Source organism: Oncorhynchus mykiss, chromosome 13, assembly GCF_057628025.1.
Source record: "Oncorhynchus mykiss isolate SJ-2025 chromosome 13, ASM5762802v1, whole genome shotgun sequence".
NCBI classification, from domain to species: Eukaryota; Metazoa; Chordata; class Actinopteri; order Salmoniformes; family Salmonidae; genus Oncorhynchus; species Oncorhynchus mykiss.
In genome coordinates, this window is record NC_143034.1 from 39139714 (window position 1) to 39211802 (window position 72089).

Sequence of the window (72089 nt, forward strand, 5' to 3'; positions counted from 1 at the left end):
GTTTACGAATCAACGGTTTATTAACCCAACTTTACACAGGCTACTGTTTGGCAGTAGCCCACGCCAAATAAACGAAAGATACCCCACAAGCCAACCGTGACCTTCAACTGTGAAGGCCAGTAGTAAGAGAGAGAACAAAGGCTAAACCTGGTCTTAACTTCCAATGCTCCATCCCCCCTCCACGCCACTCCGCCAACCGCCAGGATGCCCGGCATCAGAACATTCCAGACATTCCCGTGATTGGCAGATAGCAGGTTAATTGGCATGTCGGACCCCGCGAACACTGGGTACTGGTAAGTACAACACAACCACCTACTAGCCTAACACATAACACACAGCTGTCTGTGCGGGTCGCTACAATATTCTGGTTTTGCGAACATAAAACTGTATTAAGATCAAATGTTTCATGGATGAGAAAATTTGCAGAATTCATATCCCACTTCCGGCCAGTGGGCGTCCTCTCACTACCAAATTTGGTAGTAAGTGGAAACGTCAACCGGATGCTTCACATTTATACAACCATTAAATATCTGTCTCATTGAATATATTGTTTTATATGTGGGTGCACTACAGAAATCGCTCCGCCATTTCCTGGTTGCTAACTAGGAATATATATAATATACACTGCTCAAAAATATAAAGGGAACACTTAAACAACACAATGTAACCCCTTGTGAGACCATATGCTGGTGCGGTTGGCCCTGAGTTCCTCCTAATTCAAGACAATGCTAGACCTCATGTGGCTGGAGTGTGTCAGCAGTTCCTGCAAGAGGAAGGCATTGATACTATGGACTGGCCAGCCCGTTCCCCAGACCTGAATCCAATTGAGCACATCTGGGACATCATGTCTCGCTCCATCCACCAACTTTGGGGTGACGTTGCACCACAGACTGTCCAGGAGTTGGCGGGTGCTTTAGTCCAGATCTGGGAGGAGATCCCTCAGGAGACCATCCGCCACCTCATCAGGTGCATGCCCAGGCGTTGTAGGGAGGTCATACAGGCACGTGGAGGCCACACACACACTACTGAGCCTCATTTTGACTTGTTTTAAGGACATTACATCAAAGTTGGATCAGCCTGTAGTGTGTAATTTTGAGTGCGACTCCAAATCCAGACCTCCATGGGTTGATAAATTTGATTTCCATTGATCATTTTTTGTGTGATTTTGTTGTCAGCACATTCAACAATGTAAAGAAAAAAGTATTTAATAAGAATATTTAATTCATTCAGATCTAGGATGTGTTATTTTAGTGTTGCCTTTATTTTTTTGAGCAGTGTAATATAGGAATATATGCCGCGTTCACGTACTAGTAGGGAATAGAAAACTCAGAACATTTCTGACTTGCTTACTGGTTGAACACATATATAACTACAGTATAACTACTATAACTACTACCAGTTTCCTAGTTCTGACAAGCACAGGAGCAATACGCGCTAATAGCGCTCTAATAGCGTTTCAATCGGTGACTGTCACTCTCTCTGAGACCTGAAGTGGTTGTTCTCCTTGCTCTGCAAGGGCCACGGCTTTCATTGCTCATTGGTGACGATGCTTCGTGGGTGATTGTTGTGTGTGTGTGCAGAGGGTCCCTGGTTCGAGTCCGACGAGGGAGCGGACTAAAGTTATACTGTTACGGTTACATATTTATACACCCCAAATTCAAATTTCACCCCTTACTTGTATGTGTATTGGAGTTCCAATCCAAACACCCTCCATTTTTTATCTTGGTTCAATTTAGCTCGAGTGACTTCTTTGTATAAATAAACATGATTGTTTAATCTTTTCAACTCATCTTGATTTTTGATCATGACATCATTGGCATAAGCAAGTGCGACAACAGGCTGTCTAGAGCTGGTGATAGTACCTTGAATACTTGGATCTTCTTTCATTTGCTTCAGGAGAGGGCTAATAGCTATTACATACAAGGCTGTGCTAAGTGAGCAACCCTGCTTCACCCCCCCCATTTACATGAACTTGGACAGTAGATCGGCATACAGTAACTTAAACATATCAATTAATGGACTTGGGAACCCATAACATTTCAATACAGACCATCAATATTCACGTAAACCATAATTAAAAGCTTTTTCTAAACAATTCACAAAATGTAGAAATCAAATTCAGATGTGGATGTAGTAATATCTTTCAGCGTACAGATGTTGTCCCACATGAAACGCCCTTTGATGACAAATGTTTGCTCTTTTTCTTTTATGGTATCAAGAACCCCATTTAGTCTGTACATGATTATTTCCACTAAGATCTTTTAGTCTAACTTTATTAATGACAGTCAATGGCGTGTATTCATGGATGCCAAGGGAAGCCACGCTTCCACAAAAAATGTGCCAAAAAAAATACATCAATGTATCTTTCGTCTGTGTTTCATAATTTTCCTTCAGTTTGCAAGAGGCTGAATGTATCTCACCAGGGAAAGTATCAGAGCTTGCAAAACAGTGCCCTGCTATCTCTGTATGTGTAGCCCATCTATCTGATGTTGTCTTGTCAAAAAGAGTATGACATTGTTGCTGCACATAGCGTTAAATGCAAGTGAAGCCAGTGAGCATCATTGAGCGAAACAGTGAGCTCAACTGTGAATGGGAAAAGAAGTGTGAAGGGAAGCCAGTTTGGATTTGGCTTCACACCAATCACATCACATCAAAAGCCAAACATCATTGCAAGAAAAATCTTGAATTGTTGCATCTCTTGTTGTTGTCCTCCAGTGACTAGCTAGCTAACAATTTTTTTTGACTTAATTCCATTATTTTACTTTGTGTGTATTGTTGTGTATTGTTAGATATTACTGCAATGTTGTAGCTAGGAACACAAGCATTTCGCTATAACACCTGCAATAACATCTGCTAAATGTGTAGGCGACCAATAACATTTGATTTGATTTGATTCTCTGTACTGGCCAACGATTATAATGGTGATTCAGATTCATACATTGTTGACCCTGCCCTGAGAGGATGGAAGTTCAATATGTACAGTACCATTCAAAGTTTGGACACACCTACTAATTCCAGGGTTTTTCTTTATTTTTACTATTTTCAACATTGTACAATAATAGTGAAGACATCAAAACATGAAATAAAACAATGTAGTAACGGGAAAAGTGTTAAACAAATCAAAATATATTTTATATTTGCGATTCTTCAAAGTAGCCACTCTTTGCCTTGATGACAGCTTTGGACACTCTTGGCATTCTCTCAACCAGCTTCATGAGGTCACCTGGAATACATTTCAATTAACAGGTGTGCCTTACTAAAAGTTTGGGATGAGTTGGACTACAGAGTGAAGGAAAAACAGCCAACAAGTGCTCAGCATATGTGGGAATATCCAAGAAAAGCCTTCCTAATGAAGCTGATTGAGAGAACGTCAAGAGTGTGCAAAGAAAGGGTCCAGATTGTCCAGTAATGTCTTCCGGCGCCGACAGAGAGGGCCGCCTCGCTTCGCGTTCCTAGGAAACTATGCAGTATTTAGTTTTTTTACGTGTTATTTCTTACATTGGTACCCCAGGTAATCTTAGGTTTCATTACATACAGTCGGGAGGAACTACTGAATATAAAGAGCAACGTCAACTCATCATCATTACGACCAGGAATATGACTTTCCCGAAGCGGATCCTGTTCTGCCTTCCACTCAGGACAATGGATCGGATCCCAGCCGGCGACCCAAAACAACGATGTCGTAAAAGGGGCAAACGAAGCGGTCTTCTGGTCAGGCTCCGGAGACGGGCACATCGTGCACCACTCCCTAGCATACTACTCGCCAATGTCCAGTCTCTTGACAACAAGAGTAATGAAATCCGAGCAAGAGTAGCATTCCAGAGAGACATCAGAGACTGTAACGTTCTTTGCTTCACGGAAACATGGCTCACACGAGAGACTCTATTGGAGTCGGTGCAGCCAGCTGGTTTCTTCACGCATCGCGGCGACAGAAACAAGCATCTTTCTGGTAAAAACAGGGGCAGGGGGGGGGGGGTATGCCTTATGATTAACGAGAAGTGGTGTGATCATAACAACATACAGGAACTCAAGTCCTTCTGTTCACCTGACTTTGAATTCCTCACAATCGAATGTCGACCGCATTATCTACCAAGGGAATTCTCTTCGATTATAATCACAGCCGTATATATTCCCCCCCCCCCCCCAAGCAGACACATCGATGGCCCTGAACAAACTTTAATTGACTCTATGTAAACTGGAAACCACATATCCTGAGGCTGCATTCATTGTAGCTGGGGATTTTAACAAGGCTAATCTGAAAACAAGACTCCCTAAATTCTATCAGCATATCGATTGCGCAACCAGGGCTGGTAAAACACTGGATCATTGTTATTCTAACTTCCGCGACGCATTTAAGGCCCTCCTCCGCCCTCCTATCGGAAAAACTGACCACGACTCCATTTTGTTGCTTCCAGCCTACATACAGAGACTAAAACAACAAGCTCCCGCGCTCAGGTCTGTTCAACGCTGGTCCAACCAATCTGATTCCACGCTTCAAGACTGCTTCGATCACGTGGATTGGGATCCATTGCATCCAACAACAACATTGATGAATACGCTGATTCGGTGAGCGAGTTCATTAGAAAGTGCATTGACGATGTTATACCCACAGCTACGATTAAAACATTCCCAAACCAGAAACCGTCGATTGATGGCAGCATTCACGCGAAACTGAAAGCGCGAACCACTGCTTTTAACCAGGGCAAGGTGACCAGAAACATGACCGAATACAAACAGTGTATCTATTCCCTCTGCAAGGCAATCAAACAAGCTAAGCGTCAGTATAGAGACAAAGTAGAGTCGCAATTCAACGGATCAGACAGAAGAGGTATGTGGCAGGGTCTACAGTCAATCACGGATTACAAAAGAAAACCAGCCCCGTCGCGGACCATGATGTCTTGCTCCCAGACAGACTAAATAACTTTTTTGCTTGCTTTGAGGACTATACAGTGCCACTGACACGTCCCACTACATAAACCTGCGGACCCTCCTTCACTGCAGCCGACGTGAGTAAAACATTTAAACGTGTTAACCCTCGCAAGGCTGCAGGCCCAGACGGCATCCCCAGCCACGTCCTCAGAGCATGCGCAGACCAGCTGGCTGGTGTGTTTACGCACATATTCAATCAATCCTTATCCCAGTCTGCTGTTCCCACATGCTTCAAGAGGGACACCATTGTTCCTGTTCCCAAGAAAGCTAAGGTAACTGAGCTAAATGACTACCGCCCTGTAGCACTCACTTCCATCATCATGAAGTGCTTTGAGAGACTAGTTAAGGACCATATCACCTCCACCCTACCTGACACCCTAGACCCACTCCAATTTGCTTACCGCCCCAATAGGTCCACAGACGACGCAATCGCAACCACACTGCACACTGCCCTAACCCATCTGGACAAGAGGAATACCTATGTGAGAATGCTGTTCATCGACTACAGCTCAGCATTTAACGCCATAGTACCCTCCAAATTCGTCATCAAGCTTGAGACCCGGGGTCTCTCCTGTACTCCCTGTTCACCCATGACTGCGTGGCCATGCATGCCACCAAATCAATCATCAAGTTTGTGGACGACAGCACAGTGGTAGGCTTGATTACCAACAACGACGAGACGGCCGACAGGGAGGAGGTGAGGGCCCTCGGAGTGTGGTGTCAGGAAAATAACCTCACACTCAACGTCAACAAAACAAAGGAGATGATTGTGGACTTCAGGAAACAGCAGAGGGAGCACCCCCCATCCACATCGACGGGACCGTAGTGGAGAGGGTAGTAAGTTTTAAGTTCCTTGGCGTAAACATCACGGACAAACTGAATTGGTCCACCTACACAGACAGCGTTGTGAAGAAGGCGCAGCAGTGCCTCTTCAGACATTCAGCTTGTCATTTAAAGCACTCACAAACTTCTACAGATGCACAATCGAGAGTATCCTGGCGGGCTGTATCACCGCCTGGTACGGCAACTGCTCCGCCCACAACCGTAAGGCTCTCCAGAGGGTAGTGAGGTCTGCACAACTCATCACCGGGGGCAAACTACCTGCCCTCCAGGACACCTACACCACCCAATGTCACAGGAAGGCCATAAAGATCATCAAGGACAACAACCACCCGAGCCACTGCCTGTTCACCTCGCTATCATCCAGAAGGCGAGGTCAGTACAGGTGCATCAAAGCAGGGACTGAGAGACTGAAAAACAGCTTCTATCTCAAGGCCATCAGACTGTTAAACAGCCACCACTAACATTGAGTGGCTGCTGCCAACATACTGACTCAACCCCAGCCACTTAAATAATGGAAATTGATGTAAAAAATGTATCACTAGCCACTTTAAACAATGCCACTTAATATAATGTTTACATACCCTACATTACCCATCTCTTATGTATATGTACAGTGGGGAGAACAAGTATTTGATACACTGCCGATTTTGCAGGTTTTCCTACATTACAGAGCATGTAGAGAACAGAATCTAAAACAAAAATCCAGAAAATCACATTGTATGATTTTTAAGTAATTAATTTGCATTTTATTGCATGACATCAGTATTTGATCACCTACCAACCAGTAAGAATTCCAGCTCTCACAGACCTGTTAGTTTTTCTTTAAGAATCCCTCCTGTTCTCCACTCATTACCTTTATTAACTGCACCTGTTTGAACTCATTAGAGTTGTGTAAGGACATCAGGGGTAAAATTGTAGACCTACACAAGGCTGGGATGGGCTACAGGACAAAAGGCAAGCAGCTTGGTGAGAAGGCAACAACTGTTGGCGCAATTATTAGAAAATGGAAGTTCAAGATGACGGTCAATCACCCTCGGTCTGGGGCTCCATGCAAGATCTCACCTCGTGGGGCATCAATGATCATGAAGAAGGTGAGGGATCAGCCCAGAACTACACAGCAGGACCTGGTCAATGACCTGAAGAGAGCTGGGACCACAGTCTCAAAGAAAACCATTAGTAACACACTACGCCGTCATGGATTAAAATCCTGCAGCGCACACAAGGTCCCCCTGATCAAGCCAGCACATGTCCAGGCCCGTCTGAAGTTTGCCGATGACCATCTCGATGATCCAGAGGAGGAATGGGAGAAGGTCATGTGGTCCGATGAGAAAAAAATAGAGCCTTTTGGTCGAAAATCCACTCGCCGTGTTTGGAGGAAGAAGAAGGATGAGTACAACCCCAAGAACACCATCCCAACTGTGAAGCATGGAGGTGGAAACATCATTCTTTGGGGATGCTTTTCTGCAAAGGGGACAGGACGACTGCACCGTATTGAGGGGAGGATGGATGGGGCCATGTATCGCGAGATCTTGGCCAACAACCTCCTTCCCTCAGTAAGAGCATTGAAGATGGGTCGTGGCTGGGTCTTCCAGCATGACAACGACCCGAAACACACAGCCAGGGCAACTAAGGAGTGGCTCCGTAAGAAGCATCTCAAGGTCCTGGAGTGGCCTAGCCAGTCTCCAGACCTGAACCCAATAGATAACCTTTGGAAGGAGCTGAAAGTCCGTATTGCCCAGCGACAGCCCCGAAACCTGAAGGATCTGGAGAAGGTCTGTATGGAGGAGTGGGCCAAAACCCCTGCTGCAGTGTGTGCAAACCTGGTCAAGAACTACAGGAAACGTATGATCTCTGTAATTGCAAAGGTTTCTGTACCAAATATTAAGTTCTGCTTTTCTGATGTATCAAATACTTATGTCATGCAATAAAATGCAAATGAATTACTTAAAAATCATGCAATGTGATTTTCTGGATTTTTGTTTTAGATTCCGTCTCTCACAGTTGAAGTGTACCTATGATAAAAAAAATTACAGACCTCTACATGCTTTGTAAGTAGGAAAACCTGCAAAATCGGCAGTGTATCAAATACTTGTTCTCCCTACTGTATATACTGTACTCTGTATCATCTACTGCATCTTTATGTAATACATGTATCACTTGCCACTTTAAACTATGCCACTTTGTTTACATACCCTACATTACTCATCTCATATGTATATACTGTACTCGATACCATCTACTGCATCTTGCCTATGCCGTTCTGTACCATCACTCATTCATATATCTTTATGTACATATTCTTTATCCCTTTACACTTGTGTGTATAAGGTAGTAGTTGTGGAATTGTTAGGTTAGATTACTTGTTTGTTATTACTGCATTGTTGGATCTAGAAGCACAAGCATTTCGCTACACTCGCATTAACATCTGCTAACCATGTGTATGTGACAAATACAATTTGATTTGAAGCTGTCTTCAAGGCAAAGGGTGGCTACTTTGAAGAATCTCAAATATATTTAGATTTGTTTAACACTATTTTGGTTACTACATGATTCCATATGTGTTATTTCATAGTTTTGATGTCTTCACTATTATTCTACAATGTAGTAATACAACGTAAAAAACTTGAAAAAGTAGGTGTGTACAAACTTTTGATTAGTACTGTATGTATCTAGATGTAGTAGGCTAATGTTAACTAGCTGGCTCTTCGTTGCACATTAAAGAAAATTAGACTAGCGAGCAAGCATTTTATCCAGGTAGCATAGGACAACAAAAACTAAAAGCGTGTACTGTATGACAGTAACATACCGTTTCGGCAACATGAGAGAGAGGAGGATGGCGTTGGCAATTCTTTACAAGTAGGGAGAGTCAACATGTTTTTCTACTTAGGCTCGCACACAAACATCAGTACAATGGACACATGATATTTAGCTTACGTTGATTGGACTAAATTGTTTTTGGTATCATTTAGCTGTATTAGACTAAGCATAAGTGATTTGACAATGTTGAAATGGTGCTGAAATACCGGAAACTGCTCGTGTTTTCTTGGAAACTTGGGTAACTCTCTATGGAACGTTGTTTGGGTCTTAAAGCAGGTGCGAACGCGATCTTTTTAATGCTACGTGTTCAATTTATTTTGCCACGATGTCTTATTGTCTCGGCCTTACGCCTATATATCACGGTGGCAAGGCATCTGAACTAACCGCTTATAAAGCAAGCAAAGCAATTATCACAACACGTAGGTTGTAATATGGAGCTTTTTGGGGGGCGGGGGTACAGTTGTTTAATGACAATCTCTGACCTGATGGTCCAGACCGTGATAGATGTAGCAGTGCGGGGTCTGACCTTGATAACTGATTTTCCCACTGTAGGGACTCAGCAAGATGAACTCAGCAAAAAAATAAACATCCTCTCACAGTCAGTTTATTTTCAGCAAACTTAACATGTGTAAATATTTGTATGAACATAAGATTCAACAACTGAGACATAAACATGTTCCACAGACATGTGACTAACAGAAATTGAATAATGTGTCCCTGAAAAAAAGGGTGGGTAGGGGTCAAAATCAAAAGTAACAGTCAGTATCTGGTGTGGTCATCAGCTGCATTAAGTACTGCAGTGCATCTCCTCCTAATGGACTGCACCTGATTTGCCAGTTCTTGCTGTGAGATGTTACCCCACTCTTCCACCAAGGCACCTGCAAGTTCCAGGACATTTCTGGGGGGAATGGCCCTAGCCCTCACCCTCCGATCCAACAGGTCCCTGACGTGCTCAATGGGATTGAGATCCGGGCTCTTTGCTGGCCGTGGCAGAACACTGACATTCCTGTCTTGCAGGAAATCACACACAGAACGAGCAGTATGGCTGGTGGCATTGTCATGCAGGATGGTCATGTCAGGATGAGCCTGCAGGAAGGGTACCACATGAGGGAGGAGGATGTCTTCCCTGTAATGCACAGCGTTGAGATTGCCTGCAATGACAACAAGCTTAGTCCGATGATGCTGTGACACACCGCCCCAGACCATGACGGACCCTCCACCTCCAAATCGATCCAGAGTACAGGCCTCGGTGTAATGCTCATTCCTTCGACGATAAACGCAAATCTGACCATCACCCCTGGCGAGACAAAACCACAACTCGTCAGTGAAGAGCACTTTTTGCCAGTCCTGTCTGGTCCAGCGACGGTTGGTTTGTGCCCATAGGCAACATTGTTGCCGGTGACGTCTGGTGAGGACCTGCCTTACAATAGGCCTACAAGCCCTCAGTCCAGCCTCTCTCAGCCTATTGCGGATGGAGGGATTGTGCGTTCCTGGTGTAACTCGGGCAGTTGTTGTTGCCATCCTGTACCTGTCCCGCAGGTGTGACGTTCAGATGTACTGATCTTGTGCAGGTGTTGTTACATGTGGTCTGTCACTGAGAGGACGATCAGCTGTCCGTCCCATCTCCCTGTAGCGCTGGCTTAGGCATCTCACAGTACAGACATGGCAATTTATTGCCTTGGCCACATCTGCAGTCCTCATGCCTCCTTGCAGCATGCCTAAGGCACGTTCACACAGATGAGCAGGGACCCTAGGCATCTTCCTTTGGTGTTTTTCAGTCAGGCCTCTTTAGTGTCCTAAGTTTTCATTACTGTGTCCTTAATTGCCTACAGGTATGTAAGCTGCTAGTGTCTTAACGACCGTTCCACAGGTTCATGTTCATTAATTGTTTATGGTTCATTGAACAAGCATGGGAAACAGTGTTTAAACCTTTTACAATGAAGATCTGTTTAGTTATTTGGATTTTTACAAATTATCTTTGAAAGACAGGGACATTTCTTTTTTTTTGTGCTGAGTTTAGTTATAGATCTGTACTGGAGGTCCATGGATCTTACTCAGTCGTACTTTGTACCTTCTGACCCTGTACCAGATCCAGAACTTGTCTAGTGGCTTGGAAACAGGCTGTAGGATTTCACTTTTCTGCTTTATGCCTCGATCACACCTAGTGTTTTTGCGTTTTGGTACACCAGAATTACAATAACGCTTCGATCACACCAACAGTATTATTGAGCAAAACGGAACGCAGCATAATTTGCATATGTGTGCAACAAAAGTTCAACATTCACCTTCTGCGACCAATACGCATAGTTTGACGCATACATTGGATTAATAAATCCAACCCTAAGCACCACAGAACGCACTGAAACTACCTCGACAAGGCAAACATTACTTAACTAGGCAAGTCAGTTAAGAACAAATTCTTATTTACAATGACGGCCTTCCCCGGCCAAACCCTAACGACTCTGGTCCAATTGTGCATTGCCCTATGGGACTCCCAATCACAGCCGGTTGTGATACAGCCTGGAATCTAACCAGGGTTTGTAGTGACACCTCTAGCACTGAGATGCCGTTCCTTAGACCGCTGTGCCACTTGGGAGCCCAATTACAGCCATTCTTTTTCAGTTTGTTTCATACAGGAAGTGGGGAAATATTGGTGACTGTCTACAAACATTTTTATTCATACATTTAAATTGAAGAATAGATATTTGACATAGGTGACAATGGTTAACTGTCAAAAACCATCTCAGAAGATATTCACGTGGTAGAGAATGTGGGCATGAAGCTGTATGTGTGTGTGTGTGTGTCTTTTTTCAGGCAAGTTAAGTGATAGAAAGTGGTGCTTGCCCTTCAAGGATTCCCACAAAAGTAAATTAACATTACTACCCATTAAACATTTTGATGTTGTTTTTCCCTCATGATGGCAACGGATGAGCTCAAGAGAACCACACCGATAAATACTGGCTTGATGATTTTCTCTTTAAAAACCAGACTTGTGCAGTTACAGTGCCTTGCGAAAGTATTCGGCCCCCTTGAACTTTGCGACCTTTTGCCACATTTCAGGCTTCAAACATAAAGATATAAAACTGTATTTTTTTGTGAAGAATCAACAACATGTGGGACACAATCATGAAGTGGAACGACATTTATTGGATATTTCAAACTTTTTTAACAAATCAAAAACTGAAAAATTGGGCGTGCAAAATTATTCAGCCCCTTTACTTCCAGTGCAGCAAACTCTCTCCAGAAGTTCAGTGAGGATCTCTGAATGATCAAATGTTGACCTAAATGACTAATGATGATAAATACAATCCACCTGTGTGTAATCAAGTCTCCGTATAAATGCACCTGCACTGCGATAGTCTCAGAGGTCCGTTAAAAGCGCAGAACATCATGAAGAACAAGGAACACACCAGGCAGGTCCGAGATACTGTTGTGAAGAAGTTTAAAGCCGGATTTGGATACAAAAAGATTTCCCAAGTTTTAAACATCCCAAGGAGCCCTGTGCAAGCGATAATATTGAAATGGAAGGAGTATCAGACCACTGCAAATCTACCAAGACCTGGCCGTCCCTCTAAACTTTCAGCTCATACAAGGAGAAGACTGATCAGAGATGCAGCCAAGAGGCCCATGATCACTCTGGATGAACTGCAGAGATCTACAGCTGAGGTGGGAGACTCTGTCCATAGGACAACAATCAGTCGTATATTGCACAAATCTGGCCTTTATGGAAGAGTGGCAAGAAGAAAGCCATTTCTTAAAGATATCCATAAAAAGTGTTGTTTAAAGTTTGCCACAAGCCACCTGGGAGACACACCAAACATGTGGAAGAAGGTGCTCTGGTCAGATGAAACCAAAATTGAACTTTTTGGCAACAATGCAAAATGTTATGTTTGGCGTAAAAGCAACACAGCTGAACACACCATCCCCACTGTCAAACATGGTGGTGGCAGCATCATGGTTTGGGCCTGCTTTTCTTCAGCAGGGAAGATGGTTAAAATTGATGGGAAGATGGATGGAGCCAAATACAGGACCATTCTGGAAGAAAACCTGATGGAGTCTGCAAAAGACCTGAGACTGGGACGGAGATTTGTCTTCCAACAAGACAATGATCCAAAACATAAAGCAAAATCTACAATGGAATGGTTCAAAAATAAACATATCCAGGTGTTAGAATGGCCAAGTCAAAGTCCAGACCTGAATCCAATCGAGAATCTGTGGAAAGAACTGTAAACTGCTGTTCACAAATGCTCTCCATCCAACCTCACTGAGCTCGAGCTGTTTTGCAAGGAGGAATGGGAAAAAATGTCAGTCTCTCGATGTGCAAAACTGATAGAGACATACCCCAAGCGACATACAGCTGTAATCGCAGCAAAAGGTGGCGCTACAAAGTATTACTAAGGGGGCTGAATAATTTTGCACGCCCAATTTTTCAGTTTTTGATTTGTTAAAAAAGTTTGAAATATCCAATAAATGTCGTTCCACTTCATGATTGTGTCTCACTTGTTGTTGATTCTTCACAAAAAAATACAGTTTTATATCTTCAAGTTTGAAGCCTGAAATGTGGCAAAAGGTCGCAAAGTTCAAGGGGGCCGAATACTTTTGCAAGGCACTGTATACTAACACCCAACATTGCAGAGCAGATTTCTAAAATATGGGCTAAACAGGCTTTGATATGGTAGTTTTCTTCCGTTTGGTGCCTAATTTAATATATATATTTTTTTACATTTAACCAGGCAAGTCAGTTAAGAACAAATTGTTATTTACAATGGCGGGCCTACTCCGGCCAGAACCCGACAACGGTGGGCAATTGTGCACCGCCCGATGGGACTCCCAATCACAGCCGGTTGTGATACAACCTGGATTCGAACCAGGGACTGTAGTGACACCTCTTCCACTGAGATGCAGTGTCTTCGACCGCTGCACCACTTGGGAGCCCAGATGAACACAACCCAGATAGTTAAATCTTCAAAATCCTGTAATAGGTCTAGACTGGCATACTTGTATGTGTAAAAAAAAAAAAAAAAAAAAAAAAAAAACTTGGGTATTAGGTACTAAGACAATGTCCTTCAATATTGAAATCATAACCAGCATCCTGAAAACACCCCTTTACAATTGGGGTAATAGTTCAGTAGTTGATGGGAAATACAGTACCATCTATGCAGCAACACAGTAAGTGCTGTAGATTCACACAGAGAAGAGAAAAAATGCCTGCGCCAGTCTTCCAGATTAACCTTGCGATGTTCTAAAGTAATTCATTAACCTACAAAATGATAGGGCATGACCTAAACCAGTGGTGGTACCCTGCCCGAGTACAAGGGCAAGTCAGTGTATCAGCCCACTCTATCACAGCATAGAAGTCAAGCTACATGGCAGAGTCATAAGGTACAAATATGTCAATTTGACATTTGCTTGATTTTGAGGGGAATGCTTTGTTAATGATATATATATATATATATATCATTATCAGCAAATAGATACTGGCATCAATGGTACATTTCCCCCCCCCAGAAATGAAATAAAAACATGATTACCCTAATGACAGCAACTGGTAGTGTAGAGCCATCATTCATATGCCAACATAAGAAAAATAAGTAATCAACATTTGGATACCCAGGGGGCTTAAAAGAGAATACATTCGTAAGAAGAACAAAATATTAAAACCTCTTCAGTTCACATACGTATAACCGGTATGTGCACACACTACAAGTGTCTGATTGAAATGTGAAGCTGTAGCCCCAGCAATGTGTGGATATGTCAAGCCAAGCTACTCTTGCAGAGAAAGAAAATAAGACAAATATACAAAAATGTATACAAAGTAAAATGGCAGTACCACACCTCAATCCTTTGTAAGTGTGTGTGCATATTCTTACAAGGTTTATTTTTTTTTTAAAGAAGAAAAACATAATTGCTGTGAAAAGGCAGTAATAAATAGGGGGTGGCAGTCTGTTGGCAAGGCGTCGGTGATCCCCTGGTGTGTGTGTGCATTTAAATGTGTGTCTGGGTAAAGCAGTCTATTGATATGTGGGGTGGGTCAATCATCCTTTGAGTGATGCTGGGCGTCCAGGTTGACCACTTGAAGCTCTGTGAGGTTGCTGCTGCTTGACTGCTGACCAATCATCATCTAAAGGTCAAAAGGAGAGGGGATTAGGTGACAGTATTGTTGAGCAGTGAGGGTAGTGTTGAGGTAACAGAGTTGTGATGACAGAGGGAACATGGGTGTCAATTACCGGGTGGAGCTGCACTGCTGACACAGGGATCTGAACTGTCCCAGGATGTCCTGTGAGGAACACCTGCGATACAGCGCCTAGTTGGGATGGGAAAAACAAATCCAATAAATGAAATCGCACACATAAACGAGCCAGTAGGGTTGGCCGATATTACGATAGTATCGTCTATTGAGGATGATTGACAGCCACCGTCGATAGTGACATCATGATGATATGACATTGTAATGTAATTTCTAAACGGTTTAACCGATATGGATGAAAATACTCTCAAATTATTGACAGTCTGCATTTTAACCTCAGTCATTGTATCATTTCAAATCCAAATGCTGGAGTACATAGCCAAAACAACAACAAAACAAGTTGTCACTGTACCAATACTTTGAGCTCACTGTATATCAGTGCCCTGTTAGGCCAGTTGTGGTGTCTGGACTGATTGGCTCACCGGGGTCATGGGACTGTGTATGGGCTGTCTGTGGGAAGGTGTTAAGCACGGTCAGACTGCCGTCGCCCAACGAGGTTGTAGGTGTGGCGTACATAACAGTGTGGGCGCCGGGGTACATCATGTGACCACCCATCGATGAGGGCACTGAGGACGTGACGATGGTGGTGGGGAGGCTCACTGAATTAGGGAGACAGGACAACAAGGGCAATGAGGGATGCATATCAATATTCTACATGGTTCATTCATACAAGTATGAATGGTGACTTCAACATTAAATGTTACTACTTCTACAGTCATAGTGAAACAAAGACTGATGTTAATAAAAGGCAAGTAAGATTAAAAACAGCCTGCATATTACTTGTACTCCAAGTACATGATATTTGACACTTCTCAATTTAACAAATGACCACATACCAATACTGCAATCAAGCATTTCATAAAATTAGTTACCCTTGATGGAATACGGTTTGATCTCCCCACCTTAGTGACATTGACATTTCTCGGTTGTAGTGCCTTTCACCATTCTATATCCACCCTTCCAGTGGGATCAACAGCCACATTTATGGCATCAAAACTATCATAATCACTACCTTTGAGTTTGGAAAAACTGTTTCACAACCAAATCTCTATTATTGAAGGGGATCCAGACACCTTTGTGATTTCACATGTTTGAGAAACATACAAGGGAATATAACATTGCGGATAAAGTTTGGAATGACAATTTCATTTGTACAACAGCTAAAGACCTGCATCACTATACTGAGCGCTTTTCTCTTTTCTAAAATTATGTATTTGGGTGTTTGAGTATTTTTTCCCTTCACGTTTTTCCAGGGCCCCCATACTACACAAGAGAGGAAGTGATTTGCTGTTTGGGGTACATTTCTCAAAAATATGTGAAATTACAAAACAAAAAAATGTGTCTGAACCCTTCTATAAAACATGCCATTTACATCAAGAGAGAGATTTGGTTGTAAAAAAAGGAAACTTCTCCTTTAATAATTTTAATGTGTATGAACCCTGGATGACTGACAGGGAACGCTGTATTGAAGCCACCACAACCATTTTGGTTTATTTTCTTGTAAAAAAAATAAAAGAGATTTTGGATGCTTTAGAAATGCATTAATAAAATGTCTACATTTGTTTTTTGTCAAGTATATTCTATTAGACACCTTAATGCTTACTTTTAAATTATATTATGTGAACTGACAAAATAAAAATACAAAAATCCTTTTTATTTTTTAACCAAAAACCTAAACCTATTTTTAAAGGGTACTAAATGTTAGTGTCCCTACTACAACAAATAAAATACCGAAATGTGTCATTTTGACCTTGAAAAATTAATGAAATACTGTAGAATTCCATTCACATCATTGGTTAAAGGTCAGATTGGATTACCAAATCCAAATGATCAGAATCATTCTAGTTTTTCTGTTTTGAAATACCAGAATCGAACATTTAATCCAATCCCAAAATTTGCCAAAATCAGAAAAGTTTTGAAAAACTGGGCCCAATAGCGAGAGGGTATACTCCATCAAAATCAGTCAAGGATAAGCAGACCGCCTGCCTTCCCGCCATTGGGATGACTCCCATTGTTAGGGCGGAGACAAGACCAGCTCAAATCAAATACAATTTTATTGGTCACATACACATGGTTAGCAGATAATGCGAGTGTATACAGTATCTCAACCTATGAGAAAGCAAGGAGAAGCAATTACCATATTGTCAATACCTGTCCAGTGCTTTCAGATCTATAGGAATGCCTAGTGAGGAAGAGCTAGAGAATAGAGGTCGATTTCACTTGCCACTGAGAAGTAGCACTCAAGTCAGTCTCTCCATTTGCCCTCTAGATGGGGCTACTGCTCTGCTACACCAGTCATTCCAGACCCTCCTCCTTGGGATTGGGTCCATCAAGGAGCCCATTTCATTATTACGTCAACTTGTAAACAGACTGCTGTTTGTCGCGTTTGAGAGTGGGGTAAAAAGCCTACTAGTCATCATATAGCAATTTAACACTTAACATTTAAACCCCCCCTCAATACTAATAATATCATTGCATTGCTGTTTACCCCCCTCAAATCACATTGGCATTGTAGTCAAATGGGCTCATAAGCAGACAGGCTGCTGTGAGTGTATGGTGGTTGTTGTTTACCTGTGGAGTTGCTTGTGATGTGGGAAAGGTCACTATGGCTCACAGAGCTCTGCTGGCTGCTGGGGTGAACCTGGATGGCCTGCAGCTGCTGGCCCATCCCTCCGCCTGAGAAAGACGCACACACACGTAGAGTGAGAATATTACATTTGCCATTCAACTACTTTCGCACACTCATTATAGGAGGCCAAGTTTGCATGTTACCTCTGATAGGTACATAACTAAAGTTAGGTGGTAAATATGAATGGGTTAGTGAAGTGGTGTGTACCAGTTAAGTGGCTGAGCAAGAGTTAACAGACCTACAGAAAAGTAACACAGAATCCCCATCTATACAGCTGTCAGATATGCTATTTAACACAAAGGTGTTCCATTTTCAGCAGTTGTGATTTTATAAATGAAGTACTTGGGCTATTACTACTGACAATTTTAAAGAATTTCCCCATTCTTAGCCTACATTCACTACAGTTCATGAAGATTATGACCAAGTGAGAAAACTGACACAAGCAATGTTCCCTCTAAGCTGCGCGCGTCTACGCAGTAGCCCCGGGACTGCTGCGCAGAAGAAATATTAGCCCACAGAGAAGCACAAGATTAAACCACACTCAACTTTCTAGAGTTTTCCCTGTTAGTTAACACTATCAATGGTTTCCTTTTACTGTGGCGATTGTGATCGAATCAAAGCAATATTAGCCACTTTTCATGCAATATACAGAAACAAAACAAACTATGCAAGAGATTGTTGTAGGCAGAACGCATCATCATAGGATTCTATCCCATTGATACACATGACTCAGCCCATACTCTACACAGACCAGTGCTTCATAACCTATCAAAGCTGCAGTAGGCCTATATGCAAATAGACCATTGCCTTACAGTATATGGATCTGTGCAGTTTACTTTGAATTGGACTGTGTTTACAGCGTGACTAGATGTGCTTGTTTTGAGATCAAAGTGAGAGCTGCATGTAGCCATGTGTGTAATTTGCCTGATTCTCTGTAATAATGGTATGGGATTGATAAACCACTTTACAAAATTAAAATGCATTATTGGATCAAACACCACAACATTTTCAGTCACGTCCTTATCTGAAGGACAAGTGGATAAGCAGGTTAATGTCAAACCCTGCATGTTTTTCCCTCAAAAAATCTAATGGAATGTAGGCCTACATTGTACATTGGCAGCTACTGTTGGCTGAATGATTGAACAGCTATTTCAGTGTTAATTTTATGGGATGCATTATCTCCATTGTTTTTGATGTTAGGTCACTCTGGTAGGCCTACATTATGATCAAGTAGCCAGTCGCCTAATTGGCCACTGTAAAAACGAACTTGTGTTCACAGTAAACGCGTGCTGGAAGTTGCACAGAATTTCACAACATTCAAGTGCAGAAAAAAAAGTGAGGGTACATTGGACACAAGTGTGGAACTTTCAACTCACGCTTTTTTCTGTCTCTGGGTGGGGGTTACTTTTAGCCCTGCTCAAAAATAACTTAGGGCGTCAACTTTCCTTTTTCTTGTGATAAGAGGTTAGAGCTGGGCTACACACCATCAGTAACAGCTGTAATAAAATTAATTTAGTCTCAAATAATGAAACATGTTCAATTTGGTTTAAATAATGCAAAAACAAAGTGTTGGAGAAGAAAGTAAAAGTGCAATATGTGCCATGTAAAAAAGCTAATGTTTAAGTTCCTTGCTCAGAACATGAGAAAGCTGGTGGTTCCTTTTAACACGAGTCTTCAATATTCCCAGGTAAGAAGTTTTAGGTTGTAGTTATTATAGGAACATTTCTCTATACCATATGTATTTCATATACCTTTGACTATTGGATGTTCTTTTATAGGCACTATAGTATTGCCAGCCTAATTTCGGGAGTTGATAGGCTTGAAGTCATAAACAGCGCTGTGCTTCAAGAAGAGCTGCTGGCAAATGCAGGAAAGTGCTGTTTGAATTAATGCAGCCTGCTGCTGCCTACCACCGCCCAGTCAGACTGCGCTATCAAATAATAGACATAACTATAATAACACACAGAAATAGGTCATTAATATGGTCAAATCCGGAAACTATCATTTCGAAAACAAAATGTTTATTCTTTCAGTGAAATACGGAACCGTTACGTAATTTATCTAACGGGTGGCATCCCCAAGTCTAAATATTGCTGTCACACTGCACAACCTTCAATGTTATGTCATAATTATGTACAATTCTGGCAAATTAATTACGGTCTTTTTTTATTTTAAATTTTACCCCTTTTTCTCCCCAATTTCGTGGTATCCAATTGTTTTTAGTAGCTACTATCTTGTCTCATCGCTACAACTCCCGTACGGGCCCGGGAGAGACGAAGGTTGAAAGTCATGCGTCCTCCGATACACAACCCAACCAAGCCACACTGCTTCTTAACACAGCGAGCATCCAACCCGGAAGCCAGCCGCACCAATGTGTCGGAGGAAACACTGTGCACCTGGCAACCTTGGTTAGCCCCCGGCCAAGCCCTCCCTAACCCGGACGACGCTAGGCCAATTGTGCGTCGCCCCACGGACCTCCCGGTTGCGACCGGTTTACGACAGAGCCTGGGCGCGAACCCAGAGTCTCTGATGGCACAGCTGGCGCTGCAGTACAGCGCCCTTAACCACTGCGCCCCCTGGGAGGCCCAATTACGGTCTTTGTTAGGAAGAAATGGTCTTCACACAGTTCGCAACGAGCCAGGCGGCCCAAACTGCCTGCCTCTGCTTGCACAGAACGCAAGAGAAGTGACAATTTCCCTAGCTAAAATAAATTCATGTTAGCAGACAATATTAACTAAATGTGCAGGTTTCAAAATATATACCGTAATTTCCGGACTATAAGCTGCTACTTTTTTGAACCTCAGGGTTTATACAATGACGCGGCTAATTTATGGATTTTTCCCGCTTTCACAAGATTCATGCCGCAAAAAAACTGAGCACCGTCACATAATGTGACGTAAATCGAGCGCGCGCAAACTTCCCATCATTCTGATTACGGTAGTCATTTTGTCACCCTCATCATGGCAAAGACACGGATAAATGTATATGATGCAGCTTTCAAGTTGAAGGCGATCGATCTGGCTGTTGGAAAAGGAAATAGAGCTGCTGCATGGGAGCTTGGCCTTAATGATGATAAGACGTTGGAAACAGCAGCGTGAGGAACTGACTCAGTGCAAAAATACAACAAAAGCTTTCAGAGGGAAGAAAAGCAGATGGCCCGAACTAGAAAATGAGCTTGAAGACGGCAGAGGTGTTTCAACTGAGGCTATTCAATTCCGACACCGAAGGAGATGACTTCAGTGGTTTCAGTGCACAGGAGGAGGAAGATAGTGACCAATGACTTTCTTGGTAGGCTACTGTTTACTGCCATTGTTTAAATTTTTGTTACAAGCCGTGTTTCATTTAAAGGCTGTGTAAAGTTAATTTGTTTCAATGTACCGGTAGGCACCTGCGGCTTATAGACATGTGCGGCTTATTTATGTACAAAATACATCTTTTTTTTTAAATCCAGTGGGTGCGGCTTATATTCAGGTGCGCTTAATAGTCCAGAAATTACGGTAGTTGTGTATTGATGTTAAGAAAGGCATTGATGTTTATGGTTAGGTACACATTGGTGCAACGACAGTGCTTTTTTTCACGAATGCGCTTGTTAAATCACCACCCGTTTGGTGAAGTAGGATGTGATTCGATGATAAATTAATAGGCACCGCATCGATTATATGCAACGCAGGACAAGCTAGATAAACTAGTAATATCAATCATGTGTAGTTAATCACTAGTTATGTTAAGATTGATAATTTTTTTTACGTCCTTTTTTCTCCCCAATTTCGTGGTATCCAATTGGTAGTAGTTACAGTCTTGTCTCATAGCTGCAACTCCAGTACAGACTCGGGAGAGGCGAAGGTCGAGAGCCATGCGTCCTCGAAACACAACCCAGCCAAGCCGCACTGCTTTTTGACACAATGCCCATCCAACCCGGAAGCCAGCCGCACCAATGTGTTGGAGGAAACACCGTACACCTGGTCAGCGTGCCCTGCGCCCGGTCCACCACAGGAATCGCTAGAGCGCGATGAGACAAGGATATCCCTGCCGGCCAAACCCTCCCTAAACCAGACGACGCTGGGCCAATTTTGCACCGCCCCATGGTCGCGGCCGGCTGCTACAGAGCCTGGACTCGAACCCAGAATCTCCTTAGACCACTGCACCACCCGGGAGGCCCCAAGATTGATTGATTGTTTTTATAAAGATATGTTTAATGCTAGCTAGCAACTTACCTTGGCTCCTTGCTGCACACGCTACCACGCAGTCTCCTCGTGCAATGTGTGCAATGTAATCGACCATTATCGGTGTCCAAAAATGCAGAATGTTATGAAAACTTGGAATCGGCCCTAAGTAATTGGCCATTCCGATTAATCGGTTGACCTCTAATAGAGAGACAGTGAGGTAAAGACAAACCTTGAAAAGGACACTAACAGACAGGCATAGAGATATTGGGAGATACAGTTTTGAACAGCGACAAGAGGTAGCTACAGAGAAATGACTGGAATCCTAGATGCAAACAAACTGGGCTCAATTTGGAGACACTGGACACAAACATCAACAGAGTGAGAGATGCATGCAGACAGAGGGAGAAATCCCAAATCAACCCCATGGTTGATCAGAGAAGATTGGATGTATGTAACAAAATTGTGGTAGCTCCATCATGCCCTCTGAAAGGTAAGGCAGAATCATCTTAAAAAATATAACAAAATTGGTTAAGCTGTACACTAAAGGCGGCTGTGGTCGTACAGAGAATAAATTAAATCATTGAAGAGGATTTGTTGTGCAGACCATTTTTCCCCCCATTAAGTCAGAATTGTTGCCATATTGCTTGCCAAAAGTCTAGGAGCTAGGGGTTGATTTGCAATTCAGGGAGAGTTGATGCTCGGAAGTATCGTGGCAAGGAAACAAAACATGACGTGGCGGGGTGAAGAAGCCCCTGACCTGTGAGCGAGACAGTTGCAGGTAGGCGGAGCAGGGTGGTCTGCTGGCCCTGCTGGGTGTGCCCTGCGGTGGTGATGCTGGTCTGGGCCAAGGGGCCCTGGAGGGCCTGCAGCTGACTGAGTGGAATGGTGTGCGTGCCAAGGGGAAGCGGTGCGCCTAGAGGACGCGCAGAGAAGATTAGCGGTGCCCAGGTCTCACGCAGTGGAACCAGCAAATAGACCAAGAAAACACACAACACAGCGAGAAAGACAAAGAAAAGATAGAGGGTAAACGGACATAGCCACACAAACAAAACAGCCACATAAAACACAGCATCACCGACAAAACATACTCAAACACAGACAGAACAAAGCCTCAGACAAAATACAGACAGTTTCACAGAAAAATGTACAGCCACAGACAGACAGACTCAAACAAAACACACTCAGTCAAAACAGTCACACAGACAAACCACATGCAAACACAGCCAAAAAGCTCCAGACGATTTTTTGTTTTATTGGGGTGCAATATTCTCAACCCAAAAAAAAAAAAAAAGGGCAATTCTGAAACGAGGGAACAATTCAGCGGGGTGAATAGAAGTAAATAACACAGATAAATCAAGTCAATAAGGTGGGTAATGATGAGGCAAAGAAAGTGAGACAAAAAAAACACAGGACACCCCCCCCCTCACTCACCGGACATGAGGGTGAACCCTCCAGGTAGCATGACGCTCGTTGACGTGGCCGAGGTCTTCAGCACCGTGCCGTTGGCACAGCTGGTGGCACTGTGAGTATTGATGCCCGCCGAGACCTGCCAGCAGGTGGCAGGGATGCTGTTCTGCAAGTGCATGGCCACGGAGGAGGTGGTGGAGGAAGAAGACGTCGACGTAGGTTGGGTGTTGACACCGGCAGGCAGATTGGCCATGGTGAAGGTCGGCTTCATCATGTCCTGAGAAATGGAGAAAGCAGGAGAGATATTTACTCATCTGTTATCAGTGCATTTGGAGAGAATCTTTACTTATGTAGCTTATGATATGTAGATAATTTGATAGCCAAATATAAGGGGACGTTACCAACCAAATGTGTTTGCGTTCTCTCAAGCCGAGAAACATTGCAGGTAAATAATGCACTCTGTCCATCAGTCAGCACACTGAGTGTTTCTAGATTTTACAAGTTGCTGATACATGTCAAGGATTCCATTGAAGGGCTAAGCTTAAACTCCTGGAGTAGTTTGTGAGCAAGCTGGTGTGCTAACTAGCTTTATGAAAATCAAGCAAAGCAGATTTGAGTCTGGGGATGGGGGGAGAGACAGCGATGACAAGATGAGAACATTTTCCAATTTGAACAAACAATGCTGGGAAATAATTGAGGCTTAGGACCCCTCACTTGAATTGGCAAACTACCAAAGAAAATAGTTAAATATGCTTGTGTAGTTCGCCAAGATCAAAGCCACTTGCTTTGGTAGCAATTGTCAAGTAAAGAAAATATATACTGTCTGTAAAATGTACACTGCTCAAAAAAAATAAAGGGAACACTAAAATAACACATCCTAGATCTGAATGAATGAAATATTCTTATTAAATACTTTTTTCTTTACATAGTTGAATGTGCTGACAACAAAATCACACAAAAATGATCAATGGAAATCAAATTTATCAACCCATGGAGGTCTGGATTTGGAGTCACACTCAAAGTTAAAGTGGAAAACCACACTACAGGCTGATCCAACTTTGATGTAATGTCCTTAAAACAAGTCAAAATGAGGCTCAGTAGTGAGTGTGGCCTCCACGTGCCTGTATGACCTCCCTACAATGCCTGGGCATGCTCCTTATGAGGTGGCAGATGGTCTCCTGAGGGATCTCCTCCCAGACCTGGCCTAAAGCGTCCGCCAACTCCTGGACAGTCTGTGGTGCAACGTGGCGTTGGTGGATGGAGCGAGACATGATGTCTCAGATGTGCTCAATTGGATTCAGGTCTGGGGGAACGGGCGGGCCAGTCCATAGCATCAATGCCTTCCTCTTGCAGGAACTGCTGACACACTCCAGCCACATGAGGTCTAGCATTGTCTTGCATTAGGAGGAACCCAGGGCCAACCGCACCAGCATACGGTCTCACAAGGGGTCTGAGGATCTCATCTCGGTACCTAATGGCAGTCCGGCTACCTCTGGCGAGCACATGGAGGGCTGTGCGGCCCCCCAAAGAAATGCCACCCCACACCATGACTGACCCACCGCCAAACCGGTCATGCTGGAGGATGTTCCAGGCAGCAGAATGTTCTCCACGGCGTCTCCAGACTGTCACGTCTGTCACATGTGCTCAGTGTGAACCTGCTATCATCTGTGAAGAGCACAGGGCGCCAGTGGCGAATTTGCCAATCTTGGTGTTCTCTGGCAAATTAAAAACATCCTGCACGGTGTTGGGCTGTAAGCACAACCCCCACCTGTGGATTTCGGGCCCTCATACCACCCTCATGGAGTCTGTTTCTGACCGTTTGAGCAGACATGCACATTTGTGGCCTGCTGGAGGTCATTTTGCAGGGCTCTGGCAGTGCTCCTCCTTGCACAAAGGCGGAGGTAGCGGTCCTGCTGCTGGGTTGCTGCCCTCCTACGTCCTCCTCCACGTCTCCTGATGTACTGGCCTGTCTCTTGGTAGCACCTCCATGCTCTGGACACTACGCTGACAGACACAGCAAACCTTCTTGCCACAGCTCGCATTGATGTGCCATCCTGGATGAGCTGCACTACCTGAGCCACTTGTGTGGGTTGTAGACTCCGTCTCATGCTACCACTAGAGTGAAAGCACTGCCAGCATTCAAAAGTGACCAAAACATCAGCCAGGAAGCATAGGAACTGAGAAGTGGTCTGTGGTCCCCACCTGCAGAACCACTCATTTATTGGGGGTGTCTTGCTTAATTGCCTATAATTTCCACCTGTTGTCTATTCCATTTGCACAACAGCATGTGAAATTTATTGTTAATCAGTGTTGCTTCCTAAGTGGATAGTTTGATTTCACAGAAGTGTGATTGACTTGGAGTTACATTGTGTTGTTTAAGTGTTCCCTTTATTTTTTTGAGCAGTGTATATAGTATGTATAAACTGAAAGTAGAAGCCTAAGTATTGTTGTCCATTAGTTCACTCCAATTAAGGGAGGGGTATAAGGGTTAGTAAATAATAAAAGGAAAATATATTAAATATACATTTAAAATATTATACCTTGCATTCAAAAAGTATTCAGACCCCTTCCCTTTTTCCAATTTTGTTCCGTTACAGCCTTATTCTAGCGGATTAAATTAAACGTTTTCCTCAATCTACACACAATACCCCATAACGACAAAGTAAAAACAGGTTTAGAAATGTCTGCTAATATATTTTTAAACAGAAATACCTTAAGTAAATTTCCACTGGTCTAATAATATCCATTGCTCATGTTTTTTGGCCAAAGAAAGTCGACCACGAAGTCCTGATTCACGCAGTCTCCTCTGAACAGTTGATACTGAGATGTCTGTTACTTGAACTCTGAAGCATTTTTTGGGGGCTGCAATTTCTGAGGCTGGTAACTAATGAACTTATCCTCTGCAGCAGAGATAACTCTGGGTCTTCCTTCATGTCTTAAAGTAATGGACTGTTGTTTCTCTTTGCTTATTTGAGCTGTTCTTGCCATAATATGGACTTGGACTTTTACTAAATAGGGCAATTATTTTATTTTAACTAGGCACACCTGTTAATTGAAATGCATTCCAGATGACTACCTCATGAAGCTGGTTTTAGAGAATGCCAAGCGTGTGCAAAGCTGTCATCAAGGCAAAGGGTGGCTACTTTGAAGAATCTCAAATATATTGTAACACTATTTTGGTTCCATATGTGTTATTTCTTAGTTTGATGTATTCACTATTCAACAATGTAGAAAATAGTCAAAATAAATAAACCCTGGAATGAGTAGGTGTCCAAACATTTGACTGGTACTGTACACACACATATGGGGGATTGGAAATGATGCAGACAATTAAATTGTGTCTATCATTCTATCTGCAATATTAAAGCTGATTTACCCCCTAAAAAAAGATACTGAACAAAAATAAACAACATGAGCGTTGGTCCCATGTTTCATGAGCTGAAATACAAGATCCCAGAAATGTTCCAGACGCACAAAAAGTGCCTCTCTCTCTCAAATGTTGGACACAAGTTTGTTTACATACCTGTTGGTGAGCATTTCTCTAAGTATTTCTGTGTAATAAAGCTATTTTATGGGGGGACTCTGCCCAGTCATGTAAAAATTTGTAGATTAGGGCTTAATGAATGTATTTAAATTGACTGACTTCCTTCTAGTAAAATCTTTGAAATTGTTGCATGTTGCGTTTATATTTCTGTTCAGTAGTGTAGATCAGGGTGATCAAACTCATTCCATGGAGGCCCTAGTGTCTGCAGGTTTTAGTTTTTTCCTTTAAATTAAGCCCTAGACCACCAGGTGGGGAGTTCCTTACTAATTAGTAGTGATGCACCGATGACATTTTTGGCCGATACCAATATCCAATATTTTCCTTAACCTCTTGGTGTTCTGGGGCAGTATTTTCATTTTTGGAAGAAAAAAACGTTCCCGTATTTTGTCAGGAAAATATGCTAGAATATGCATATAATTGACAGCTTTGGATAGAAAACACTAACGTTTCCAAAACTGTAAAGCTATTGTCTGTGAGTATAACAGAACTGATGTTGCAGGCGAAAGCCTGAGAAAAATCCAATCCGGAAGTGCCCCAGGTTTTGAAAGCGCTGCGTTCCAATGACTCCCTATTCAGCTGTGAATGTACCATCAACGAGCTTACACTTTCTACGTATTCCCCAGGGTGTCTACAGCATTGTGACGTAGTTTTACGCATTTCTGTTGAAGAATAGCCGTAGGCGGCCACATTGCGTAAGTGGTCACATGGTGGCTCCGAGAGAGATTCTTGCGTAAAATACAGAGGTAGCCATTACTCCAATCGGTCCTAGTGAAAAACGAATTGTCCAGACGGATATATTATCGAATAGATATTAGAAAAACACCTTGAGGATGGATTCTAAACAACGTTTGCCATGTTTCTGTCGATATAATGGAGCTAATTTGGAATATTTTTCGGCGTTGTGGTGACCGCAATTTACGGGCGATTTCTCAGCCAAACGTGAAGAACAAACAGAGCTATTTCACCTACAAAAATTATATTTTGGGAAAAAATGAACTTTGGCTGTCTACCTGGGAGTCTCGTGAGTGAAAACATCCGAAGTTCAAAGGTAAACAATTTAATTTGATTGCTTTTCTGATTTCCGTGACAAGGTTGCCTGCTGCTAGCAAGGCATAATGCTATGCTAGGCTATGATAAAACTTACACAAATGCTTGTCTAGCGTTGGCTGTAAAGCATATTTTGAAAATCTGAGATGACAGGGTGATTAACAAAAGGCTAAGCTGTGTTCCAATATAATTCACTTGTGATTTTCATGAATAGGAAGATTTTCTAGGAAGATTTATGTCCGTTGCGTTATACTAAATAGTGTCAGATGATGACAACGGTCCCGTTCACGGGATGGGGTGTCACTACAGGTTAATATTAGTGGACTTTGTAGTTAGCCTTCAAAATAAAAGTATGGCATATTTCTATTTGTATACATTTGCATCACTGTCAATTACATACTTTTATTTTGAAGGCAAATTGCAAATTCCACTATTGTGGCTAGCTTCACAACACATCCCGGTCCGGTCGAGCCTCACTAGCCAGAGGAAGCTAGCCAGCTGCTTATAACGTTAGCTTTGGGCAACAGGGTTAAGTTGACTATTTAGTTTCATGAACTGAAGTTAAAATTTCAATAGGCGAACAAAAATATTTACTCACAAGGATTCATAAATCATTGCTAAGAATGAAAATAACTGAGGTTTCTACTGGTCATTGTTTTCAGGCTGATTGTATTGGTGCTAGCTAGGTAAAGTTACCAAGCTGAAGCTAGCCACCCCAGAAGTTGCGGTCAAACAAATGCTTTATTACCAATGCGGTATTGTAAACACATTGTTTGGGGCTGGTGTTTGCAGACTTTTTGTACAGCTTTGACAGTACTACTGTATCTTTGACACGCGAAGACCCAAACGCCATTCCATAGTATGTCTGAAGCAGTGACGCTATTACTGTGCAACTCCGTTAGGGAAATATCTGAAAAATAGCGCACTTGGTAGTGTGTACTGGTGCTCGACCAGTCGGCGAAAGCCAACATCACCCACGACAGAGAAAGGTTGATTGTCAAGGGCAATGAATGCCATTATCTTGGTTTTAATGGATTTCTCCTTTGAGTTGTCTCGCTGAAATGTTACTCTTTCAAATGACTGCTCGACTTGTTGACTGCTCGATTCACACAGCAGACATAGGGGGCTAGGTTAGGAATGCTGTGTTGCACGTGTAGCGCTGCATTTTACGTGGTGTCATTATGTTATGTATCTACGTTATATAGGTATGCACGTCAGCTTTGACATTTTTTCACATCGGCGTTAAACTAGACATCCGATATGTTCACCAATATATTGTGCATCCCTACTAATTAGTGACCTTAATTCATAAATCAAGTACAAGAGAGGAGCGAAAACCCGCGGACACTCTGTGGAATGAGTTTGATATATATATTTTCCATAACCAAAAATATTGTATTTTAAGCTGGTGTACAAAACTTTAACTTCTACGGGATGGGTGTCCCTAAACCAGGACAGTTGTTGCTAATATGCACTCATTTTACTAGAATGACATTGTATACAACAGCCAACTTTCCAGGACATAGACATGACTTATATGTGCAGAAAGCTTAAATTATTGTTAATCTAACTGCAGTGTCCAATTAACAGTAGCTATTACTACAGTGAACAAAATACCATGCTATTGTTTAAATGCACAACAAAAAATGTATCACGGCAACTGGTTGGATACATTCCCCTCTGAAGGTAAATAATGTACTTATTTTCAGTAATCTTGCTCCGATTTGTCATCCTCAGGGTCCCAGACATAAAATGTAGCATAGTTTTGTTTGATAAAATACATTTTTATGTTCAAATGTAGGAATTGGGGTCTACAGGTTGACCCCACTGCTGTCTCTGGCTCCACACCCACCCTACCCGGCCATCTAGATGTGTGAAAGTGTATAAGCTAATGATCCATCATCTATGACATTCCTGGGTGTATAAACTTATTTGTTTTATTACCATAGCATTTTTGTATGTTCTCTATAGTTATTTACTTGAAAACGTATCATTTCGGCACATTTGGACAAACTCCTGGCAGACTTGATACATATTGTACAGTGATGTAATTCTTCACTGGATCAGTCTGAAACTTTGCACACACTGCTGCCATCTGATGGCCAAAATCTAAATGACAGCTATTCTCCTATCTGAAAGTATGGCCTTTCTCGTGCATTTCATCGTTTACCAGATCTAATGTGTTATTATCCTATTATCCTACATTCCCACAAACTTCAAAGTGTTTCCTTTTAAATGGTATCAATAATAGGCATATCCGTGCTTCAGGTCCTGAGCTACAGGCAGTTAGATTTGGGTATGTCATTTTAGGCGAAAATTGAAAAAAAGGGGGGGGTTATCCCTATTAAGGGGTTTTTAAGTAAAAGATGAAAACTAAACTTAAGTACAGCAAGCATAGAAATAGCGCATATAAAAATAGATGAACGCAAGTCTATGAAGCAGTATAATGAGAATGGCATACGTCTATGTGAATTTGGCCGGGTCGCCCAAAGGTGACATATTGCAGCTTTAAGTAAATCAGGTATTAAATGAGATGAAAAGGAGACTGGAGTGCCACTTTAATAGTTGCCATGTACTTTCTGAGCCTGCATTGGGTGTATTCACCATCACCTGCATTGTTTACGTGTGACCTGTTTATAGCGCAGCGGAGAGAAAATGCACAGATGTGTGCTGCAGTTCTACTAAGATGTAACAGTTTGTTTATTGACAAGCTTTAAACTAAGCCAAACTGCAAAGGGAAAACTTGAACAGAAACATTTTGGTAGTAGGCTGGCTGGCTACTACTCAACGGCAGGAAATGTCAAGTGTGCCGACAGCAACGCTGCATTCAGCCGCACCTTTTTTCCAGCAGCACAAAAACAATTTACCCTTGAAGCGCTTATGAAAATGTAAATAAAATGTAAAAAAAACAAAACATTTGTTAGTAGTTATAATCATTTCCATTGAATATAGTCAGAAACCTAATTAAATGATCAATGATTCACACACAAAAGCATCTTTGGAACCGGTATCAAAGTGTCAACGACGGGACATTTTAACCCTAGCCTTTTTGGGGGCCCACAGGGAGGTACTACCTCAGTGGTATCAAACTAATTCCACGGAGGGCAGAGTGTAGGTTTTTGTTTTTTCCTTTCAATAAAGACCTAGACAACCAGGTGAGGGGAGTTCTTTACTAATTAGTGACATTAATACATCAATCAAGTACGAGGTGGAGTGAAATCCCTCAGACACTCGGCCCATAAAGCGAAAATAAACCGACTCAACTGACCGCATTCAGTGTCTTGCATTCATTATAGTGCATTCTAGTCTAGGGCACTTGGTTTCCTTTTTTCTTTCTAGAGGACATCTACATTAGCCTATTTGAACAAGTTATCCCTCTGAGCATAAGTCCATTTCCTCCTCCATAAACATTTGCTGAACGAGTCTCTTCCAAAAGAGGGGACAAAACTAGTAAACAAACACCCCGGGGGCCCCGCGGCTCACCTGTCAGGAAATAGCACCATGCAACGGGCTCACTCTCTTTACTGAGAGCAAAGCAAACAATGAAAAACTAGGTTATGAGTGTAATGCCCTACTAAGTTTGCGTTGGATGGCCTGTTTCTTGTTATGACACTGACTGTGGGCGTCTGGCTGTGGTCTGATTGAGTCCAGAACCCAAGCCCAGCCCACTTTTGCTCCTGAACAGCGTCCCTGTCCATCTGTATTTCAGTGTTCCTGACAACTTACTTGCACCAGCATGCGGCTCTACTTTGTCATCTGCACTCTGTCTTTCTATCAGTGCTTTGCACAACACCACAGCTGAGGTGACTAGTCAGACAGAAACCTCTTTAAATAGAAACTTTCTCTCCACAGAGTGAGCAGTGAGGATTCCTCCCACCACGGCACCTGTGAGCTAAAGTAGTACATCACCAACAGCCAATTGTATTTCAAAACAAGTCTGGCTTTTGGTTGAGTAAAGAAGCTTAATGAGCTGAAAAATCCAGAATCTTCGCCATCACTCATAATTAACACTACCGCATTTGTTTCCATTTCATTAAACTAACTGCGCATCATGACATGATTTGTTGTCACTTATCATAAGCTTCTCTGCTTTAAAATGGGGGTCAATGGTCCATCCATTAATACAAATATTAATGTGAACTTGTGTAGCTTACGCTATATTTCCAAAGTGAAAAGTGTAGGCCTGTGCCTGGTGAATTAACCAGCAACATGACCATCCGAGGAAGCTACCGTTTATTCCCCTCGGTATTAAGCCAGGTGAGAGATGAAACTGACAACAAGTGGTTGACAAAGCGCAAAACTAGCCCAACAAATGCCCTTTTTATTTACTCAAGCAAAAGATTTAGCCTCAGATTGGCGTACATTGCTGAACCTACTCACATAGAGCTCACCACGTTTCCTTGAAAATCACAGTCTCCAACCAACGCAAACAGCTGCAGCTTATATGGAATGCAATCAGCCCTCTGCCAAGAGAGAAACTAGAGGAAACCATCCCATATATGGACAAAGAGGCCAAATATTATTTTTCTCAATCTACTGTGAAGCATTTTTTTGTTTTTCATTTGCCCATGAATAACAGTGAAGTCTAAGGAGACGTACCAGTTAACCCATCGGTCAGCTTTGGTTAAAGGACCCATGTAGTGATGTCAACCGTTTAAGCAAAATGATGGTCCTGTGATGTTGTACTATGACTTTGATCCAGTTTTTGTTGTTGTGTGAATACATTTTTTTGGTGGCTACACAAGGTTTCTCTGGCTGGAAAGTTTGTTCTCCCACACACACACTTTACCAGAATAAGGAGGTGAAACTACCACTGGCTAGTGCCTTTAATTCTAAGACCTCTAACACATTCTAAGACCTCTAACACAGCTTTTCAAGGGAATGCTACTACAAGTTAAGACATTCTACACTGGTTCTCTTTCCGGCACTGCATAGTAACCTAGCAAACCTCCTTGGTTCTGAAGCCTGTGCCCATTTCCCAACAGGATAAAGAATGAACAGAGCAACAATATACCTCTTCCACATACTGTATTATTATTATTATTATTATTATTATTATTATTATTACGCACAGTATGCAAAAAAAGTGTGACAACAGCTTTGTTGATCTAGGAGTTCGAAAAAACACCTCCATGCAACTGCTAGGCTAAAAGCACCACATAAGACAGCATTAGGTAACTTGATGCATGGTAACCCAGGTGCTCTGAAGCAGCTATCGGTTGCGTTAACCCCAGGAGACTGTAACCACTTCACCTTGGTGGGCTCTGTGCAGCTGTCACCCTCCGACACCTGGTAGGTGAGGTCCGTCTCCTCGAAGCCTGTGGCGCTCATGCGCTGGTCGGTGGACGGGTCATTGCGGGGCGGCGAGTCAGGTGAGTTGAGGCACGTCTGGATGAGCGCCTTGCCCGTCTCACTGGTAATCATGGGCTGGAGCTTGCGTGTGGCAAATGTGTAGACGTGGCCTGTCTCGCTGGCCACCAGGAGGAGGACCTGGGTTCCCGTTAGAGTGGAGAGCTCGTAGGCCTGGGGGTGTGGGAAGAGGGATGAGAGAACATCAGGCATCAAATCAAACTTAATGTAGCCCTTTCCACCCACAGTCATGTCATCCCATATACGGGTCATTGATAAGTGCCTAAATTGGAACGCAGTGGCTGTAGAGTGACATGCTATACATGACGTCAGAGCTCAGGTTCGCCGCTTCACAGCGCTGTATGGATTTTAACTGACAGCTGTTAGAAACTTGAGCATGTGCGCGACAACAAGATGCCTCCAACCTTCCTGTTAATTGGGCTACCTCTGCACATGTCGTTTGAGTGAAGGAAATGCTGTAAATAGAGACGAGTCGGTGTTCTGAAAGATAATACGTTGAGGGTTATAATAAATACCGCTTCGTCATACAAGCAAACTACACACCCGTGAGTCCAAATGTACATCACATTTCCATATTTGAAGACATGTAATTTACAGTATCAAGGTTTATGATCGCTATGTTTGATCCACAGTTACAAGGATGACATGCGTTACGCCCTGAAGAGAATGGGTTTGTTGTATTGTGAAGAAAATTAGACACGGAACACACACACGACTCCATTCTATACGCACCAAAATGACAAAATCAGTTTCTCTGAAGTGATTTTGGGGTAGTTGTTTTACATATTTTGCTACTACTACCACCACCACCACCACCAGTGGTGTAGTCACACGTCAGAGCCTTATATTAGCCTCACAGAATGGAATCTTCTAAATAAATGCCTTCAAACATCACACTTTTCCGACGACCACACAGTTGAAGCTATAACAGAGGGGCTCATTGACGCTCTCGCCTCCTGAGGACTCAGTCAAGACAGACAGGTCTGCATTACGATGGATAGTGGTGCGAACGTGATGAAGGCTGCTAAAATCAACAAATGGACCCGACTGCAATGTTTTGGACATCTTCTGCACTTGGCCATTGGTAAGTAACCTTGTCAATTGTGTATATTGAAGTGATTGGTTAGATGAAACTAAATGTAACTAAATATTTTTTCTCTCCATCAACTGATTAATAAATATTACATTTGTACATAACTAAAGGGATTATTGTGATTTACATTTCATTAAAATCTCTTGATTTCTCTTAGAGAGAGTGGGTAGAGACAAAATGAGTGGATTGAGCCATTGGAGTGTGTAAGAAAGTGGTAGGTGCCTTTTCCTATTCGTGGAAAAAGAAGAGACATGTCAGTTGCTCAAAAATAACAACCTACCCCAGCACAAGTTGGTGACAGAGTCACTTACCAGGTGGTGATCACGTCAAAAGATGATGCAAAGAGTACTGGAGCCGGAGAAAGCCATTTCACAGGTCTTGTCCAGAGACAAGAAGACCCGGGACTTACCTAAGACCCACCTATACAGATGTTCTGGAGTCCATCAACCAGGCATTGACCCCACTCCTAGAATTCAGATGCTCTGCCTGGTGAGTCTTATGTCAGTGTGTCTTATCTGAAGCCAGGACTACTACACCTGTTCAATACAGAGGTCATGAAACCTGATGGTGAAACAGAGCTCACCCAAACCATCAAAACGATAGTCATGGACTATCTGAATGAGACATATGATGACCTAGCCACAGATGACCTCCTGAACATCTCCTGATTCTGACAGTGAAACTAATCCACTGGACTGGTGGAAGATCCACAGAAAAAAAAAAAAAAAAAAAAAAAAAAAAGCTTTCCCAAAGTCAGCCACCTGGCAAAGCAGTACCTGTGCATTCCTGCAACCAGCTCCTCATCACAGTGTGTTTTTAGCACAGGTGGCAACATAGTGACCTGCCATAGGGCAGCTTTAAAGCCAGAAACCGTAGACAGACTTGTTTTTCTTGCTTGTAAGACAACTACCCCAACAAACTGTGATGTGCTATTAGACTAACAGTTATAATGCATATTGACTTGCACCATTTTAAAATTGTATTTCTTGCTCATGACTTGTAAGGGTTTACAGCTCTACTTCGGACAAATAAGAAACATTAAAGCCTTTGGTTTGTTCAGGCATTCTAGGGTCTGAAGCAGATTTTTAAACATGATTTGATTAATATCAGAATAATTATTGTTATCGAATGAAACATTTAACACACACACACACACACACACACACACACACACACACACACACACACCTTGTGATAATTATTAGCCATATCGCCCAGCCCTAGCATCAATAGATAAACAGGCCCTTGCATGCATCTTTATCAATATATTGTTACAATTGTGATACGGTAATAGGTTCAGTATAGCCTACAGTTTCAGTGAATATTGTTGTATGACAAAATGGATGAATGACTACAAAAATTTGCATTTAGGATTTAGGCCTAGTGGTTTTTTCACAAGTCATTTGAGACCTCATGAAAAGCTGTATCTAAATGCAAAACCATTCATACAAACTCATGAGCAAAGATAAAGCAAAGCAGTGCGACAAAAACAAACAGTTACACAAACATACAGTCAATAACACAATCCATGTACTGCCTAACACAGTACATGAATATTCAATGAACACTTTCTACAAATGTGCTCAGCAAACACACAATTCCTTAGCACTGATGCAATGTGGTATGGCAGCAAGCACATCTAACCATTTATTTATTGATGTTGCAGAGAACAATCAATGTGGTCTCTGGGCTGTAGTCCGACAAAGGCCAAGAGTGGAGAGTTAGGCTAAAGGTTATTGGGAGAGTAAGAGGTCAATATTTCTGAACAAGCGCATTAGTTGCTTAGAGCAGTGCAGGGCCACGTTCAGAAGGCAAACGTTGTGGAACATTGCAAATAGAAATGTCATGAATATAACTAACAGGATTCCTTACTCAGCATTTCAGAAGGTCATGTTTGTTCTACACAGGCTCATAGTACCTCAACCCAGTGCCCTACTTAATGCAGCCTAGACCAAGCTTCCTTCCACCATGCATAGCCATTTCTTAAAAGCTTTTAAACGGCATCTCGGTGAGCACAAGCTGTTGTTTCCAAGGGGAACCCCACAGCCAAGCATAACATTGTGCCTTAGGCAGCAGAGAGCATGGCTCTAACAAGCCCAGGGCTCTCAGGCACTATGGGATAGTAGTAGTAGGAGGGAAATGGGATTGTTTTGTCAGCAGCCATTGGCCAGTTGGCTGCGTATGCTATTCAATGTATTGATGCACTTTATGGTGCTCATAAAACGGGGACATCAGAAAGCAAGAAAGTTAATTAGAAAACAAGGCTACAAAGTCAGGAAGGGGCAAAGGATAGGAAGGAGAATATAGAGTTGAAGAGCTTGAGCGAGTTAGGACTAGCTCTCCTGTGTCCTCTACTTTGCAGCAACACTTTCTGTAGGCTGTCATTTGTGCGGACCCACCCACACACCAACCCTGGGCCGGTATGTAACCTAGTGGTTAAGAGCATTGGGCCAATAACTGAAAGGTCGCTGGTTCGAATCCCCAAACCAGCTTGGTGGAAAGATCTGCCGTTCGCCCTTGAGCAACACCCCAACAACTACTCCCTGGGTGCCGATGATGTCGATTAAGGCTCCCTGCACCGCTCTGATTGAAGGGTTGGGTTAAATGTGGAAGACCCATTTCAGATGGATGCATTCAGTTGCGCAACTGACTCAGTATCCCCTTTCCCACACTGTATATGCACAAGTGGCATTGCCTCATTGCAGAGTGGAAGGAACCCTGTGGTTGCCTAGGCACCCAGAGGGGGTGTGTGCTTTGGCAGTGCACTATGGAGGAGCAGTGATAGCTCAGATTTTGTGGCACATCAAAGCAGTACCTTACTCCACATTGCAGTCTGATTTTACAAGCGAACCAGAGCCTCCTGGGGCTGCAGGTAGTCTAGTGGTTAAGAGAATTGGGCCAGTAAACGAAAGGTTGCTGGTTTGAATCCCAGAGCCGGCAAGGGGGAAGAATCTGCAAGGCAGTTAACCCACAAAAACACCTGCTCCCCTGGCACCGTGGATGTTGATTATAAGGCAGCCCCCCGCACCACTCTGAATCAGAGCGGTTGGGTTAAATGTGGAAGACACATTTCAGATGAATTCATTCAGTTGTGCAACTGACTTTGCAGCCCCTTTCCCTGCCTGTATTTTGTAAGAGAGGTTGACAAACTTTTTTTTTTAGCCCTCCCTGCTGCATACAGCACACCTGGGTACAAAAATCAGTAAAGTACCCTGCCCTGAGCGGGATTATTTAACTCCCAAAGGCCTTTGCAGACTGTATGTCGGAATCAGTTTTAAGATTATCACGTTACACTATGATGTTACCAAATTAAAATCTTGATTTCAACTTGGCCAGATTGTACGATTTGCTTAAGTTCTGTCTCCACATACGGCGATTGGCTTGTGAGGCTACGTCAACTGCAGCGGTGTATTTGATCTGCACATGTGGCAGCAGCACAAGCCTCACTATGCTTATGCACAAGTTCAGAAAAAAAATGAAAGTATGCATCTTACAAAGAGTCCACATACAAACTTTATATGTCCAAACTCAGAATCAAATAGGCTTCCTCAAAATAACATGGTCGCTGTGGTAGAACATTGCGCAATTATCAAAATCCCATCAGGTGGCCTGATTTCATGCAGATGTGTCATGTAAACAAGATTAGGGAAATCATTATTTTTTTTCACAGCATGTAGGCTAAAAGTTTAAAATCAAACTGTTATTAAATCTGACTATTCACAACAATATCAGGTGGTGTGAAAGGAAGGCCCGGAAAATCATTAAAGACTCCAGCCACCTAAGCCATAGACTTGTCTCTGCATCAAGTCTGACACCAACAGGCTCCTGAACAGCTTTTATCCCCATGCCATAAGACTGCTAAATAGCTGACAGAATGGCTACACAGACTGAGTTGACCCTTGTATTTTATTTTTGCACCGACTCTACACTCACATGCCAACACGACCATGTCTATAAGTCTTTGCTAGGTAAAGCCCCGCCTTATCTCAGCTCACTGGTCACCATAGCAGCACGCACTCCAGCAGGTATATTTCACTGGTCACCCTGAAAGCCAACTCCTACTATGGCCACCTTTCCTCCCAGTTCTCTGCTGCCAATGACTGGAACAAATTGCAAAAATCACTGAAGCTGGAGACTCATCTCCCTCACTAAATTTAAGCATCAACTGTCAGAGCAGCTTATAGATCATTGCACCTGTACATAGCCCATCCAAATACCTCATCCCCATACTGTATTTATTTATTTTGCTCCTTTTGCACCCCAGTATCTCTACTTGCACATTCATCTTCTGCACATCTATCACTCCAGTGTTTAATTGCTAAATTGTAAATATTTCACCACTATGGCCTATTTATTGCATTACCTCCCTCTTACTTAATTTGCACACACTGTATATAGACTTGTCTATTGTGTTATTGACTGTACGTTTGTTTATTCCATGTGTAACTCTGTGTCTCACTGCTTTGCTTCATCTTGGCCAGGTCGCAGTTGTAAATGAGAACTTGTTCTCAACTGGCCTACCTGGTTAAATAAACGTGAAATAAAATCAATTAAAATAAAAAATAAAAAAACATGCACACACATTTATAATGACGCGACACACACTCACACACAATAATAATTTGCGCCGCTGCTACTCTGTTTATATCCTGATGCCTAGTCACCTTACCCCCTGTACATATCACTCCAGTATCCCTGCACATTGTAAATATGGTATTGGACCTGACCCTGTAACTAGCTTCTTACTTTTGCATGTTTTTGTTCTACCTTGTTATTTTGTGGCACTTGCAAGAAAGGCATTCCAGTGTACTTGTGCATGTGACATTACAACTTGACACATGACCACAGGCCTGAGGAACACATGCATGCTGCAGTCCCATTTGACAGACTTATCTAGGATGAGGTTATCAGCCTACACATGACCCAACCTAAATGCAAATAGTGTTATACCTAACCAAACAGGCTTGATCAAACAATATTGAGTTGCCTTGAAAAGAAAGTGGCTTTGGCAGCAAGAATTTGCATGCTCAGGTTTTTACTTGGCTATAACTTGGGGGGGTGATTGCAGGAATGCATTAAAACGTTCTTCGCACCAGTCTCTTGATCCTCTGTAGAAGCCGAATAGCTATACACATTTAAAATCAATCCTGCAACTTTATAGCAGCTCATGAAACCCTGGACAACCTAATCAAGAACCATTCATGAAAACATTGTGTTTTGAATAAAATCTATAATAGGGCCTCAGACCATTGAACTCAAATTAGTTCGCTGTAAGTTACCACATAAAAAAATACTTGACAGATAGAACTCAATATCTACTGATGGTGTAAAATCAAGTTTCCTGGACATTACGAAAGGTGTCCTGCAGGGGTTGAGATTCTGGGTCCTGTACTTTTTAATGTTTACTAACAATAGACTTGTCTGCAAAAAAATGTAACCTGCACTTGTATGCCAATTATACTGTTGTGTATGCTATTGTATGCCACGGTTGATCAGGCTCTCTGAACTACAGTCTGCCTTTAATGTATTACAGAAAGACTTTGACCTCAAATTAGTACTGAGTATGTGGTTTTCTAGAGCGGCATAAAAATGTCTGATTTAAGCATATGTACTTTGGATGGTGTTCATATTGATCAGTGCTTACAAATATTTGGTAGTTTCCTATATTGGGGCGGCAGGGTAGCCTAGTGGTTAGAGTGTTGGACTAGTAACCGGAAGGTTGCAAGTTCAAATCCCCGAGCTGACAAGGTACAAATCTGTCATTCTGCCCCTGAACAGGCAGTTAACCCACTAGGCCGTCATTGAAAATAAGAATTTGTTCTTAACTGACTTGCCTAGTTAAATAAAGGTCAAATAAAAAAATATATATATATAAATAGGTCCTGCCTCTCGCTAAATAGTAGAAAGCAGATTGTTCAATCGAAGTCGGTCCTAGACTATGGCGATATGAACGCAGCTGCTTCACTTCATTAAAATCGTTAGACGCAGGGGGCGACAATTTAAATACTGAGAAAGTTGGTTGGCCCTCTGATGTCACGTAAGATGACACATTCCTAAGTTTTCATTTATAAAGCACTTTTACATAAAGTCCCACTATACCTAACATCATACAAGTTTCCACACTGGTCTCGGGGATGGCTAACTCCGGAAATTCCTTCCTAAAAGCTGATTTTAACAATCTTCAAAATGTCCTTAAAATGTGATGTTTGTGCTTCTAGGGCAATTCGGAAAGCTGACCTTATTATTGATGTTTTTTTATGACCGTGTTTTTCTTTCTGCTTGCATTTTTATTTTGATGTGCATTTCTTTGATTTATGTAATTCAGGGCTCATCTGTAAATGAGACCTTGGTCTCAGTATGACTGTCTGATAAAATAATAGGTTAAATCATTAGTTACATCACATGAGAAAGGGTCATCACTAGTTAGCACAGTCACCGCCTATTTTAAAATGGATTGTAAACCTAAGCACACCGTATTCCTAACCTTAAATGAAGACAAAAGCACATTTATACCATAGCGCCAACACGTGTGCCTGTGAAACCGAACGTCTGCGCAAGTGTGGGAGCACGAGCACAGGTCGGCAGCATGTCTGCAATGAAAACAAAGAGACCGAATACTGACAACTAACCTTCTTCATAATGCCAGTCTTCCTCTTGCTAAAAGTTGTGTACCGCCGAAGTTTGTTGTCTATAAATTCCATTTTGATCTTGACTCGTCCGCGGGTTTTCTTGCCTGGCTTTGCCCCTGTTGCACCGCCATAACCTCCCGGGGGTAGCCCCACAGACGTCGCCGATGCAGCGACTTCCATCTCAGCTCTCTCCCGTTTCACCCCTCTTTTGTCCCCGGCTGAACCCATGGTCTCATCATCCTCCCCGGAGTCGGACTCTGGTTCAGAGCCGCTGTACACCACGTCGGCTGAGTACTGTCTGATTCGGTCGTCAAACCTTCCACCTTCGGCACCACTCATGTTCGTTCCTGGGTGATTAACTTGCAGAGTGGTCAACCCAGTCCCATTTCCAGGTCGTGCGGCCCCTGCTCTTGTACCTATTCCTGCCCCGTTTCCCCCCAACATTCCGAACCTATCCCCCAGGCCTTCAAACCTCTCGCCCCGTTGCGGTCGATGGACCCACTGGTCTATGCGTAAATGAGCGATGTTGTGATCGAACAGAAATTATTCAAAAACTGTCCATTCCTCAGCCTGTTGGTGCAAATGACCTTGGAATCCAGCTATTCGAGAGATATGAGTTAGTTAAATGGCATTTAGCAAACGACTTTATCAACAAGTAAAGCCTAGCTAGCTAGATATATAGTGCTGCTGCGTGTTATCTGTGAGCTTTAGCAAAACACGATCAAATTAATAACCACAGACTCGTGTAAACGAAATAAATTGACCATGGTATATAATTGACAATAACTGTGCAAAGTTGTAACGTTAGTTAGAAGTTATGTTTCCTCCTACAACTAATCAATCAAGCCCAACCCCCTACTCTTCTCCACTTATGGACATTTCGATTTACACCCATTGGTATTACTCCGCGATCACGTATAATTCACCACGAAAACGCTTAACAATTCCCAGTCTCTCTTCCAATATAGACCATTTATGTTATTAATATCTGGAAAATGTATTCATTTGAAAATACATTTTAGATGTACAAGAGTAACCAATTTAGCGCGCATGAATTCTATCCGGGGAAACGTTCTTTCGAGATCTACTTTCCACCATATACAGAGATACATTTCCTTTTATGGTGTTGTCGCTCCTTATTTGGTGAGTCATAGCTCCGAACCCTAGGCAGAGAGGAAGAGGGCGAAGCGAGAGCATTTACTCCACCCAAACAATGTTTGTGTGAGATCAGCCCTTTTTTGTATAAAGGTCTATGACAGAGTGTCGAATTTCGTGAGGTTTATTTGATCAAATAGAAGTTACGTCATGTTTAGCCTGTTACAAATGTACTGATATAAAACTACCTAGTTGTGCATGTTGTTATCACGCGTACCTGCCCTCTCATTGGCTAGAATGGTCCCACCGGATCTCGCCTGCCTTCAATCATTGAGGACATGCATTTCCATTGTTAGAGCAGCCACTCGATTATCTTGTAAATATAAGAGATCACCTTTGCCCTTAACTTGGTTGTGATTGGACGAAAAGGCATCCACATAGTTTCGTAATTGAAAAGAGCCAAATGTGTCTTGGATAAAAGTGATTTTAAAATTGCAAACCACGTAACGTATTTTTTTCCCCAGTGATGTTTGAATATTTTTGCCTTATAAAACTACCAACTTTACTTGTGTTCTAAAAGTAGGATGTCAAATACCCCCCATTGTAAATGTGATGATAAATTCTCTAGCATTTTTAATTACATCATTACTTGATTTACTCATAATGGAACAGTATATAACACATACAGCATTTCGATTCTTATTCCATATTTGGGACTCTAGCGAATTAACCCCGAAGACCCACCCTGTGAATTAAAAGTAAAACAACCATGCAACATGAAGTAGACAATTATGGGGAATAAGATACATTTGGAATACATGCATTTAAATAAATGTATCTTTATACGAGTTGTCTTGGAGATTCATCAAACAAATTCATGTTCGTTAAAGACTGTAGGCTTTGCTGTAGCCACAAGGTGGCGGTATAAGTATATGATTTCCACAGTCAGGGAAGTTGTAAGGCAAGCCACGTTTCCTTTTTGTTCAGGTTTATGCAAGGAAAACTTTGCATGTAACAAACATACAACTGTTCTAGCACTCATGCTGCATTTTGAAGCAACTTGCAAACACTTTCTCCAGCACTGCTTCCAAACTAGATGTGCATTCCAGGAGGTTGGTGGCACCAAACACATGGTTTCCAGGTGTTTAATGACATTCTATTTGCTCGGTTCCAGAGATTATTATTAGCTGCCCTCCCCTCAGCAGCCTCCACTTGTGCATTGTCATTCTGCCATAAGACTTGCTGCCTAAAGAATGTGGTGTGACCTACAACCTCATGCACCAAGTTTAGAAAAACACTGTCTCCTATTCAATTCGAACCTATTCTACCTGACAGACAATCATACACTACATGACCAAAGTATGTGGACACCTGCTCGTCGAATATCTCATTCCAAAATCATGGCCATTCATATGGAGTTGGTCCCACTTTGCTGATATAATAGCCTGTACTCTTCTGGGAAGTCTTTCCACCAGTTGTTGGAACATTGCTGCGGGGACTTGCTTCCATTCAGCCACAAGAGCATTAGTGAGGTCGGGAAATTATGTTGGGCGATTAGCCCTGGCTCGCAGTTGGCATTTCAATTAATCCCAAAGGTGTTTGATGGGGTTGAGGTCAGGGCTCTGTGCAGGCCAGTCAAGTCATGCTGAAACAGGAAAGGGCCTTCCCCAAACTGTTGCCACAAAGTTGGACGCACAGAATCGTCTAGAATGCCATTGTATGCTGTGTGCGATTGCTTGGCCATGAAAACTAATTTCATGAAGCTCCCGATAACCTTCTTGTGCTGTCGTTGCTTCCACAGGCAGTTTGGAACGACTTCGCTGCTGAGCCTAGGCTCCTAGACGTTTGCACATCACAATAACAGCACTTACAGTTGACCAGGCCAGCTCTAGCAGGGCAGACATTTTATGAACTTACTTGTTGGAAAGGTGGCATCCTATTATGGAGCCACGTTGAAAGTCACTGAGCTCTTCAATACGGACCATTCTAATGCCAGTGTTTGTCTATGGAGATTTCATGGCTGTGTGCTCAACTTTTTTTACACCTGTCAGCAACGGGTGTGGATGAAATAGCCGAATCCACTAACTTGAAGGGGTGTCCACATACATTTGTATATATAGTGTACCTGTTCACGCAGTACGTTTCTATCTAAACTGCTGACATTCTGTAACAATGCACCCTACTGAACAGACCCCAGGTCAGACAGGTTGCAGTAGGGTCTGTAACACTGAGCTGGATACTGGATTTTGCATCCAGTATAGCATCCAGCATCTGGCTAAGTTACATCTAGCATCCAGCATTCGGCTCAGAGTTACGTCCAGCATCCCAGCTCAGAGTTACATCCAACATCTGGCTGAGAGTTACATCCAACATCCGGCTCAGAGTTACATCCAGCATCCGGTTCAGAGTTACATCCAGCATCCGGCTCAGAGTTACATCCAGCATCCGGCTCAGAGTTACATCCAGCATCCGGCTCAGAGTTACATCCAACATCCGGCTCAGAGTTACATCCAACATCCGGCTCAGAGTTACATCCAACATCCGGCTCAGAGTTACATCCAGCATCCGGCTCAGAGTTACATCCAACATCTGGCTCAGAGTTACTTCCAGCATCCGGCTCAGAGTTACATCCAACATCTGGCTGAGAGTTACATCCAACATCTGGCTCAGAGTTACATCCAGCATTCAGCTCAGAGTTACGTCCAGCATCTATCTCAGTTACATCCAGCATTGAGTTACATCCAGCATCCAGCAGAGAGATACATCCAGCATCCGGCTCAAAGTTACATCCAGCATGAAATTGTTCAAACATACAGTATCAGTCAAAAGTTTGGACATACCTATTAATTCCAGGGTTTTTCTTTATTTTTTACATTGTAGAATAATAGTGAAGACATCAAAACTATGAAAAAACACATATGGAATTGTGTAGTCACAAAAAAAGTGTTAAACAAATAAAAATGTATTTTAATTTGAGATTCTTGAAAGTAGCCAGTAACCTTTGAGAGCTTTGCACACTCCGCAAGGCTATCAAACAAGCTAAGCGTCAGTACAGAGACAAAGTAGAATCTCAATTCAACGGCTCAGACACAAGAGGCATGTGGCAGGGTCTACAGTCAATCACAGACTACAGGAAGAAATCCAGCCCAGTCACGGACCAGGATGTCCTGCTCCCAGGCAGACTAAATCACTTTTTTGCCCGCTTTGAGGACAATACAGTGCCACTGACACGGCCTGCAACGAAAACATGCGGTCTCTCCTTCACTGCAGCCGAGGTGAGTAAAGACATTTAAACGTGTTAACCCTCGCAAGGCTGCAGGCTCAGACGGCATCCCCAGCCGCGCCCTCAGAGCATGCGCAGACCAGCTGGCTGGTGTGTTTACGGACATATTCAATCAATCCCTATACCAGTCTGCTGTTCCCACATGCTTCAAGAGGGCCACCATTGTTCCTGTTCCCAAGAAAGCTAAGGTAACTGAGCTAAACGACTACCGCCCCGTAGCACTCACTTCCGTCATCATGAAGTGCTTTGAGAGACTAGTCAAGGACCATATCACCTCCACCCTACCTGACACCCTAGACCCACTCCAATTTGCTTACCGCCCAAATAGGTCCACAGACGATGCAATCTCAACCACACTGCACACTGCCCTAACCCATCTGGACAAGAGGAATACCTATGTGAGAATGCTGTTCATTGACTACAGCTCGGCATTCAACACCATAGTACCCTCCAAGCTCGTCATCAAGCTCGAGACCCTGGGTCTCGACCCCGCCCTGTGCAACTGGGTACTGGACTTCCTGACGGGCCGCCCCCAGGTGGTGAGGGTAGGCAACAACATCTCCTCCCCGCTGATCCTCAACACTGGGGCCCCACAAGGGTGCGTTTTGAGCCCTCTCCTGTACTCCCTGTTCACCCACGACTGCGTGGCCATGCACGCCTCCAACTCAATCATCAAGTTTGCGGACGACACAACAGTGGTAGGCTTGATTACCAACAACGAAAAGACGGCCTACAGGGAGGAGGTGAGGGCCCTCGGAGTGTGGTGTCAGGAAAATAACCTCACACTCAACGTCAACAAAACTAAGGAGATGATTGTGGACTTCAGGAAACAGCAGAGGGAACACCCCCCTATCCACATCGATGGAACAGTAGTGGAGAGGGTAGGAAGTTTTAAGTTCCTCGGCATACACATCACAGACAAACTGAATTGGTCCACTCACACAGACAGCATTGTGAAGAAGGCGCAGCAGCGCCTCTTCAACCTCAGGAGGCTGAAGAAATTCGGCTTGTCACCAAAAGCACTCACAAACTTCTACAGATGCACAATCGAGAGCATCCTGGCGGGCTGTATCACCGCCTGGTACGGCAACTGCTCCGCCCTCAACCGTAAGGCTCTCCAGAGGGTAGTGAGGTCTGCACAACGCATCACCGGGGGCAAACTACCTGCCCTCCAGGACACCTACACCACCCGATGTCACAGGAAGGCCATAAAGATCATCAAGGACATCAACCACCCGAGCCACTGCCTGTTCACCCCGCTATCATCCAGAAGGCGAGGTCAGTACAGGTGCATCAAAGCTGGGACCGAGAGACTGAAAAACAGCTTCTATCTCAAGGCCATCAGACTGTTAAACAGCCACCACTAACATTGAGTGGCTGCTGCCAACACACTGACACTGACTCAACTCCAGCCACTTTAATAATGGGAATTGATGGGAAATGATGTAAATATATCACTAGCCACTTTAAACAATGCTACCTTATATAATGTTACTTACCCTACATTATTCATCTCATATGCATACGTATATGTAACGGATGTGAAACGGCTAGCTTAGTTAGCGTGGTCGCTAAATAGCGTTTCAATCAGTGACGTCACTTGCTCTGAGACCTTGAAGTAGTAGTTCCCCTTGCTCTGCAAGGGCCGCGGCTTTTGTGGAGCGATGGGTAACGACGCTTCGTAGGCGTCAGTTGTTGATGTGTGCAGAAGGTCCCTGGTTCGCGCCCGGGTATGGGCGAGGGGACGGTTTAAAAATTATACTGTTACATATATACTGTACTCTATATCATCGACTGTATCCTTATGTAATACATGTATCACTAGCCACTTTAACTATGCCACTTTGTTTACATACTCATCTCATATGTATATACTGTACTCGATACCATCTACTGTATCTGCCTATGCTGCTCTGTACCATCACAATATATCCTTATGTACATATTCTTTATCCCCTCACACTGTGTACAAGACAGTAGTTTTGGAATTGTTAGTTAGATTACTTGTTGGTTATTACTGCATTGTCGGAACTAGAAGCACAAGCATTTCGCTACACTCGCATTAACATCTGCTAACCATGTGTATGTGACAAATACAATTTGATTTGATTTGATTTGATAAAAACCTGCTGCAGAGCCCTCAGGACCTCAGACTGGAGCGAAGGTTCACCTTCCAACAGGACAACGACCCTAAACACACAGCCAAGACAACGTAGGAGTGGCTTCAGGACAAGTCTCTGAATGTCATTGAGTGAACCAGCCAGAGCCCGGACATGAACCTGATCAAACAACTCTGGAGAGACCTGAAAATAGCTGTGCAGAAACGCTCCTCATCCAACCTGACAGAGTTTGAGAGGATTTGCAGAGAAGAATGGGAGAAACTCCCTAAATACAGGTGTGCCAAGCTTGTAGCATCATACCCAAGAAGACTCGAGGTTGGAATCGTTGCCAAAGGTGCTTCAACAAAGTACTGAGTAAAGGGTCTGAATACTTATGAGTCCCAATTTCTAAAAACCTGTTTTTGCTTTGTCATTATGTGGTATTGTGTGTAGATTGATAAAGGGAACAAAAATGATTTAATCCTTTTTAGAATAAGGCTGTAAAGTAACAAAATGTGGAAAAAGTCAAGGGGTCTGAATACTTTCGGAATCCACTGTATCTGTGAAGTCCCTCAGTCGAGCAAGGAATTTTGAGTACAGATTCAACCAGAAAGACAATGGAAGTTTTCCAATGGTTCGCAAAGAAGGGCACCTATTGGGCACCTTTGAGCATAGTGCAGTTATTAATTACACTTTGGATGGTGTGTCAATACACAGAGTCACTACAAACATAAAGGCACCCTTCCTAACTCTGTTGCCAGAGAAAAAGGACACCGCTTAGGGATTTAACCATGAGGCCAATGGTGACTTTAAAACAGTTGCAAAGTTTAATGGCTGTGATAGAAGAACACTGAGGATGGATCAACAACATTGTAGTTACTCCACAATACTAACATAAATGACAGACTGATACGAAGGAAGACTATACATAATTCAAATATTCCAAAACATACATCCTGTTTGCAACAAGGCACTAAATGAATACTGCAAAAAAATGTGGCAAAGAAATGTACTTTTTGTCCTGAATACAAAGCGTTATGATTAGCGCAAATCCAACACAACACGTAACTAAGTACCACTCTTCATATTTTCAAGCATGGTGGTGGCTGAATCATTTTATGGGTTTGCTTGTCATCAGATAAAAGTAAACAGAATAGTGCTGAGCATAGGCAAAATCTTAGAGGAACATTTGGTTCAGTTTGCTTTCAGCAGGACAATTGCCTAAAACACAAGGCCAAATATACACTGGAGTTGCTTACCAAGATGACATTGCATGTTCCTGAGTGGCCTAGCTACAGTTTGGACTTAAATCGGCATGAAAATATATGGCAAGACTTGAAAATGACTATCTAGCAATGATCAACAACCAACTTGAAGAATTGAAAAAATAATAATGCGCAAATATTGTACAATCCAGGTGTGCAAAGCTCTTAGAGACTTACCCAGAAAGACTCACAGCTGTAAATGCTGCCAAAGGCAATTTTAACATCTATTAACTCAGGTGGTTGAATACTTATCTAGTCAAGTGTTTTTATTTAGTTTTACATTTTTATTTGTTAGAATTTTTCATCCACTGTGACATTTACAGTATTTTGTGTAGATCGTTGTCAAAAAATGAGTATTAAATTCATTTGAATCCTACTTTGTAACACAATAAAATGTGGAAAAAGTCAAAGGGTATGAATACTTTCGGAAGTCACTGTACCTGCCATGATGTTAACCAGCATGTCTGTGACGATCTGTACGGCGAACACCAGTATGAGTCTGTCGGGGGCCTGGGTGAGAAGGTCCAGTCCCAGGCCTGTCAACTGCTGCCCCAACATCTGCTGCTTGCTCACCATCAGCAGGTCAGGGCTGGAGCTGTCAAGGTAATCTGTCATGCTCAAGTCTGAACTGCTTGGGTGGCCAAGGTGCGAAGATAGTCTGCAGGGTAGGGGCTGCCCCGGGTCATCCTTCAGGCCTTCGGCCTTCATGTACTCTTTAGTTTACTGCTCCTTGAGGATCATCTTCTTATTCTGCAGCTGGGTATTCTCTATGGCTGAGATTCTCTATGGCTGAGATTAGCTTGCACGCTGTCTCTTTCACAATGCACTCCAAGGGCTGGTACGGGTGGAAGGGGGGCAGCATGTCTGTCTGAACCGTCTGCAACGACAGGGTTATGCTGTAGGGGGCACAGCTTCTGCTTGGAGCCACCTGAGACAGCCACACAGGACAACACAACCAGTTAGTGACAAGGTTGTACCAACCAATATTACAGTAATCATTATAACGCGTCGATGCCTTGTGTAGTCAACTGGTGTCTAGTTGTCTTCTTGGTCAACTAATGTTGGACCTCTATTTACTGTTGGACTGACCTTTTTGATGACGGGTGGAGGTGTTGTAATGTTGGAGGGTACTCTGTCTGGCTCCACCATGGCCAGAGCTTGGAACTCATAAGATGTAAGGAGATATAACAAAAGTATATTTGGTATCAATATTTTTGGTATCAACTTGGTGTCAATACAACTCCATTCAGACATGTTTGTAGAGGTACAGTAGTTGTTTGTCTATTAGTAAAATAACGGTCAATCAATCAATCAACCAATCAAATGTATTTATAAAGCCCTTCTTACATCAGCTGATGTCAAGGTTCTGTACAGAAACCCAGCCTAAAACCCCAAACAGCAAGCAATGCAGGTGTAGAAGCACGGTGGCTAGGAAAAACTCCCTAGAAAGGCTGGAACCGAGGAAGGAAATAGAGAGGAACCAGGCTATGAGGGGTGGCCAGTCCTCTTCTGGCTGAGCCGGGTGGAGATAACAGAACATGGCCAAGATGTTCAAACGTTCATAGATGACCAGCAGGGTCAAATAATAATAATCACAATGATTGTAGAGGGTGCAACAGGTCAGCACCTCAGGAGTAAATGACAGTTGGCTTTTCATAGCCGATCATTGAGAGTATCTCGACTGCTCCTGCTGTCTCTAGAGAGTTGAAATCAGCAGGTCTGGGACAAGGTAGCACATTTGGTGAACAGGTCAGGGTTCCATAGCCGCAGGCCGAACAGTTGAAACTGGAGTAGCAGCACGACCAGGTGGACTGGAGACAGCAAGGAGTCATCAGGCCAGGTAGTCCTGAGGCATGGTCGTGGGGATCAGGTCCTTAGAGAGAATTAGAGAGAGCATACTTAAATTCACACAGGACACTGGATAAGACAGGAGAAATACTCCAGATATAACAGACTGACCCTAGCCCCCCGACACAAACTATTGCAGCATAAATACTGCAGGCTGAGGTAGGAGGGGTCGGGAGACACTGTGTCCTCGTCCGACGATACCCCCGGACAGGTCCAAACAGGCAGGATATAAGCACAGCCCCCCACACCACTAGAGGGATATCTTCAACCACCAACTTACTATCCTGAGACAAGGCCGAGTATAGCCCACGAAAATCTCCCCCACGGCACGAACCCAAGGGAGGGATCCCGGAAAGGAAGATCACGTCAGTGACTCAACCCACTCAAGTGATGCACCCCTCCTAGGGACGGCATGGAAGAGCACCAGTAAGCCAGTGACTAAGCCCCTGTAATAGGGTTTGAGGCAGAGAATCACAGTGGAGAGAGGGGAACCGGCCAGGCAGAGACAGCAAGGGCGGCTCGTTGCTCCAGTGCCTTTCCGTTCACCTTCACACTCTTGGGCAAGACTACACTCAATCATAGGACCTACTGAAGAGATGAGTCTTCAATAAAGACTTAAAGGTCGAGACCGAGTTTGCGTCTCTAAGAATAGGCAGACCATTCCATAGAAATGGAGCTCTATAGGAGAAAGTCCTGCCCCCAGCTGTTTGCTTAGAAATTCTAGGAACAGTAAGGAGGCCTGTGTCTTGTGACCGTAGCGTACGTGTAGGTATGTACGGCAGGACCAAATCGGAAAGATAGGTAGGAGCAAGCCCATGTAATGCTTTGTAGGTTAGCAGTTAAATCTTGAAATCAGCCCTAGCCTTAACAGGAAGCCAGTGTAGAGAGGCTAGCACTGGAGTAATATGATCAAATTTTGGGGTTCTAGTCAAGATACTAGCAGCCGTGTTTAGCACTAACTGAAGTTTATTTTGTGCTTTTTCCGGGTAGCCGGAAAGTAGAGCATTGCAGTAGTCTAACCTAGAAGTGACAAAAGCATGGATACATTTTTCTGCATCATTTATGTTCGTCAAAAGAGAGATCAGGGTCCAGGGTAATGTCCTTCACAGTTTTATTTGAGAGGTGTCATAGGAGAGGGGTGTGAGCTGAGATAGGTCTTGTGCGGGGACCGATAGGATATTGTTGGGGTAGTTGAGGAGGTAGGACACCACAATGGTGTGACCACCCTTACCACCTCCTTCTCCTCTCCTTTCCTTCCATGTCCTCCTCGTCGCTGCTGGACGATTCTAAGATCTTGTTCATGTCCGTCTTCCAGCTGTCAGGGACCACCTTGATTTTGAGGAAATGCACTGCCCTATTCAACACTGGGAGTAGCCAGAGCAAGTCAAGAGTTACAGATCAATTTTATTCTCAATTCAGTTGAATTGATTTCTCCATAAGAATGGCCATTCAGTCCCTGAACTAAAGGGAATTGTGAGTATAGAGCTCCATAGGTGAGCCCTCCTTAGCTTTACTCGACAGGAACTCAGGCTTAGCGATGCTGTCCATGTTAACTTCATGGACCTTCTTGCAACTGAAAAAACAACACACAAAACCATCTAAATCCATGTGCATTCAGCTAAAACTATTACCAATTGTAAGGCTGTATTAGCAAAAATACATGCATATTTACATTGGCCTTGGCTAGAACAGGGCAAAAATCAAATAAGGCATAACATTTGTTAACTGACCACAATTTCCTTATAGCTATTTGACACAAAAGTAGGATGCACAATGCTAAACTTTGGTCTTTCTTGACTTTCATTAGAGTGGTTCTGTCCCGCTCCGCAAGACAAAGAGAAAAACAGGAGTAAAACGGACACATGGAAACACATGAGTGTATTCAAGCAGTCATGCATCTAAACAACACCCAGGCTGCATCCTAAATGGCACCCTATTCCCTATAACAGGGGTATCAAACTCAATCAGCGCATGGGGCATATTGAAAAAACAACAAATTTGCGGGCCAGACATAGCCTGTTTTGTTTGTTTTTACTGCGATCCAAACTGGCCAATGTTTTTTAGAAAAAAATATAGCCCTTTGTAATGTCTACTTATGTACATAGGATGCTGAATATAGCAATTTAACATATTAAAACAAAATATATAAATAATGTGTCCAGCCTTTGCTGGACCCTAATCAAAACTCCAAATAACAAAAACGTAGCTAGGTTGTTGAAACATTTAAAGATGTTTATTATTTTTTTGGATTGCATGGATGTCAGAGCATTTGGTATTATTCTGTATGTAAATCTGGAATACTTATTCACAGATGCAAGCGCATCAGGCTGTAATTTAATAAAGTAGAAGACTCATTCACCTTTATTTAAACTAGGCAAGTCAGTTAAGAACAAATTCTTATTTTCAATGACAGCCTAGGAACAGCAGGTTAACTGCCAGTTCAGGGGCAGAACAACAGATTTGTACCTTGTCAGGTTGGGGATTTGAACATGAAACCTTTCGGTTACTAGTCCAACACTCTAACCACTCGGCTACCCTGCCTCCCCGTGTCCTACCTGCAGTGTCCTGTTGTCCTTTAGTAGTAATTTATACCCGTGTGTGAATCCTTTATCTTATAATTTGTTGACGAGCAAGATTACATTTTCTGTAGGCTACAGCAATGACCCTTTAAGAGCGAAACCTGGCATGGACACTTGGCCTTCAACACTTTAAACTTTCGATCCGGTAGAAACTTTAGTCAGTGCCATTAGTGATTATATGATACACCACACTGGCTGGCTCTTGTGTGTGTGGGTCTGGGAGGAGGGGTGTGTGGCAATGCACTGCTGTTTGGCATGCATCACGTTGGCAGTGCTTGCTGTGACTTGTAGTGCAGCGCATCGCGGGGCGGTATGGAACAGGGCCAAAATGGATTGGCAAGCCAAATCATTTTGCGGGCCGGATAGAAATCTGTCACAGGCGGATTTGGCCCGCAGGCCTTGTGTTTGACACGTGCCCTATAAAGTGCACTACTTTTGACCAGTGCCTTGGTAAAAATTAGTGCACTATGAAGGGAATATGGTGCCATTCGGGAAGCACACCCACAGTTATGCAAACATGTGAACAACTAATGCAAAAACACTGTGTATTGACATGAACTGTGTTTCCTCGGCCTCACCAGGTCAGCCTCCATCTGCAGCAGCAACTCAGTCACATCTGTTATCACAGGCGTACGTCAGAGCCGTTTTCCTGTCGCCATTGTGGCATGGACATTGGCTCTTGAGGACAAGCGCACAGGTTTATAATTACATATTATAGAAGGTTGTGTGTGAGATCAGGATAACAAAGCAAAACTTGAGAAAATGTTGGTTTTGGTGATAGCCCAGTGAATTTCGATAATGGCTGAAATGATGTTTTAAAAAAAAAAATATATATATATATATATACAGTGCCTTGCGAAATTATTCGGCCCCCTTGAACTCTGCGACCTTTTGCCACATTTCAGGCTTCAAACATAAAGATATAAAACTGTATTTTTTTGGGAAGAATCAACAACAAGTGGGACACAATCATGAAGTGGAACGACATTTATTGGATATTTCAAACTTTTTTAACAAATCAAAAACTGAAAAATTGGGCGTGCAAAATTATTCAGCCCCCTTAAGTTAATACTTTGTAGCGCCACCTTTTGCTGCGATTACAGCTGTAAGTCGCTTGGGGTATGTCTCTATCAGTTTTGCACATCGAGAGACTGACATTTTTTCCCATTCCTCCTTGCAAAACAGCTCGAGCTCAGTGAGGTTGGATGGAGAGCATTTGTGAACAGCAGTTTTCAGTTATTTCCACAGATTCTCGATTGGATTCAGGTCTGGACTTTGACTTGGCCATTCTAACACCTGGATTTGTTTATTTTTGAACCATTCCATTGTAGATTTTGCTTTATGTTTTGGATCATTGTCTTGTTGGAAGACAAATCTCCGTCCCAGTCTCAGGTCTTTTGCAGACTCCATCAGGTTTTCTTCCAGAATGGTCCTGTATTTGGCTCCATCCATCTTCCCATCAATTTTAACCATCTTCCCTGTCCCTGCTGAAGAAAAGCAGGCCCAAACCATGATGCTGCCACCACCATGTTTGACAGTGGGGATGGTGTGTTCAGCTGTGTTGCTTTTACGCCAAACATAACGTTTTGCATTGTTGCCAAAAAGTTCAATTTTGGTTTAATCTGACCAGAGCACCTTCTTCCACATGTTTGGTGTGTCTCCCAGGTGGGAGAAGTTTGCTGCACTGAAAGTAAAGGGGCTGAATAATTTTGCACGCCCAATTTTTCAGTTTTTGAATTGTTAAAAAAGTTTGAAATATCCAATAAATGTCGTTCCACTTCATGATTGTGTCCCACTTGTTGTTGATTCTTCACAAAAAGATACAGTTTTATATCTTTATGTTTGAAGCCTGAAATGTGGCAAAAGGTCGCAAAGTTCAAGGGGGCCGAATACTTTCGCAAGGCACTGTATCTGTTTTCATTCTAATGAATCTAATGTAATTAGATTCTTTCATTTTTACACTGGTAGAGGAGCAGTATACCCTGTCGCAAACCTCCGCCCATAACTCATCACTGATAGTCAGACCAAGGTCCTTTTCCCAGATTATTTTCAAAGGAGTAAAAGAGGAGCTTCCTTTCTCAGAAAGGAGTCTATAGATGTAAGATATTTAGCCTTTAATGGATTGTGCTGTGACAAGAAGGGTTTCAACTTCATTCAACTGAGTTCTAAACCTCCTCTTGGAGGTAAATGAGGAAATTACATGTCTAATTTGAAGATATTTAAAAAAAATGGGATCTTGGCACATCGAATTCACTGCAGAGCTCTTGAAAGGATTTCAGTGTAGTGGTTTTCTGATGAAATAGGTCTGAAAAGGTCCTGATTCCTAGGGTATGCCAAAGATTAAAGTTGGCATCCCTCAGGGCTTTTGGCAAGTCTGGGTTGCCTACTATAGGCGAGTGAGAACATATTTGGGAGGAAATGCCCAGGTATTTCTTACAGTCCCTCCACGCTAGTAGGGTGCTGTAAATCACAAAGATTTTGGCTATGTTGCCCACTTCACTAAAGTTATTAATGAATATAATTGAGCTTAAGGGCAATGAACCACAGGATTGGGCTTCTATCTGAATCCACGTTGACTCTTGTCTGTTTGTGATCCATGTTAGCATGTTGGGGATTTGGGCAGACCAGTAGTACAGTTGAAGGGAGGGAAGTGCAAGACCACCTTTAGATTCAGGTTTTGATAAAGTGGAAAACTTGATCCTAGGTTTTTTATTGCCCCATATAAATTTGGTGATGCTTTGGTTAGTTGTTTTGAAGAAGGAAACTGGGAGATAGCATGGGAGCATCTGAAATAAGTAGTTTAGTCTAGGGAGGACGTTCATACGGATTACATTAATTCTTCCTACTAAACTAATTGGGAGGGAGATCCAGGTTTAGAGATCGTTCTTGATTCGATCCAGGAGTGGAAGATAGTTTTCCTTAAAAAGGCTATTCCGATCTGGTGTTATGAAGATCCCGAGGTATTGAAACCCCTGTGTTTTCCATTGGAAAGGACAAAGTGTCTTCATAGAGCTGGTGGGTGTAATATTGAAAGGGAAGACAGTGGATTTGTTGAAATTGATCTTATAACCTGAAAACTTGCCATACTGAGCAATTGTGTCTAAAATGAGAGGGAGGGATTTCTCAAGGTTGGATATGTATAGCAAGACATCATCCGCGTAAAGCGAAATCTTGTGCTGCAGGCCACCTGCAGAAACACCCATAATACTTGGATTGCTCCTTATCAGCTCTGCCAGAGGCTCCGCCCCCAACAAGTAGAGCAGAGGGGACAGCGAGCACCCTTGTCTTGTGCCCCGTTCCAGAGGGAATCTGTCAGAGTCCAGTCCATTAGTAGTCACCATGGCATTTGGATGAGAGTATAGTGATTTGATCCATTTAATAAAATTTGGGCCCATATTGAACTTTTCTAAGACTGAAAACAGAAAGCTCCACTCCATCCTGTCAAATCCCTTCTCAGCATCCAGTGAAGCCAGCAGGACAGGGGTCTTTTGTGCGTTTACTTGATCAATAATATCAAAAAGACGGCGAATGTTATCAGAAGAGTATCTGTCTCTAATAAATCCAGTTTGGTCCGCTTTTATTATTTTGGGAAGAAGAGTGTCTTTTGGCGAGCAATTTGGTAATTATTTTATAGTCGAAATCCAACAAGCTTATGGGCCGGAAGGACGAGCAGGATAGGGGGTCCTTGTCCTTTTTTAGCAACACTGTAATGCGAGCTGTGTGCATTGAGTCTGGGAGAACTCCGTTTTTGCAAAAATCCTCCAGCATTGGCATGAAGATAGGGCTGAGCTGGGGCCAAAATGCTTTGTAGAACTCTCTGGGGAATCCATCTGGGCCTGGGGACTTATTAGGTGGCATGGAGGTAATTGCCTCCAGGATCTCCTCAGGAGTGAAGGGGGAGTTGAGATCTTCCAGGTCAGTCTCAGATAGTTTAGGTAGTGCGATTCCCTCTAGGAAAGAGTGGAGTTTTGCCTCTGTGTGTTTTCTCTCAAAGGTATATAGTTTGCAGTAAAAATCATGAAAAGTTAAATTGATCTTTTTTGGGTCATATGTGACCTCGTCCTCTGCTGTTCAGATAGCCATGATTGTACGCTCTGACTGCTCCTTTTTTAATTGGTAAGCAAGCAATCTACTGGGCCTATTGCTATACTCATGGTATTTCTGTTTAGTAAAGAAAACTTTTTTTTTCATCTCCCGAGTGTAGTCCAAATTCAGTTTGGCTTTGGCTGCTTTAAGATGACTCCAGGAGGTGCTGTCTAGGGATTGTTTATGTATTTTTTCACAGCATTCCAGCTCCCTCTCAAGATCTAGCCTGTGTGCTTCCATTGCTTTTTTCTTAGAGGAAGCATATGCAATTAGATGACCTCTTAGTGTGGCTTTAGCAGCGTCCCACATTGTGGCCGGAGAAACAGGAGAATCTTTATTGTCTTGTGTGTAGTTGTCTATCCATGTAGTTACCAATGTATGGAACTCGTCATTTGATAGCATGGAGGTGTTGAATTTCCAGCTCTTTGACCTCGGGATGTTTTTGCAGAGGTCAAAGCGGAGGTGGACAAAGGCGTGATCTGAAAGTGCCATGGGTCCGATTGTACAAGTGGCTGAATTTATGAAACTCTTTGGGATAAAAATGTAATCTATACGGGAGTAGGTGTTATGGACATTAGAGTAGTATGTATAGTCCATAGATTAGCTATTATTCTCTCTCCAGATATCTATCAGTCCCATCTCTTTAGTAAGAGAGTTCAACATCTTTGCAGATCTAGGATTTGTGGTGGGGACTTGAGATGATTTGTCTAGGGTTGGGTTAAGGGTACAATTAAAATCTCCGGCCACCACGCCAAAGGAGACACAATGCTCATTGAACAGGGTTGTAATTTTTGACATGAAGGCAGGAGTATCTGTGTTAGGGGCGTATATGTTTAATATAGTAATTGGTTGACCATATAGTGACCCAGTTATCAAAATAAATCTCCCCTCCGGATCAGATATGTTTTTGTCAATTATGAATGGAACATTTTTATGGATAAGTATGGCTGTGCCTCTACTGTTTGATTTGAAAGATGAGAAATACACCTGTCCCACCCAAGCTCTGCGGAGTTTGGCATGTTCAGCATCACAGAGGTGTGTCTCTTGTAATAGCGCAATGTCTGCTTTTTCCTTTTTTAGAGCACATAGTATCTTTTTTCGTTTTATTGCATGCCCTAGACCATGGCAGTTCCATGTCAATAGATTTAAGGTACTAGTCATCGTCATCGAGCATTAATCGAACTTTAGTGCAAGTCATCGCTGGGCAAAAGTGGATAGTAATTACAGCTGAACACCCCAGCCGAGTTCCCAAACAACTCGACACATCCCGTTGGATCTATTACCCCCCCACTCAGTCTCAATTCTGTGTTCCGAATAAAACAAAAACCGGGAACGGTTAGCAACGCACAACGTCTCCCTCTCCCCACCAAAGAAATGCCTCATCTTCTCCACCCCGCATTGAGTAAATAACACAGTTGCCCTCGTCCAGACCACAGTAAAAGAGGGGAGAAAAATAAAATCAATAGCCCAGCCTACATATGCCTCCCCCAAGGGACATAGGGAACCCCAGGTAATAATAGCAACAACAAAAAAACAGGGAAATAAAAGTAGGCTGAAACATTAGTAGGCCTAGGTTAGGCTATACAGCCCATCCCTCTCAGTTAAAGCACAATAAATATAAATTGGACGGCTATAATGACATTTAAGGGGTGGATCTCTGGATATCGGCTATATGTCGTCTTACCTCCTTTAGTAATGGCATTAATCGTATTTAGTCATTGGTCTGTTTCTCATTGGCCAGGATTGTCTTTCAAAAAACGTTTTGCCTCTTCGGGAGTTTTGAAGTGTCGCAGGGCTCCTTGGTGAAGAATCCTGAGCTCGTTTGGGTATTTGAATCCCCTGAAGATGCCTCGGTCAATGGAGTATTTCTTCACTTCGTCAAATTCTCGGCGCTTTCGGCGTATTCCAGCTGACAGGTCCTGGTGTAAAGCGAGTTTGGCGTTTCCCACTGTGATGGTGTTGTTTTTCGCCGCCTGTAGGACTCGTTCCTTGTCGGTGAATCTCAGGAAACGTATGGTGATTGGGCGCAGTGGTTGTCTGGCTGCTGGTGGGGGCCTCAGTGCTCGGTGAGCTCTCTCGAGTTCTATGGGCCTGTCAGTGGGCAGGTGGAGCCACTCGGGAAGTTTGTCTTGCAGGTAGCGGATCAGTGGCATGTTTCCCTTTTCTTTTTCGCCCAGATTGAATAGAACACAATTATTCCTTCGCCCCCTGTTTTCCAGGTCCTCTGTTTTCTCTTCCAGATGCTCGATTTTCTTTTTAGCATATGCTAATGTTTCCATGGCATCTGTCAATAAGTTTTCCATGGATAGGATTCGCCCCTCTGCCTCGTCCAGGCGCCCCGCGTTTATGGTTATCTTGTTGTTGATGTCCGGCAAAGCGTTTTCCAGGATTGTCACCTTGCCCCCTATCGCACTGAGCTGAGAGTTAATGGCATCTAATTTGGTGTTTAGTTCTGTACGTTGGGATCTCAACTCAGAAAGGATGTCTTCGACAGAGTGCGAGGTTGCATTCGTTGTGCCTCGTGGGGGAGCGGGTTCTCTTGCTCCTGGCTAATGGCGCTAGTTTTTTCTGAAGCTAGCTTCTTCTTGGAGGCTTTTTCCGTCGCTAATACTCGAGTCCGGGTAAAAATGTCGCCTTTTGTAGCCGCCATGACTTTTTCTTACTAAAGCTAAATGAGTGTGAACTTGGAGTGGAGGTAAGATTAGGAATTGGAAACTACTTGTGCGGAGCTCTTAGCTCATGCGGCCATCTCGTTCAAGGGTCACGTGATCCCCCTACATTTGTTTTTGACGAGTATATTTGATTACTGTCTCCTTCATGCATACTTTTAAAATATATTAATTGAACTGAACATTATTACATTTTTTTATATATAAACTCAGCAAGAAAAGGAATGTACTCTCACTGTCAACTGCGTTCATTTTCAGCAAACTTAACATGTGTAAATATTTGTATGAACATAAGATTCAACAACTGAGACATAAACTGAACAAGTTCCACAGACATGTGACTAACAGAAATTGAATAATGTGTCCCTGAACAAAACGGGGGGATCAAAATCAAAAGTAACAGTCAGTATCTGGTGTGGCCAACAGCTGCATTAAGTACTGCAGTGCATCTCCTCCTCATGGACTGCACAAGATTTGCCAGTTCTTGCAGTGAGATGTTACCCCACTCTTCCACCAAGGCACCTGCAAGTTCCCGGACATTTCTGGGGGGAATGACCCTAGCCCTCACCCTCCGATCCAACAGGTGCCAGACGTGCTCAAGGGGTTTGAGATCCGGGCTTTTTGCTGGCCATGACAGAACACTGACATTCCTGTCTTACAGGAAATCACACACAGAACGAGTAGTATGGCTGGTGGCATTGTCATGCTGGAGGGTCATGTCAGGATGAGCCTGCAGGAAGGGTACCACATGAGGGAGGAGGATGTCTTCCTTGTAATGCACAGCATTGAGATTGCCTGCAATGACAACAAGCTCAGTCCAATGATGCTGTGACACACCACCCCAGACCATGACGGACCCTCCACCTCCAAATCGATCCAGAGTAATGCTCATTCCTTCTATGATAAACGGGAATCTGACCATCACACCTGGTGAGACAAAACCGCAACTCGTCAGTGAAGAGTACTTTTGACCAATCCTGTCTGGTCCAGCGATAGTGGGTTTGTGCCCATAGGCGACGTTGTTGCCGGTGACGTCTAGTGAGGACCTGCCTTACAACAGGCCTACAAGCCCTCAGTCCAGCCGCTCTCAGCCTATTGCGGACAGTCTGAGCACTGATGGAGGGATTGTGCATTCCTGGTGTAACTCGGGCAGTTGTTGTTGCCATCCTGTACCTGCCCTGCAAGTGTGATGTTCGGATGTACCGATCCTGTGCAGGTGTTGTTACATGTGATCTGCCACTGTGAGGACGATCAGCTGTCCATCCTGTCTCCCTGTAGTGCTGTCTTAGGCGTCTCACAATACTGACAATGTAATATATTGGCCACATCTGCAGTCCTCATGCCTCCTGGCAGCATGCCTAAGTCACGTTCACGCAGATGAGCAGGGACACTGGACATCTTTATTTTTTGTGTTTTTCAGTCAGTAGAAAGTCCTCTTTAGTGTTTCATAACTGTGACCTTAATTGCCTAACGACTGTAAATCAAATCAAATGTATTTATTTAGCCCTTCTTACATCAGCAGATATCTCAAAGTGTCACATTCGTCATAATGATTGGACCAAGGCGCAGCGTGTGCAGAATTCCACATGTTTAATAAACTCACCAAACAAAACAGAAGAAAAACTAAACGTGATGCTAACAATAGTCAAGATCCCACAAAGCGCAATGGGAAAATGGCTACCTAAATATGATCCCCAATCAGAGACAACGATAAACAGCTGCCTCTGATTGGGAACCATACTAGGCCAACATAGTAATACAATTCACCTAGATAACCCACCCTTAAATCACACCCTGACCTAACCAACATAGAGAAGAAAAGCTCTCTATGGTCAGGGCGTGACACAAAGTGCTGTACAGTAACCCAGCCTAAAACCACAAACAGCAAGCAATGCAGGTGTAGAAGCACGGTGGCTAGGAAAAACTCCCTAGAAAGGACAAAACCTAGGAAGAAACCTAGAGAGGAACCAGGCTATGAGGGGTGGCCAGTCCTCTTCTGGCTGTGCCGGGTGGAGATTATAACAGAACATGGCCAAGATGTTGAAATGTTCATAAATGACCAGCATGGTCAAATAATAATAACCACAGTAGTTGTCGAGGGTGTAACAAGTCAGCACCTCAGGACTAAAAGTCAGCACCTCAGGACTAAATGGACTAAATGTCAGTTGGCTTTTCATAGCCGAACCTGTTAAGGATATGGCAGACATACGCCCCCTTTGGAGAGATTGGGTACCCCTAGTAAACTGGAAAAAAAATCTGTCAAAAATTGCTAATATATGCAAATAAAAATTATTATTGGATAGAAAACACTCTAAAGATTCTAAAACCGTTGGAATTATGTCTGTAAGTATAGCAGAACTCACAGGGCAGGCATTCTTCCAAACTAGTTTTTGTGGCCATGAAAGTTGGAGCAACTTTGACGTCATGGCCCCCACCCTTCCCAACCAGCTATGATTCTGGGGACACTTTCTATCTCTTCCGCTAGATGTCCTCTTTAATTAGAGCTTTGAATCGTTCAAATCCCGCGAGAATTGACCCTATGGGAGTGAAATTAGTGCGTGCCACGAGAGAATAGGCTGTGCGTATGGGCGCGAATTGGTCCCAGCCATTCCTTTGTTCCAGCACTGAAGAGAAGGGCAGACGATGGCCGATTGAATTGAAGTTTGTTTTGCGTGTCTAAAACATCATAAAGCTTGCTTCTGCACTTAGTTTGACCTGTTTAGTCGACATATAATGTGTAATTTTGAAGTTTTGATGCGCAACTTTTCCGGACCAGAGGACGTTTTGGGTGCATTTCAGCTGATGTTATTAGCAGTAGCTAATACAAAGACGCAAGACTTGAAACCAAACAATGTATTGGGTAAGTATGAAGCCTTCCAGAACATTCTGAACGAAGACCATCGAAGGTAAGGGAATATTTATGCTTAAATCTGTGTTTCTGTTGACTCCAACATTACGTGGAAATGTAGCTTGGAACTGAGCGCTGTCTCAGCATATGGAATAGTGTGCGATTTCTGTAACGTTAAAAATAAATCTAACACAGCGGTTGCATAAAGAAGCAGTGTATCTTTCTAACTATATGTAGAACATGTATATTTAGTCAAAGTTTATGATGTCTATTTACGTTATCTAGATTTCCTGCGGGCATTTTTGAGTAATTTCTGAAGGTGAACTCACTGTAAATGGACATTTATGGATATAAATGGCATATTATTGAAAAAAAAAATATGTACTGTGTAATATGTCATATTACTGTCATCTGATGAAGATTTTCAAAAGGTTAGTGAGCGATTTATTTTTTAATCCTGCGTTTGTTGATTGCATGTTTTGGCTATTGAAATGAGCTGTGTCTGGTGGTGGTTTTACATATATATGTGCTATGTTTTCGCCGTAAAACATTTTAGAAATCTGACTTGCTGGCTAGATGAACAAGGTGTTTATCTTTCATTTGAGCTATTGGACTTGTTAATGTGTGGAGGTTAAATATTTTTAAGAATATTTTTGCGTTCCATGCGCCACCGTTTCAGCTGAACGTGGGAGGGTTGATCCCCAATTGGGAACCAGTATCGTAGACAGGTTAATTGACTCCAGTTTCATTGATTTTTGCAATTTGTTCCAGTCATTGGCAGCAGAGAACTGGAAGGAAAGGCGGCCAAAGGAAGTGTTGGCTTTGGGGATGACCAGTGAAATATACCTGCTGGAGCACGTGCTACGGGTGGGGGTTGCTATGGTGACCAGTGAGCTGAGATAAGGAGGGGCTTTACCTAGCAAATACTTATAGATTACTTGGAGCCAGTGGGTTTGGCGTCGAATATGTAGCGAGGGCCAGCCAACAAGAGCATACAGGTCGCAGTGGTGGGTAGTATATGGGGCTTTGGTGACAAAACGGATGGCACTGTGATAGACTACATCCAGTCTGCTGAGTAGAGTGTTGGAGGCTATTTTGTAAATGACATCGCCGAAGTTAAGGATCGGTAGGATAGTCAGTGTCCACGGAAGGAGTGCTGTATGGCGTTGAAGCTCATTTGGAGGTTTGTTAGCACAGTGTCCAAAGAAAGGCCAGTTGTATACAGAATGGTGTTGTCTGCGTAGAGGTGGATCAGAGAATCACCAGCAGCAAGAGCATTAATACATAAACCGAACTTAAATACATAAACAGAACTTGAGCATGCTTAAAGATATATTCAATATCTGATTTGTTATTGTTACCCATCTACCAATCACTACCCTTCTTTATGAGGCTTTCGAAAAGCTCCATATTCTTTGTAGTTGAATCTGTGCTTAAAATTCAATACTTGACTGAAGGACCTTACAGATGTTGTATGTATGCGGGACAGAGGAAGGGGTAGTCATTCAAAAATCATGTCAACCCCTGTTATTTCACACAGAGTGAGTCCATATAACTTATGTGATTTGTTAAGCCAACATTTCTTCAGAACTAATTTAGGCTTGCCTAAACAATGGGGGTGAATACCTATGTAACAACTAGATTTTAGTTGTACAATTTTTATTAATTTGTCAAAAAAAAATGTCATTTTCTTTTCACTTTGACAAACAATTACATAACAAACAATTGTCAAAAATGACAAACAATTACAATTAAATCTATTTAAATCTGACTTTGTAACTCAACAAAATTATTTAAACAAGAGGGTGTAGACTTTCTATAGGTACTGTAAATGTCTAACCACACACACTACAGTGCAGTCGTGATTTAATTTTTTTTTTTTTTAAGGTTTGGGGTTTCTTTGATCCATTAGTTGGTTGAAAATGACCCTTGGTTTACTACAAACCATAAAAAGATACTGTGTTTAGGCATATAATGAGTGGATCGTCGGGAAAAGGATCAGATGTTTCGGGTTATGGGATAAACTTTGTATTTATACTGAATAAAAATATGAACGCAACATGTAAAGTGTTTGTCCTATGTTTCATCAGCTGAAATAAAATATTCCATAAATGTTCCATATGCACAAACAGTTTAGGTCTATCAAAATTTGTGTACAAATTTCTTTACATCCCTGTTAGTGAGCATTTCATCTTTGTCAAGATAATCCATCGACCTGACAGTTGTGGCATATCAAGAAGTTAATTAAACACCATGATCATTACACAGGTTCAACTGGTTCTGGGGACAATAAAAGGCCACTCTAAAATCTGCAGCTTTATCACACAATGCCACAGATGACACAAGTTTTGAAGGAGCGTGTAATTGGCATGCTGACTGCAGGACTGTCCACTAGAGCTGTTGCCAGATAATTGAATGTTAATGTCTCTACCATAAGCTGCCTCCAATGTCATTTTAGAGAATTTGGCAGTACGTCCAACCGGACTCACAACCGAAGACCATGTTTAAAACCTGTTAAGGATTTTAAATCTAACACAGCGGTTGCATAAAGAAGCAGTGTATCTTTCTAACTATATGTAGAACATGTATATTTAGTCAAAGTTTATGATGTCTATTTATGTTATCTTGCCGCGCTACATAGATTTCCTGCGGGCATTTTTGAGTAATTTCTGAACGTGAACTCACTGTAAATGGACATTTATGGATATAAATGGCATATTATTGAAAAAAAAAAATATGTACTGTGTAACATGTCATATTACTGTCATCTGATGAAGATTTTCAAAAGGTTAGTGAGCGATTTATTTTTTAATCCTGCGTTTGTTGATTGCATGTTTTGGCTATTCAAATGAGCTGTGTCTGGTGGTGGTTTTACATATATATGTGCTATGATTTCGCTGTAAAACATTTTAGAAATCTGACTTGCTGGCTAGATGAACAAGGTGTTTATCTTTCATTTGAGCTATTGGACTTGTTAATGTGTGGAGGTTAAATATTTTTAAGAATATTTTTGCGTTCCATGCGCCACCGTTTCAGCTGAACGTGGGAGGGTTGATCCCCAATTGGGAACCAGTATCGTAGACAGGTTAACCACGCCAGGCCAGGACCTCCACATCCGGGTTTTTCACCTGCGGGATCATCAGAGACCAGCCACCCGGGCAGCTGATAAAACTGTGGGTTTGCACAAAAACTGTCAGAAATCGTCTCAGGGAAGCTCATCTGTGTGCTCCTCGTCCTCACCAGGGTGTTGACCTGACTGCAGTTCGGCTTCGTAACCGACTTCAGTGGGCAAATGCTCACCTTTGATGGCCACTGGCATGTTGGAGGAGTGTGCTCTTCACGGGAAGAATCACGGTTTCAACTGTACCGGGTAGATGGAAGGCAGCGTGTATGGCGTTGTGTTTGGCGAGCAGTTTGCTGATGTAGACGTTGCAAACAGAGTGCCCCATGGTGGCAGTAGGGTTATGGTATGGTCAGGCATAAGCTAAGGACAACAAACACATTAGCATTTTATCAATGGCAAGATTCTGAGGACCCTCGTCTTGCCATTCATCCGCCGACATCACCTCATGTTTCATCATGATAATGCAAGATCCCCATGTTGCAAGGATCTGTACACATTTCCTGTAATCTGAAAATGTCCAAGTTCTTCCATGGCCTGCACACTCACCAGACATGTCACCCATTGAGCATGTTTGCGATGCTCTAGATCGACGTGTACGACAGTGTGTTCCAATTCCCACCAATATCCACCAACTTTGCACAGCCATTGAAGAGGAGTGGGACAACATTCCACAGGCCACAATCAACAGACTGATCAACTCTATGCAAATGAGATGTGTTGCGCTGCATGATGCAAATAGTGGTCACACCAGATACTGACTAGTTTTCTGATTGACACCCCTACCTTTTTCTAAGGTATCTGTGACTATCTGTATTCCCAGTCATGGGAAATCTGTAGATTAGGTCATAATTAATTTGTTTCAATTTAAATTGACTGATTTCCTTATATGAACTGAAACTCAGCAAAATCTTTGAAATTGTTGCTTTAATATTTTTAGTGTAGTTATTGGCCGGGTCGTTTTTGGATAGCGGTGGCATTTGCGTCCCTTTACAACCATTAAAAACACTTTAAAAATACATAGTTACATATCATACATGTTTTTGTTGATATTGAACTGTTTATCAATGTTAAAATGTATTGTTTATGCATTGTTTAAAGTACTTGGGGTAAGCAAATTGGCTGTCCCAGTAATGATGTGTATAGTTGTAGTGACATGTTTTGGGGATTTAAAGATATACGGTACCATTCAAAAGTTTGGATACAACTACTCACTCAAGGGTTTTTCTTTATTTGTACTATTTTCAACATTGTAGAATGATAATGAAGACATCAACACTATGAAATAACACATTTGGAAACATGTATTAACCAAAAAAGTGTTAAACAAATCAAAATATTTTTATATTTGAGATTCTTCAAAGTAGCCACCCTTGGCCTTGTTGACAGCTTTGCACACGCTTGACATTCTCTCAACCAGCTTCATGAGGTAGTCACCTGGAATGCATTTCAATTAACAGGTGTGTTTAAATTAAAAGTTAATTTGTGCAAATTATTTCCTTGTTAATGCGTTTGAGCCAATCAGTTGTGTTGTGACAAGGTAGGGTTGGTATACAGAAGATAGCCCTATTTGGTGAAAGACCAAGTCCATATTAAGGCAAAAACAGCTCAAATAAGCAAAGACAAACGGTAGTCCATCATTACTTTAAGACATGAAGGTCGGTCAATGCGGAGATTTTCAAGATCTTTGAAAGTTTCTTCAAGTGCAGTCGCAAAAACCAGCAAGCGCTATGATAAAACTGGCTCTCATGAGGACCGCCACAGGAAAGGAAGACCCAGAGTTACCACTGCTGCAGAGGATAAGTTCATTAGAGTCAACTGCACCTCAGAAATTGCAGCCCAAATAAATGTTTCACAGAGTCCAATTAATAGACACATCTCAACATCAACTGTTCAGAGGAGACTGCATGAATCAGGCCTTCATGGTTGAATTTCTGCAAAGAAACCACAACTAAAGGACACCAATAATAAGAAGAGACATGCTTGGACCAAGAAACTCGAGAAATGGACATTAGAGCGGTGGAAATCTGTCCTTTGGTCTAAGTCCAAATTAGAGATTTTTAGTTCCAACCACCGTGTCTTTGTGAGATGCAGAGTAGGTAAACGGTTGATCTCTGCATGTGTGGTTCCCACCGTGAAGCATGGAGGAAGTGGTGTGGTGGTGTGGGGGTGCTATGCTGGTGACACTGTCAGTGATTTATTTAGAATTCAAGGCACACTTAACCAGCATTGCTACCACAGCATTCTACAGCAATATGCCATCCCATCTTATTTGCGCTTAGTGGGACTATCATTTGTTTTTCAACTGGACAATGACCCAACATACCTCCAGGCTGTGTAAGGGCTATTTCACCAAGAGGAGAGTGATGGAGTGCTGCATCAGATGGCCTGACCTCCACAATCACCTGACCTCAACCCAATTGAGATGTTTTGAGATGAGTTGGACCACAGAGTGAAAGAGAACCAGTGCCCAGCATATGTGGGAACTCCTTCAAGACTGTTGGAAAAGCATTCCAGGTAAAGTTGGTTGAGAGAATGCCAAGATTGTGCAAAGCTGTCATCAAGGCAAAGGCTGGCTAATTTGAAGAATCTCAAATATAAAATATATTTAGATTTATTTAACACTTTTTTGGTTACTACATGATTCCATGTGTGTTATTTGATAGTTTTGATGACTTCACTATTCATCTACAATGTAGAAAATAGTACAAATAAAGAAAAACCCTTGAATGAGCAGGTGTGTTCAAACTTTTGACTTGTACTCTATATGTATTATTTTGAATGCAAAAGTATTGAATATATTGTATAGATCAATAAAAACACATAAGGCTATTGAATTAAATAAATATTTTACTCGTATAATGTGTGTCCCTCAGGTTTATGTCATTGGTGTTTCCGCCTTGAAAATCACTCATTATGAAGATATTCAAGGACCTTACATATTCTCTACAGTGGCAAACTGTTATCGGGGGAGGGGTCTATATTAAATACAATTATTAGCTAATCACACCCTTTTAGTATGTCATAGATTTGAAAAGTCCACTAATAATGTGATGTGTTTAAATCCAAAGTGTCACTTAATGTTACTCAATTTATATGAAGGGAAATAACATTGTGATCAAAATGATTAATCATATCACTTCAGTAAATCATTTTTGATGACCTCAGATTTGAGCATTTGAGGCCTCCATTTCATTTGTGTTACCTACTCCTACTGGTGACACAATGTTATTATGATGGTAAAAATCATTTAAAGTCATTGAGCTACCATATTATTTGATTAAGATTGGGAAGATGTCCCCAAAAACATTTCAATAAGAAAAATAATACATTTTACCAAAATGCCATGCCCAAATGCCACCGTAATTGAAGAACCATCCTGCCCACACACTTTTTAATTGATTCTGCTTAATGTAAAGTGTCTAGTTAGTACGTCATTTCTAAAATGTGGCATGGGGACAAAAATTATGAAATTATGTGTTAATTATACTCTAGTCCACATATGTCAGAGTCAAGGCCCGCGGGCCACATCCGGCCCGCAAGAAGGTTTTTTACGGCCCCTGGGATGATCTTGATTTATTATTAGAACCGGCCCGCAGCAAGCCGGCAGCCCGCAGATCTTTTACACGCACCAATACTACATTTCCCACAATGCAAAGGTGACGCACCGAGCAGTAGGCTGCTTCATTTCAATATTTATTGGCACAGCAGTCGTCAGCATCACAGTAAAATTAACTTTCAGATACCCATCAAAAATGGCAAAACGGAAGGTGGATACTGAGAACCGGGGGTTTCAAACAAGGTGGGAGTCGGAGTATATGTTCACGAAGGTAGCTGGAAAACCTGTGTGTCTTCTGTGTGGAGAAAGTGTGGCGGTACTGAAAGAGTATCATCTGAGACGACATTATGAAACGAAACACGCGGACAAAAACAAGAATATGGACATGGAACAAAGGCTACAAAAGGCAGAGGAATTAAAACGAGGCCTCAAATCTCGACAGGCTCTGTTCAAAAAAGCCAAATCACAAGGCCAGGCTGCTGTCAAGGCCAGTTTTATTTTGGCAGAAGAGATCGCTAAATCAGCCCGGCCATTTACGGAGGGGGATTTCATCAAAAACTGCATGATTAAAGTTTGTGACGAAGTTTGCCCAGAAAAAAGGCAACTCTTTTTAAATGTGAGTCTGAGCAGAAACACCATTGCCGAGAGAGTAGACCAGTTGTCCATCAATCTAAAAGAGCAGCTTGTGAAAAAGGGAAAAGATTTTATTGCATATTCCTTGGCTGTGGATGAGAGCACCGACATTTCTGACATTGCCCAGTTGTCAATTTTCATCCGCGGAGTGGACTCCAACCTAAGCGTGACAGAGGAGTTTTTGGCTTTACGTCCTATGCATGGCACAACTACGGGGCATGATTTGTATGAAGAGGTGTCAAGATGTGTAAATGAGATGGAGCTGCCTTGGGAAAAACTCGTGGGTTTGACAACCGACGGAGCACCTGCGATGTGTGGACACAGGAGCGGACTGGTGGCGAAGATACGGGAAAAGATGCAAGAGGAAAACGCGACAGGTGAGCTGACAGCTTATCATTGTATCATACACCAGGAAGCGTTGTGCGGTAAAGCCTTGAAAATGGAGCATGTAATGAGCATCATCACGCGCACAGTTAACTTTATCAGAGCCAAAGGTTTGAATCACCGCCAGTTCAAGGCATTTCTGACGGAGTTAGAAACGGAGCATGGTGATTTGCCTTATCACACAGAGGTGCGATGGCTAAGCCAGGGAAAGGTGCTTCAAAGATGTTTCGAGCTTCGTGAGGAGATTTGTCTGTTCTTGGACAGCAAAGGGAAAGACACAACACAACTCCGAGACGAAATGTTTCTGTGTGAAATGGCTTTTCTGTGTGACATTACGAGTCATCTGAATGCAATAAACTTGCAGCTGCAGGGTCGGGATCGTGTCATCTCTGATATGTACAGTACAGTGAAGGCATTTAAAACCAAACTGACTCTGTGGGAGACGCAGATGCGGAAAGAAAATTTGAGCCACTTTCCCAGCTGCCAGACCATGAAAGAGAAGCTCTCTACCAGTGCGTTCCCGAGCACACAGTTGGCTGATAAAATAGGTATGCTTGCCGCTGACTTTCGACGCCGATTTGCTGACTTTGAAGCACAAAAAAGCAGGTTGGAACTGCTCGGTAACCCATTTGCTGTTGACGTGGAAAGCTCACCACCAAACCTCCAAATGGAGTTGATTGACCTCCAATGCAATGATGCACTGAGGGCAAAATATGCGGCAGTGGGTGCTGCGGAGTTCGCCCGTTTCCTCCCCGGCACAATGCCCCAGCTGCGCATCCAGGCTGCTCAAACGTTGTCTATGTTTGGCAGCACATACCTGTGTGAACAACTGTTTTCTTTGATGAACCTGAACAAAACATCACACAGAAGTCGACTTACTGCTGAACACCTCCACTCAATTCTGAGGATTTCTTCAGCTCAGAGCCTTACCCCGAACATTGATGAACTTGTGGAAAAGATGGGACACCACCAAGTATCACCCTCAACCTCAAACAAGTGAACATTACTGTGCAATCACATATTTAGAGTTTTTACTCAGTTCAAGTTTAAAAGTTAAAATTTAATATTTGTTTTCACTGCATGTTACTTCTCCTTAAACAAAGTGTTGTTTTTGATTAATAGATTTTTGCACTTTATTTTTTTGTATTTCAATCCAATTATATTTTAAAAATATTTCAGTTGAGTGGATGATAGAAAATTGCTATTATTGTTTTTTCTTTGAAGTAAATTTAGCCCACTTTTGCTAAAATAGAAAATATAGTCTACTGATGGTGCCTTGAATACCGGTTTCTTTCATTTAATGTTCATGTTATGGGGATATTTATATAAAGGAAATTTGTCTTTTGTGTCTGTTGAAAATTAAAGATTACTGACAGAGCCATAAGAAAATATTGCTTTATTTATCTGATCATATTGTAATATATTTGTTAGGTTTTCAGTAGGTTCAATTAGGTTCACTAGACTATATGCGTCATTTAAAAATTTTTCAATGAACATTCGAACAGTCCGGCCCTCGTCTTGTAGCTGATTTTTTTATTTGGCCCTCCGTCCATTTGACTTTGACACCCCTGCTCTAGTCCAAGAGAAAACAGGAGAGCAGTTTAGTGGGTGATGCAGATAGAAATGTCATAGTAAATTAAGGCTATTGTATGACTCACAGATATTTATTTATTTAAATAGGCAAGTCAGTTAAGAACAAATTCTTATTTTCAATGACAGCCTAGGAACAGTGGGTTAACTGCCTCATTCAGGGGCAGAACAACATATTTTTACCTTGCCAGCTCGAGGATTCGATCATGCAACCTTTAGGTTACTAGGCTAACGCTGTAACCACTAGGCTACCTGCCACCCCAGTTATGGATTATTGTTGTTGTCCATTTGTAATCTGACAATAATAAA

At 42.6% G+C, this 72089-nt stretch overlaps 1 protein-coding gene across 2 annotated transcripts; it reads right to left on the reverse strand.

Moving 5' to 3' along the window:
* Positions 1-11243: 11243 nt before the first annotated feature.
* Positions 11244-41837, reverse strand: LOC110486085 (serum response factor). 2 transcript variants are annotated; one of them, XM_021557426.3, is made up of 8 exons: positions 40722-41837; positions 32883-33152; positions 23063-23315; positions 22389-22544; positions 17408-17512; positions 15259-15435; positions 14817-14893; positions 11244-14710 (listed from the first exon to the last, which is right to left on the reverse strand). In XM_021557426.3, exons 1-8 carry the CDS (start codon positions 41163-41165, stop codon positions 14621-14623), a joined length of 1572 nt encoding a protein of 523 aa, XP_021413101.1. In that variant the 5' UTR covers positions 41166-41837; the 3' UTR covers positions 11244-14620. The 2 variants fall into 2 exon arrangements, with proteins under 2 accessions (XP_021413101.1, XP_021413102.1); XM_021557427.3 differs by lacking the exon at positions 22389-22544.
* Between the last annotated feature and the right edge of the window lie 30252 nt (positions 41838-72089).

Bases quoted from the DNA above. Each gene is read 5' to 3' on its own strand.
- LOC110486085 (XM_021557426.3), bottom strand. From the start codon at position 41,165: ATGTTGGGGGGAAACGGGGCAGGAATAGGTACAAGAGCAGGGGCCGCA. The intron at 22,545-23,062 runs GTGAGTGAGGGG...CGCGTCCTCTAG, and splicing joins AGGGTTCACCCTCATGTCCG to GCGCACCGCTTCCCCTTGGC. The intron at 14,711-14,816 runs GTAATTGACACC...TTTGACCTTTAG, and splicing joins CAGCAGTGCAGCTCCACCCG to ATGATGATTGGTCAGCAGTC.